Source organism: Lonchura striata, chromosome 7 (assembly GCF_050655825.1).
Source record: "Lonchura striata isolate lonStrDom1 chromosome 7, ASM5065582v1, whole genome shotgun sequence".
NCBI classification, from domain to species: Eukaryota; Metazoa; Chordata; class Aves; order Passeriformes; family Estrildidae; genus Lonchura; species Lonchura striata.
Window position 1 is genome coordinate 13,977,070 of NC_140709.1, and position 72,089 is coordinate 14,049,158.

General features: G+C 39.6%; 1 protein-coding gene across 2 annotated transcripts; it reads left to right on the plus strand.

The window, feature by feature from the left end:
* The first annotated feature begins 2,806 nt into the window (after positions 1-2,806).
* Positions 2,807-35,883, plus strand: GYPC (glycophorin C (Gerbich blood group)). Of its 2 annotated transcripts, XM_085584210.1 has the most exons (4): positions 2,807-2,994; positions 16,716-16,836; positions 27,733-27,783; positions 30,018-35,883. In XM_085584210.1, exons 1-4 carry the CDS (start codon positions 2,977-2,979, stop codon positions 30,212-30,214), a joined length of 387 nt encoding a protein of 128 aa, XP_085440336.1. In that variant the 5' UTR covers positions 2,807-2,976; the 3' UTR covers positions 30,215-35,883. The 2 variants fall into 2 exon arrangements, with proteins under 2 accessions (XP_085440336.1, XP_021381991.1); XM_021526316.4 differs by lacking the exon at positions 16,716-16,836.
* Positions 35,884-72,089: the final 36,206 nt, after the last annotated feature.

The window sequence follows — 72,089 nt, forward strand, 5'->3', positions numbered from 1 at the left end:
CCATGCATTCACTACATAGCTGGGCTTAGGAGGAGTAGGATAAATTGCAGTATCGGAGGCAAAAGAGGTCCCACTCCTGAGCTAACACCCTTGGACCTGAAAGCACTGTCACATCTGAAAGCACTACTGAAGAAAAAAAAAAGGGAATTTTCATTTCCTTATTCAGAAAAAGATTATTTCAAAGGCTGGATATGCAAAAGTATTCACTGGGGCAGGAAAGCTATACGTCTGTAGGTTAATGGGAACAGCATGGCCTTGAGATCAAGTAATTGGCTGATGGAAGCCACAGGGCTGACACAGATTTCCTAACATACCTGTGTTTTCCCACAGACCTAGTGAATCCAATCCTTAGATAAAAAATTATTGTCAGATACCCTTCTGTTATCTCCTCCCTTTAACCCTTTTGGGGAGCTTTTGTGGTTTTTTTGCCAGAAGCAACTGCTATTTAAGATTAGGAGAGAGTTCACTCAAATAGAAAATTAATGATTAATCACACATTTTCCCCACCAGCACTCTACTCCCATCTTTTGCTCTGGGTTCCTTTGCTGCCTCCTGTCCCACATGATAAGTTGGCTGAGAGCACTGAGATGCTTTTTGTTCAGTGCCCAGTCTCAGACTCCCCTGGAAGCATGCTGGGCTGCATGCTGCTACCCTTGACAACATCACATATTTCCCATTAGTGATGGGTGGAAAGGTCAGGCAGGTCTCTTTAATGGCCTGTTTGAGAGCAAATAGCCTTGGGAAATGGCTCTCTGATTTCTGGGAACCCCACTCTATTCAATAAGCAAAGAAAGAAGTCCCCAAAAAAGTGACGATAACAACACATTAAAGGGAACTTTCTCATGTGAGTTTGGACCTGCCAGAATCCTCCTACATAACTTGGGTATAAGTCTTCCAGTGATTTTGGTGGTGGGGAGGGCAGCTTTAATAAGAACACAGAGAGAGACAGGAAGTGTTGCACAAATGCAGAGGGGTTAAGCACCAGGACCTAACTGTGCATGCCATTTTGAGTAGTGTGCCACAAAATTTCTAAGACAGTCCAGGCCACTGGCTGTAACATAATAAAGCCATCACAGCTACAATCCTTCACATCACCTGCAAGCAGCTAGGGAACCTTTTCTCAATAGAACTTCTGAAATTTCTTAGACATCACAGAATCATAGAATCATACAATGGTTTGGGTTAGATCATCTAGTTACAACCCTCCTGGCATCTTACACTAAATCAGGTTGCTCCAAGGCCACCCAACTTGTCCTTGATCATGATGATGAAAGATTTAAATGTAAAAACTTCACATGACAACAGTTCTAGAAACCCCTTATTTTACCTCTGCACATTGTGTTTCTTACACAGAAGAAGCAGTAATTAAAAACATGCCCATCAGTATTTTCATAGAGAAGCTATCAAGTGTAAATGAATGTCACGCTGTGGAGCTGAAGCCAGTGCAGCAACGTCAGGAGTTTTTGCTATTATTCCTCTGTCTTTGTTTTATGCCTTGCTTGGCTCTATCACTAAATGTTCCAGAGCTCTCTACCACAAGCCCAGAGTGTGGAAATGCTGACTGAAGTAATTTACTGCATCTATGTTCACAAACAAGCTGTTAGTTGCTGTTGGCATGTAAATAAGTCACTGTTCTTTCCATCCTATAGCTGTTAAATAAATACTGTGAGCCAAGTTCAGGGCACTGATTTCTTGTAGGTGGTCACTGAGATGATTTCACAGAAATATCCTGTGACAATTTTGCAAAACAGGATGGCCTCAGCCTGAATTTCATTACTCTGTTTTTTTCCACTTCCATCCGATGGTGACTATGTTTCTGCTGTCACAGGCAGGCTGTTAATTCATCCTGACTCCATAACAGACACCAGGAAAATGGAAATTTTGTCCACTCTCCTTAGTGTTTAAGGCATGTGCATTAAAAATAATCTGTATTCTGGCATAACCTAGAAGTCCTAGTCCATGTCAGCTACAGACAGGCTGTGTATGCACACTTACAGTGACTACAAGCCACTGACTGCAGCACAGCATGCAGACAGCCAAACAGATAGCTTTAAATGGTAGCTATATAAACAAGGCAGCTGGCACCCTAGTCCAGGCTGAAAAACTTTCAGTGGAGTAGGCAAATTAACCTCTGCAGCCCAATAAAATACATCTTATTTACAAATAACACCTGCCTGTACATTAAAACAAAAATACCAAGACTAGGGAGAAAGCAGGTGTGTCATCTTTATTCTACCAATGGCAAACTGGAGCAGAGATTAAATATTTTCCAAAGGTGCCATAGGAAGCCTGTGTCAGTAACTGGAGTTACTTGTGCCTCAGCCTGTGCTGTAGCCACAGGTTTCTCCTTGCTCTGAGCACAGTGTAGATTCATGGCATATGCTGATGTAACTACTTTGACCCAATAAATGCCATCCTCAGTTTTCACTTGTTAAAAGGACAGAAACAGTCAGACTGTGTGGGACGATGAGCAATGCAAATTGAAAGTCCTACTTTCAATCTTACTCACTAATAGTAGACATTTTAGGAAAGGGAGTCAGCAGCAAGTTTTACACTTAAAAGTAATAACATCAACAGCAGTGGATAAGGGTTTGGGAAGTGGATTTAATAGGTGTGTCTAGATTTGGCTAAGAATGAAGAGAGCATTTTCTTTCCACTGGTTGCTGGCTAATAAAAGCAAAGGGGTGGAATACATCCAACTTGCAAAACTCGAATACAGTTACTGCTATCTGCAAATGGGTGCCCCTCCCCGCTCATGTGAGCTGCACAGGCAAAAGAGAATGACACATGTGCTGTTTCCTTTTCCAGTTGTGGAGGGGTCAGGAGCCAGGCAAGGAGAGCCCGAACAAGAGGAGCATTTTCCTGGGTTCCTCCAGCTGTTCTGTTCAATCCCGCCGTCAGTTCTGAGCAGGGAAGAGAGGCTGTCACCACAAATAAGGCATTTTTCAAAGGCGTAAATTATGAGTTCCCAAAACAATGCGACATCTCAACCACGTGAGTACCCTTACCCCCCTCCCCCCTTACAATAAGAGTGGATTTATCAGTCCGCTGCTTAAGGAGCAGATTGTCTAATGCAGTTAGTATGGGAAAAAAAAAGAAAAAAAAGAAAAAAAAAAAAGCCTGAGATTAATCCTGAAGGAAAAAAGTTGTGAAGAAGCTGTTTTCTTCCTTAATTCTTTGTGTGTGTGCGTGCGCGTGTGTGAGGGGAGAACTGAAACGGGCTCTGCAAACTCTGGCTCCTGAACAGCACCAAGCAAAGCTAGTAACGTTTCCGCCTAAACCCCAGCTTAGAAAAGTTTCATTTGAATGTTTTTCCCTCCCCCCACTTCAGGAATGAAGTTATAGAGCATTTTGAAAGCGTACTGACGCTTTTCTAAGACAGTAATGGTGCTGCCCAGCTTGCGTTTAGAGTCTCAAGCTGTCTGTGTGTAACGTGAGACTCAAGCCACAAACTGACGGTCTATATTTAAAGCCACAATGTGTTTCTGCTCCTGAAAATTTAGAAACATGGGCTTAAAGACAAACAAATTGGTTCTTCAGCAAGAGAGGGTACAGGAGGGCAAGTCCTCTGTTTCCATAACTGCATATTTCAGTAAATTTTAAAAGAGAGAATTTGGCCCGAACAGTCAAGCGAGCACAGAGGCTCAGCTGCACTATGGTAATGTTCATTTTGGGACAGTATTAAAAAGAAAAGTGAAGGAAAGAGTGTGGGTTATGATTTGCTAAGCTGTGAAAAACTCTTGAGTTTTTGGTGCTGCAATATATATATATATATTTTTTTTTTCTTATGGCTTTAGTGTGATCTTTCTTGTTTTAATTCAAGAAAGTACATTTGTTGTATTTTTAATAAATTAACTGCCAATAGCAGAATTGTTTGTCAGACCATGGTGTCAAAAATGAAGGTAGAAAGTACAGACAGCCCTGCTGGGAGCAGCCCGCAATTCAGGATTTGATCCAGATACTGCTATAAGGATATTTGTTCTGTATGGCTGTAGACACTGACAAAGTTTTCCAAACTTTGAATGAGGCACGCTGATCCAGAGAGAAGACACAGCAAGCAGAATCTGTGGCATTCCAACCAGCAATTTCTAGTTACCCTTTAGTCCATTTTGCAGATTCTAACCAACAAAAAAGATTAGATGTTACCTTTATATTATATTCTACTCCATTCTGCAGTTTAGAATATTGTATTTTGTTTTCTGTTATAGCCAGGAAAGATACAGGCAGGCTAATTCAGCATTCTGAGATCTTGGGTTTGGCACAGATTGTGTAAATTACTGCTATTGCTGCTTTCCAAGCATGTCCAGGAGGGTGGTCATGATTCACTGAGGTTCTTCTTGTGTATTGTGAAATATCAACAAGGGTCCAGACTCAGTCTTGTGTATTTAGTGACAAGCTTGGCCAAGTGACACATCCAGGACCAGCTCTACAGTTCTGAATACATTACAAACAACCTCTCTGGCAGACCCAGGTTGTCAACCACACCGAAGGCCCTAGGGGGAAACAGGAAGAGGAGTTCATGTCCCATGGGGCCTTTTGTCTCCTCATAATGAAAAAAGACAGATGCATCAGCTTCTGCTGTTTTTTTTTCCAGTATGTGGACAGGAATTCTTAACTTGAACTATTTTAAGATCATAAGATTCTCTCCATGAAAACAAATTACTTTCAATCCAGCTAGGAGTATTCTGGCTGAAAAATAGTAATGATGTATTGTCTTTGGTTGGGGATTTTGGTTTTGTTTTGTTGTTTTGGGTTTTTTTGTTTTGTTTTTTTAATTAGATGGATAAAATTTATAGATTAGGAACAAAAGTTAAAGGTAAGTCTAATGATACCATATTTCTGTATAATGTAAGTTTGGTGCATTGATAATGGTTGAGGTTTTAAGGGAAGGTCTTTGGGAAAAGGGCCTTATTTCCTATGAAAATTCCTGCTATTTTTGTAAGAAACAAGACAAGAAACAATTGAAAGTTCAGTGTATTGACAGGCACCATGCAGCATGGACAGCAGATGTTTGCCAGAGTGGTAGAATAATTGGGAAAACAAATTTGCTTCATAGCCACACAGAACATCTTTGAGATGGGTGTGAAAATGCTTAAAATAATCATCAAAAACCTTTTGATATGTATACCGAACATATGAATTCTTTGCTGAATACCTGCAGGTGAGACCACAGAGCAGCTGCCAACTGATGTAAACTGAACAGTGTTAAGTAACCTAATTGCACATGTACTTTGCTTATCTCCTTGTATTCACCCATGGCTGATAAGGAATTTTTATTCATTCTATAAATGCGGTATGATCCTGTCAATCCAAGGACGGGGGAGCACACACTGTTTCAGATTTTAAATATTCAACTCTGTGAAGTCTGTAAATGTATTCTACCTCTATATGGGGATGCTCCACCATCTCACCTTGGATATTTCCCATGTCCAGCTCAGATATCCCCCAGATATCTGAATGGGCTCTCTGTACACGTAACAGGTGAGTGGGACAGTAACTCTGTGATGCATTTGCTTCCTGCTCAGATGAACGAGCGTGACTTAACTATGAAACCTGAGGAACTCCACAGGTTTGGCAGTCTCAATTCAGCTGGCAGCTTTTGCCCTCTTCCTGTTAGACTGCAGTGACCCTGTCTTGAGGCAGTGGGACAGCTCAAACGAGGTGAAGGATTAGGACAATAAACGTCACCAAGTCAAAGGTTCAACCTGGGAAGGCAGTGATCTGTGCAAAGCCATCTTTTTGGGTCAAAGGTGTTCACCCCTTTGGAGAAGGTGCTCGGCAATTTACAGGATTTCATCTGTACCAGCAGGCTGGGAATGTTTGTGTGGAGTCTCTTATACTTCAAATGACATCTGTCAGAGGAGGTAGTGGTTAAGGAGAACAGTTTGTGGAGGCTTTTCTTCCTTATCACCCATCAACAGATAAGATCCTCTTCCTGGGGAGATGGCAAAGCAGTATGATGTGTGCAGTGCAGAAGAATTGGCCCAAAAGGAAACCCAGAAGCAAGGCTGGTCCTCAGGCCATGCCCCAGCTGCAGAGGAAGGATAGAGGGTGAGGAAGAGGGTGAAGCAAACCCTTCCTGAACTGTATGCACTCCCTCTGCATTGCCAGCTGCCCTCCAGCAGTAACCCAGGCACTGCCCTGCTCAGGAGAGCAGAGTCTGGTGCTCTGTTTTACAAGCAAGAGGTCTTGGCTCCATCAGCCCCAGCTTCTCCACCTGCCCCAGTGACAGAGCTTCTGTCAAAATGAGTCACATATGTGTGGGCTGTCCTCTCAGAGAGGCTGAGACCTTGCAAATGTGATAAAGGCAGAGTGACTTCTGGCTGTGAATGGGGAGTGTGGTTCTGAGAACAGCCTTTCCACATCTTCAGCTCATAATGAGATATATTTTGGGGCTGCAAACTGATTCTTTTGTATGTTCTGGAGCAATACCACTTGTCTTTCACACAGGGTTTGTGAAAAGCCTTGAATGAACCCTTTAGGTTTTTAATTGTGTTATTCACACCTTGGCAATATATGTGATTTCATTGCCCTTAATCAACAGAAGTGCTTGCCTGTGACAGTAAATGATAAACAAAAACAGAAGCTATTGATTATGAAAATTTGGTCTTCATGAGTGAGCATTTATACACAAGGAAACCTACAGATTATAAGAACCTCTCATTTTTAGCACAGAAATCTCAAAACCTATCCTACAAGTATTTATGTAAATTGAATGTTTCTGCTTGCATGTTTGTTTCCTACCACTGTGCATACGATTTGGGAAGTTTGGCTTTATATCCCAGGGCTCTCCTCACACCCTTACTGTCTGACACATTTATGTGAAAGTCTAGGAATTGAAAGACTCAGAATGCACCTGAAATTGCAGTAATTAACAGCAGATATGTTGGCAAACCACTGAGCTGGGGAGAACAGGGAGGATGTCGACTCAAATAGGATCTTCTGTTTTAAAATACACAATTTTCAGCATTGCTGAGCATCATTTAAAAAATACACATTAGATGTTAAAGATTCAGGTTGTGGCTAGTTGTGTGCTTAAGCCTGTTAATATTATAGCATTATGCAGTGTCTGCATCTCATTGCTGATACTGCTGCACCTTTATTTCTAGGCTCTTGTGTAATATACCCTGTATCCATCACTGTTCAAATGACTGAGTCCAATCAGCAAAGTCTTTTGTCAAACAGGCTTTCAGGACTGCATTGTCTAATGAAACTCTGTTTGTGTGTGTGCTCTGTGCAGTGCCTGTCTCTATTGTTGGGGAGGGATCAGTATTCCTATAGCATAGAGAAATTCAAGCCAAGAGAGGGATCTGATTTTGCTAGGTGCTGTACAGTCACCTCTTCTTCAAAAGGCTGGTAAAGAGAAGAGATTACAGGTGGGAGAGAAATCACTGCTCTCCATGGACACTGCTAGTGAGGCAGCTTTTATCTGGGAAAAGCTGGGGTGGTAGGAGTTGGTTTGATTCCAGTAGATTCACTGGTGCAACAGCTCTTTGCTTCCCACTGCCTAATTTTATAATGCATGCTCAGGGAAAAACACATAGCTCAGAAGTTATTTAGGAATTGGCCTGCTTGTTTCCCATAGAAAGATCAGAAAACCTTTGAAAACAGCATTTGACATGAGTAGGAGCTTTGTTTACAATTTTTTGCTTCACATACAATTTGTGATAGAAAATGCATGAAAAGCCTAGATGCCACAGTGACAAGAATATAGGAACACCTTAGGAGGGCAAGTGTTCGGGCAGCAGACAGTTGTGTTTTACTTCCTTAATTTTCTAAGTCAGATGGATTTGACAGCATTACCCCAGTAATGATCAGATGAAAAATTCACCAGCTGCTAAGCATTCTGAAAAACTGCTTAGAGAATGGAGAAAAGTATCACTTGGAAAAATCAGGGTTTGTTTGCCAATAATTTATGAACATGAATGGAGGAAAGGCCTCCCTTCCCTGGATAATTTATTTGTAACTGATAACTGCATCAAGTACCAACACTGCTATGCTATAACAGACATGCAGCTCATAATTTGACACTGAAATAAGATCTGGACTCCTCTCTTTCTCGAAGAGTCAGCACAATCTAATTCACACCAGATTCCTGTCTCTGCTATGTTAGCTTGGAAATCAAATGCACTGCCTGTGGTAAACTGATCCTTTATTGCAGATGTACCTTGCACGTGTAGTTTCACCAATGAGACAGCTGGCCAAGTGATTTTCCTCTTAATTAATCATCTCATATGCAAAGGACGCCAGTTTCTCATATCTTCTTCTCTTCTGACATATGTTTCACCACAGGGTTCTTCCTGATGAAGCAGAATACTTCACTAAAAATCTCAATGGGTTAAACTTGTTCTGCTGCATTGGAGTTTTAAAGTGATTTTTCTTTCCTTTCCTCTGCCTCTCTTTTTCATCTTAAGAGGGAAGAAAGAATTCAGTTATTTCGTGAGGGTCTCTACCTCTTTTTTCTGCAGATAAGCTCTGAAACAGAGTTAAGCTTTTTATCAGTAAGTTGCAGGGGGGCATTTGAACACACCCTGAGACAGTTCTTTGTTATTTTGAGTGATAAATGCCTATTTTACTGGGGACTACATGTTTAAAATATCTAGTTTTACGAGGCAGTCCACACCATAGAGGACATGTGTGACAAGTTCATAGCCATACAGAAACAGACATCAAATCCTTACATATGTGTAGGTGTTTACAGTTGTGAGCAGAGCCTCTTTCAGTAACACCAAACCTAGAAAACGAGTTTGAATTCTGTCTGTTCACACATATATACACACAGAGTGTAAGTACATACAACATACCTTATATCCGTATGCATACATACACAAAGACATGAGGATTTATACCCACCATCCTTTCCACTACTTTACAGGTTTATATTCCTTTTCTAGCTCATCTGTGCTGGGAGAATTTGGTAGTTGCATCTTCAGGACAATTTTCTAGAAAAACTGATCATATTAGTGTATTCATGCCAAAATTAAAGTTATTCTTCAAAAAAACTACCCTCCTTTGAAAACAAAATACTTATTCAAAAATCAATTCAATCCTGTTACATAATTCTGTGACCCTCTCAAACAGCTGAGAAGATTAATTTATGCTGGAAGAGATTTTACAGCACTGCTATTCCAGTTTAACCTTTTTTTGGTAGGCAAACATCTCTGGTGTTCATCTTGTTTTCTTTGAAAAGCATTCTTACTAAGACAAAAGTAAAATGCTTCTTGTCTGCTAATTGGATGTTCCAAAAATTTCAGTCACTTAAGAAGGGATGAAAAAGCAGGTCTTCATGGCTGACTTAAGATAAACGAAATAATCCTCAGGTAAGACAAATAGACCACTTAAATACAAGTGATTAAAGAGTTACCTGTATGAATGAGTAGAGAGAAAACATATTTCTAGTGGATGGTGAAGAGTTACCATAAAAATGTAGTCATCCAAGAGTTCAGGAAACTTGTGTACATTTTCAAAACCTGATGTTTAAAATGACATGCTGTTTTTTTATATTTTATTTCTGTCTTCTAGAACATATTGTTGAAATCTGCTTGCCGGATTTTCTTAGCATGTATTAGGGCTAGAAGTTTATCAGTTTATTATTAAATATTCTAGTCTTTTATTTCCTGAAACTTATAACCAGCACTCATGAGCTAACTGAGGTTGCTCTTTTAACTGCCAATGGTTCATGCAAGTGTAATGAGCACGTTCCCAGTCCCATCCAACAAAGCAAGCAGGAAATTAAATCCTTGATACATCTGTGACCTCTCTCACACCTGCTCTCTCATATTGTCTAGTTCAGATATCCTCTGCACCTAATCCTACCTGTCTGTCCCTTTCTTAGCCCACCAGTAAATGGTCATCTCTGAACATTCGAGACACACACAGGTCCCAGCTGTTAAATGCAATTTCCCTCCTTCTCTCAAGGACCTTCCAAAGTCCTGACAGTGGGAAGGAAGAAAAGAACAGGTCAGGAAGACATAGATCTTTCCCTGTCACCATCTGGGCTGAGGCTTTGTTTTCTTTGGGAGTTGCCCTCTCTTCCACTCTTCCTCTTCTCTACTGATCTCTCTTTGCTCTCTCATCTTCACAGATTGCTATGAAACAACACCTCCCCTCTGCAGATCTTTCCTGTTATCACAGAGCAATTTTTATTTATAACTGGGACATGCTTTTTTACATTCTGAATGACACGACTGGGAGAGATGATGATTGTCTATCTCTCTTGAATTTCCATAATTATGTCAATGGCCTTTGATTTTTGGACTTTATTGCATAAAATTCCATTTTTAGAAGCTATGCTACCTGTTACTAATGACAATTAAGCCCTTGGTGGAAACAGGGGCTCAACACAAAATTAGGCTGCATCTCTCTCTTCAGAAACCCCTGCATAACATGCTGGATACACCAGGAAACAAATCTGCAATTGGGAACCAACTTTCAGCTTCCCCATTGCTTTGGGAAAAAAGGGGGTTTTCACTCTTTTGTAAGACCACTCAGTGTGTTCTGAACACTGTCACTTTTCCTGTTACTCAACCTATCCCTGCTCCAGTCATGAAGAAGAGCAGAATGAACAACTTCTGCTAACATCACCAAAGCCAAGAAGAACCTTGGTTCTTAACCACCAGGTCAGAGAGAGGAAGGCCAGATTGGCTGGGACTTTGCAAAACATGGTCTAGTGGAAGATGTTGCTGACCATGAGAATGTGGTTGGAAACTGATGGTCTTTAAGGCCCCTTCCAACCCAACCCATTCCATGATTATATGATTCAAAGGGGGCTTGGTAGGTCCTTCTTGTGAAGGCTGTGTCCACCTAAGGTGAAGAAATGCATTCTTTTGAAACCTTGCTGATTGCCTTTGGCACTTTACCACCTCCCACTAAGAGCTGTCTACTCATAACACCTACAGCTCAAGCAATGGGTAGTGACTGGACCAATGAACATCCTTAAAAAAGTGAAAAATACCCTTCTGTCGTACCTTTTCTGAATAACTGAATGGATCTGGTTCCTCACAACACCTCTTCCCAAGTCAACCATCCCACACCCTGACCCAAGAACCCACATCTGATTTGTACTTGCTGTACAGGGGACAATTTGAAATTACTACAAATCCAAGCCATTACCACAAGGGTAGTGACACATCACCACATGGCATAGCAAGAGATGGAAGAGGTGGTGTTATACAGCCCCCAAATGAAGCTGGTTTTTTCATGCCTTTGGTTATCTGAGTCTTTCCTCTGTCTCCAGCTCTCCAATTAATGTCTCCTTCCTACTCATGATTAATAGCAAGCTTTCCACTCACATCCTTTCCATTTCCTCTTGACAAAATACAGTCTTCTTCATTGCAAAAGTGCATCCTTTTTACTTTGCTTACTCTGTAAATTTCTCAGGGCAGAATGATCTCTCCCTTCATCTCCTTTCTAAACAAGAATCACCAAATAATTATTTGACACTTTGGTGCTTATGTGGCACTGACCACATCTGTCTTCCCAAGTTACCTCATCAAGTTTCTGATTCTGGATAAAGATTTCAGCCTCCTGAAGCATGAAGATAAAATGCAAAAAACAACCTTAGGTATGACTTCAACCGGTAATGCATATCAAGCTGGAAGGACTTTAGGGGTTTCTCCTTGAAAATGTTTTTCCCCTAAACACATTTATTTGTATTCTCTGAGATAGTCTCTAGACTGCAGAGATCAAAGAGAGCTGGAAATCCAGCCGGGTTTTTAAGTGCATTAAAGGTACTGTGTTTCAAAGCCACATGCCTGAACATTTAAGCACCATGGAAGAAATGAAGTAGCAGGTGGTAATACATGTAAACATGGTTGTTCTAATTTTAATACTTTTCAATTTGTCAAAGCCTAACTGTGTGAGAAAGAGCCAAAATAAAGGATGCTGTGGGCACATGCAGACACACATGAGAGCATAAAACCCAAGGACTTCAGCCAGCTTTGGGTTTTCCCTTTCAGCCACATTTCTGATCTTGTAAGTCATTTACAAGTTACAAGGATGTGTATTTACCAGACTTATGTGGAACCTGGAAAATCTAAGCATGGAGTGCTTCTTGAGAGATTTGAATACAGAAATATAATTCCCTGCTGCACTTTTTTTTTTGCTGAGGTAAAAAATATAAAATGCCATCCACTATAGAATAGTGGCATATTGTAAATGTCTGCATATTGTGAATATATATATATAGGGAGACACAGTCTATAATGTACCTCACTTAGCAACTGAGACATTATATAATATTTTCAGGTGCTTTCACAGAGTCAAAGTGAGACAAAATAAGACTTTTTATTACTCCTAAAGAAATGAGAAAATATTAACAACTGCTGTCCACCAGATCTAACCCCTTTCCTATCATAAGTTTTTGTGCATGTTTTCTGTACAGCTCTAGCTGTAAGTTGAAAACTTCATCACCTAAGATCACCTGAGATCCTGGCCTGTAAACAAATACTCAACTATTTCTGTGTCCTTCCCGTTTCTGCAGTTTCTCAGGAAATGCCTTACTTACTGCAAGTTGCTCTTGCAGGGCTGAAATCTGTTGTTGAGATACTTGTACCCCAGAACTTGAGATTGCTCATACTGATTTTATTGGATTTTGTATCAGAATTTGCTTATTTCAAATCTTAAGTTTTTAATACTACTCTGCTTCAAATGCCTTGGTTTAGCTCACAGCAGCTTCATCTACTATCACCACAGATTTTATTGAAGGCAAAGTGATTTATCAATGGTAACTAGAACTCTTGTAGGAAACTTGAAGACTGGGGGTAGTGGGGAGCAAATAAAGATAAACCGATCCTGTATGCTCCCAAAGAAAACCTCCTGCTGATTCAAGGTTCTTGCACATTAAGAAAAGATGTCTGTAGCTCCTGAGCTCATTCCCCCTGTGGATTAATGATCCATAAGGGATTCTTTGTACCAAGGAGGAGTAAATCACCCCTCCTGCTTTTGGCAGGCAGGAACATAACTGGGGAGATAAATGCTTTTACATTTCTCTGAACTTTGCTGTTGCTCCTGGGTAAAAGATTTCCCTTCTGGAATCCATTAAAATCTGTGAATCTCAGACAAAGACTCTTCTTCCTCCTCCCACATTCTGTGTGAGATGCTTAATCTTAGCATCCTGGGGACATAACCATTTGTGAGCTGGAAGCAGAGCATGAGCTGAGCCCTTCTGCTCTCAAGGTACCTCCTCTGGCTTCCTTTGCTTGCAATGAATGAAACCTTTCATTTTGACAGCCTCTGACTTATGTCAGAAAGTTCATGACTGACTGGAGCAAACAATGGGTTGGCAGAGAGGTTTAAAACTCTTTAAAATGTGGCATTGCTTAATAAATAAAGATCACCTTTAAACACAGGGGAGAAAGTGAGATGAGGTACAGCTGCATGACACTGTTTTTAAGAAAAAAATGCAGCCTGGTCTTTTCCTCCCTATTCCTCTCCATGAATTGCATTTCCTTTAAGGAAAAGGTCATGCCTTCTTTCCCAGGCTGTAACAAGCCTTCCCCAGACAGGAAGCATATCCTGTGTCCTGTTTCCTCCAGAGCTCAGTAGCAGAGCAGACAGGAGTGTGACTTCCACGCTGCTGCTCACACTGTGCTGTTTCTAAGTGACCTGAGTACCAAATCTCTGACTGAACCTTCCCCCTCAATCGTGGTGCAGCCCCTGGGCCTTGCAGAGCTGGCAGCTGCTGAAGGTGGCCAGAGGGAGAAACACAAGCTCCTCCCTTTGGAGGTCTGGATGGCTATTTTTGTCAGATATGAAACTGCAGCAGTCATTGGGGGGAGATGTGGGAGGGGGTAAAGCACATGTTCTGTAATTGAAGATTGTGTCTGTGATTTATTCCAGAAGAGAGGGGTATATTTTCCTCATTGAATGAGAAAAAGAGACTTGGAAACCATTAACAGGTAGTACATGCCATTTTCCACCCAAGTGATTTCCTTCACAGCTCACACCTGAGAAGAAGCTGGGGATCAACCCTCCCCTGTCATGCCCTGCTGCCTGCAGCACAGAGCAAGGCCCAGGACTTGTGGGTGGCCAAGGGAAGTTTGCCAGGGAAATACGGATAAATGTGGGTGTTCAGCTTTGCAATTGATTTTGTTTTCCACTACTTGGCACTTCAGGGCACCAGCTTGCTGTCTGTGGACATGAGCATCCATATCCCTTAGAGGATAATTTCCTCCCACTCCTCCTGCACTAAAAATATCCTTGGTGAGAGGAGATGTAGCAAGAAATGCAAACTCTGTCTCTTAACAGACACAAAGCCATGGCATGTCAGCTGTGGCCAAGGGTCATACGTCTCTCCAGACTCCCAGGGACACACACACCTGTCTTTTCCATTCCCAAACCTTGCTGGGATATTTCCAATCCATCTTCTAGCTAATGGGATTTGGTACCAATTTTCCCTGTCCTTTGTTTCAGTGCCATTGCATGATGAAGTGATGATGTAGCATTACAAGAGCTGCCTGTGTGTCTCCCTTAGCCCTCACCACCTGTTGGGTTACACCAGCATCAGGAAAAGAGACTTCCTTTCCCAGGGACAATGCCACCTCTTCCCATCTGCTGCAGAATCCATGACAAGTGATGGCCAGTGTGGGTTTGATCCTGATGGTGCTGGGTTTTCTTGACTAACCAGGATTTAAAATCTTTTTAATCTCTGCCCATGGAAGTGCTGCATGGACTGTCTTACCCACTAGAGCCAGTAGCAGATGCTTAATGGAGAGTTAAAGCACAGGCTGACCACCAAGGGATCTGAGGAATGGGAAAGTTTTGAGCCAGAATTAGTAATTCAGTATTTAAATGGGTGCCTTGGGGTATCAAAGCTTTTGCATTTACCAGAGTTTCTCATATGACATACTTTAACCTCCTGCTCACTTCCAGACTCAGCACTTGGTGGGACTGAGCCTTGTCTGCCACTCTTCTTGAACAAGATCTTTTAACTTGTAGTTGAAAGAATTCAATCTTTGAAGCTCAGCATTACTGAGTGCACAGCTGGTGGCAGGGAGCAGGGAACTCCTCTGTCCAGTTCTCCAAGGTAACTCCAGTGCTTGCAGGGGTGTGTGACCATGACTTTATCATTTTGTCCCCTCCATCTGTGCAGCAGCTGCCCACCCCAGCAGTGATAAAGGCTTTTGTCTGAAGCCAGCTGTGCAACCCAGCACAGCACAAAGGTGCTGGTAAGCCTAGCCCCTGTCTTGGAATGCAGCCAGGATAGGGAACATCCCTGCCACCCCTTCTTCCCTCCTCATTAAGCAGACCTCCTGCTTCTCAGGCAAAAATATCCAGTGTGAGGTCTTTAAGAGTTAAAGCCAGACTGCTGTGTATGGCCCTTCTTTATAAAGCATGTGCATCACCTGGAGAGCACTTCTTGCTGACTGTGTCCTAAAGGGATTCCCAAGAGCAGAGGTAGAAGGACAATCCTTAGAGCTCCTGCCTGTGTGTTTAACACTCGTGGTGTAGCAGGGGAACAGGGAAAGACTACCACGTCTTGTGAGATGAGCCTGATGGATTTGGAAAGATAAGACATTGAGGTCTTGAGGAAGAAGGAATTAAAATTGACAGAGAGGCCCTGTGAAGCTGGGGCCTGAGGCCTGTTTTATCCAGTCCTTTTAACTTTTCTATTTGATTTATACAGACAGAACCAAAAATATGCAAAAAGGAAGTGGGCTTTGCACCTCTCCTGTAATAGATACATACTTGTGTCCAAGCCTTGCCATGGCATGAAGTACAGCACAGCTCCCCCTGAAATAAACTGCAGCTCACACATATCTCAGGGTGGAACTTGGCTCTTAAACAAAATTTAATGGGAGTCTGCTCTGGCTGAACTCTACTTATGACTTCATATTTTCCAGGGCTCTGCTACTGCTGTTGGCTTGTTCATTTTTCTTCTTCTTTTTTTTTTTTTTTTTTTTTTTTCATTCTCTTTATAGTAATAGGTGTTTCAGTGGGATAACTTGACCTTATGAGACTGTTCCAAAGTATACTTCTCTGGAGGCAGTGGTAAATAGTTTTGCTATATTATGAAAGTACTTTGAGAAATTTTCAGGCTGTCTCATGACTGCTTGAGAAGGCAGACTTCTGCAACCTGTTCAGCAACATCAACTAGTCAATTAAACTAGGAAGTTGGGGAGCAGAGAAGGTGGACAGAGGTTATATATTATGTTTCTGGCTTGATTCTATCATGTTTCTCATACTCATAAAATTGAGTTTTCAAAACTTTTACCAACTGAGCCCAACTGAGCAGGTGGAATGTGTGAGAGAAGTGATTTCGAAAGAAGCAGAAGCAGTTTAGCAGTGAGAGTCCTTGCAAATCCCACCTTGGATGTGAAGCACTTAGTGTTTCCTTGGTGTGTTGGGATCGTGCCCTGCTTTGAGCCAGCAGAGCCAGCAGTGGCTGCTGCTGCTGCTTGGCCACAGAGCCCCGTGGCTGCTGATGCTGTGGAGGAGCAGCACCTCTGGAGGAAGGATGGCACAGGGAAACAGCTCTGCCCTGGGTCCCTGACAGCTGAGAATTCTTAGTGCATTCCAATATAATCTTACATAGGAAATGCCAAGGCCAGCATTTTCCATGGCCTTCTAGAGCTACTGTAGTTCAAAGGAGTCACTGGACTCTGAATGTCTAGGGTTCTCTGCTCTGCTCAGAGCGCTCTAGAAGTTTCCATCTTTAACCAGCTGCTTTTCTCTTTATGCTTTTCTTCTGGGGAACTTGTTTTTCCTGCATGTAGATTTATGATGTACTTCAACCACTCAACAGAGCATTCCTGCTTTTTGCCCTCTCTCTGCACCTAGCAAACCGCTCCCTATTAATGACAGTCAGACTACAGACTGACTTGGATCAATCTACCAGTAAGTAAATAGCCCTCTAAGTAAACAGTAAATATGAGTAAAAAAATAAATATTAAATGGGGGGAGGGGCTTTGATTTTGGTGAGCTGTTTTCTGCTTGGAAGGAAAATGTTTAGGAACAAGAATGCCCTTTGCTGCAGGAACGCAGTAGCCAGCTCAAATCACAACCATTCACTGTTAGCTTTCCTCCATGGATATTTCATACACTTGGAGCAGCCCAAAGGCTTTACAGTAAGTGAAAAATATGTTGATCAGAGAAGTACCATAGCAAGCATTTGTTGGTATTGAAAACTACTAGACCATATTTCTTTGCTTAATGACACACATTAATCCTTCATTGAAATTTCCAGGGCTTTTCAAGCTGAATCTGGGTTTAAAGGTTTAAAATACAGTCCAAACTATAAAAATGTAGCATTCTGACCAAAAAAAAAAAGGAGCTGGAAAAAAAGTCTTAGCAATGTTCCTTTGTTTTTTCCTTTGCTGTTTAAATTACTAAGGATGTCATCTACAAGTTTGAAATGGTTTCAAAAACATGGCATTTTTTAAATTGGTGACCAGAATATGAATATTATCCAAGTACCCACTGCTACTTCTGTTTTCAGTCCGTTTTCCTAATGAAATGAGTCTTATGTGTTCCTGCTGTCTATCTGTCTGCCTAATCATCTGTTCATCCATCTGCCAGTTCTCATCAAGAATTTTTGGGTCCACTGACCAGTCTCAACCAGATTTGAAAGAGAAACAAGGGCCTTGGAAATTATTGTAATTTTCCATATTGCATGAAAGTCAACACTGTTTACAGAGAGCCAGTCAAGTCAACAGTAAAAAGGATTGCTTATTAGGAGATTAAACTAAATTAAGTTCTTTCATACTTAAGAATGTAGCAGCATCAAGTTTTGGCATGATTAGTTTCCTTCCATAAACATGACTCCAACTTAACAGGCAAAACACAGAGGTTAAACCCTATTTAAGCACCTAAAGGAGATATCAGGCCCTTCTGACCAGGGCATGTTGAAAGCTCTGCAAAAAAAAAAAAATGGGTCTCACTACCTCATAGCATGGTTAAGCCTTCAGCACAAGCTGTGGAAAGGGATGGTTAAGAGGTGCTAACAGTAATGTTTGGGATTTATTTTCCCTAATTATAGACTCTAGAAATCTAGGCTTCTTTAAGCTATTCTAAGTTTGCTTATGGTTGATGGGAAGCAAATTTCCACACCATACTCCAGGATTCACCACACTGTGTGGAGGCTGAATAGATCTTCTTGCAAGAAGGCATGTCAGAACAGAACAGAGCAGCTCCAGTTGGAAGGGACAACACAGCTATCATCTCGACCTGTTAGTGTCCTCCTGCAGCACCTGTGGAGACAGCTGAGCTGACACAGACTCCTTTCCAGCAATCAAACGTCTCATCAGGCTGGTTATTGGCCTCCCACCTACATGGTCCTTGACATTCATGTTGCATTAGGAGAGAGGAACATTAGCCATAGACTGTTAATGAATTTTGCAACGATGTAATTCTGTGCTAAAAACCATTCAGTATATGGCTTCAGTGCAGGTCTTTTCATGCTTAGCTCTGTTAATGTGTTCAATACGCTCTTTTCCAAATAATTCCAGACAGTTGTCCAAAAATAATATACAAACTATCCTTTTTTCTTTTTTTCCCAACAATTATTGCACAATCTGTCTAGAATAGCTCAGATGAGTGATAGATGGTAAAGAAGTTTTGCTAAAACTCCTCAACTCTGTTCAGACAGCTTGAACTGATACGTAAATGCTTTCCAGATAATAATGTGGCTTTTGTCATTAGAGCAAATATGCAAAAGATATCTGCATATTCATTGAAGAAACCTTGGGAAATAAGAAATATTGTTGCCCTGAGCTACTATTTGCCTTGCAAGTTTTTAAGGTGCTTCAATGTGTTTTATTTTCTTTGTTTAATGTGCTCAATATTCAAAGCAGTTGGAAGATTGTTTCCACTACAGATATCTCCATTAATAATATTAATCTCATCTGTGCTCCAGGAAAGATCTCTGTGTCCCTGAAGAACATATGCTAAACAACCTGACATTTCCACTTCCAATGCACAGTAGACAGTGCCTCAGGCACTGGTGTATGAGCTGGATGGAGCTGAATACAATTCATATCAAATAGGCCAGTGGATGGAGCACAGAGAACTCCCATTTCCAAGACTTATCACCTGTTGGACTGCTTTGCTTCAAAATATTGACAGTGGGAATGAGCATAAATGAAGAAACCTGCCTGTGTTGAGAAAATCATTATATTTTTCTAAGGATAGGAGCCTGGTTCTACAGTCTTTGAACTCTTACAATATTATCAGGCTTTCACCAGTTTCCAGGTGGTTTCTAGGTGACATTATGTGTAGTTTGATCATATAATCTGTAGTTTAAGCACAGAGTCAAGCTTTCTCATCTCAATGAGAAATAGACATTTATCAGCCTCAGTAGCACAATGGCTGTGTTTCTACCTCAGCATGTCTGTGTCCATTAAAATGAGTTTTCTGCCAGCAACAGAGTCAGTGAAACACCCTTGCTTTTGGATCTATGCCTCCTAAATCCCACCCCCAGTTTGCAGATGCTCTCTCCTTCAGCAGCTCCCCATGGGGAAGGGGAGCTGCAGGGCCTCTGGATCTATGTTGCCTGATAATGGAAAGCTCATGGGCACCAGACAACTGACTGCTGCTAAACAGAGCTTAAAAATGCTGAGTCCTTGCTGTCTTTGCTTTGGTGCTGGGCTGCTCTGGTCTCCCTTTTCTCTCCAGTCTGCAGTTTTCAGGAAAATAGAAGCTGTCCTTATCTTTGCCTGCTTTTCCTTTAAAAACAGTTGGAGTTGAATAATGGAGTTAAAATTTGTGAAGGATAAAAGGACAGTCAGGCAGATAGCAGGAACAGAGAAAATCAGTGCAAAAATGCTGTTGAATGTATTTGATGTTTCAAATGTTTCAAATTCTAGCAAGTAGTTCTGACTGTCTTAGTTAAGGGGACTAATTTTAACTAATGTTTGTCCTAGTGCCAAATCCATAAATGCTTAGTGCCATGTCCATAAAAGACTAATCTTTAGAAGTTATTTCAGTCATAAAATCAAGCACGACAACTTTAAGAAACAGAGATCACCTTATCCTCTTCTGAAACAATCAAAAGGCTTGAGAGTCAGGTCTGAGGCTGCTAGACCTGTTAGGTACAAATTAAAAGCTTGTCTTGGTAAATAATTACAAGCAGTTTAGCAGTTAAGATGTCTTACTGCTTCATGTAACCACTTACACAAGGGACTGGAAAGGAATAATCACCTACTCCAAGATCTTTTGGCCTCTGACTGTTCATTAAAAGGTTCTGACTCAAATTTTTATGCTTATGTTTTTAAAAGAAAAGGTTTAAAACAGTGGGATATGCTGTTTTTGTGGACCATTTCATAAGAATTGCTAGATAAATATCAGCTACAGGTTGTGAGATGGGGTTTCACTATATCAGTGGTCAGCTGCTTGGATTACCTGTGGTCATCTGCAACATTTGCAATGATTAATCAGTTATGCCAGCAACTCCTGTCTGTTCAGCTTTGACCTCAACGAAGGAGCAAATGACTGGTTTGTTCCCATTTTGGTTCAACAAAAAATGAATAGAACTTTAAATTGTTGACTTGGAGGAAAGTCAGGCAGAAATTATCAAGAATAATCAGATTCACTGGATATTTAGTGTTTCTTTCAAAACCCCCTCAATTATAAAGCCTTCAAAAGGAGTACTCTGCTCTGATGAAGAGGGAAGAGGTGGGAAGAGGAGATGCAAAGGCAGGAAAATGTCCTGATCATGGGCTTTACATGACAGATTGATTCATACTTCATTTGTCACTCCTTCCTCAATGAAACAATTCCAGGTCAATTTATCTTCCCAAGGAAAATGTTGTATATGAGCTGGCTTTGACTGCTATAGAGGAAAAATGTAAATGGTGGCCTGGTTACATTAACCTATTTCCATGGAAAAGTAAGGAAATTTTGCAGTGATATAACTATATATATGAAACAGACAAAATAGGACACAACTTCCAAATTGCCACATGCAGCATTTTTTCAGCAGATTGGACCTTCTTCCAGGTTCTCACACTTCATGCACCTTTGTATGATAAGAAGGCAACATTTGGTCTTCAGAAATTGAGCATCTTTCCCTTAGGAGCATGGGAAAAACTGGTCATTGCAACATTTACAGTATTTCTGGGGCATTGACCATTTTAATACTCTTGCAAGATGGACTTAATTGCCATCAGAATTGGTGGCAATTCTCAGGGTTCAGCAACCCTGAGCAATGAAGTTAAAGTCTCCAATAACTTCAAACTAAAAAAAACCAGTACGTGGTTGAAACTGTTCAAAGTGGAAGGGGAATTTGAGGGCACTGACAGTTCTTTTTCAGTTCTTTTGGGGGATAAAGAGAAAAGTTAGTTTAAAAAAAAATTCTGTGTGTTTTTTAGTTTATATAATCCTTTAAAACAAATTTTTTATCTTTTAAAATTTGATATGTGTTTTTTATTTCAAAATATAGACTATCTGTTCCTTTTAAAAGATCCTTATTATTTTTAACGTAAAAGAATTTCCCAAATGTCATTAATATTTTCTCCTTTTCCCTCTTATCATTAAGGGATATCATATGATTACTTTTTGACATCATATGATATATATATCATATTATTACTTTTGAGATACTTTTGTGTATCTCTCCATCTCTGATTTTCCCCAACACCCAATGTCAAGTCAGCTTCACAAAAGAAGGAGAAACTGTCAGTGAAGCCATTACTACCACAAACATTCTAAAACATATTTTCTCTTATTTACTTCATAACATTCTAGAATGGTCAAAAACGATTTTACTAACACTGTATACTAGAATCATATGAGATTAAAATTATGTGACAATCTAATTAAACTAATTTGATAATTGCTTTTTATCCTTTCTATGTTAGGAAGTGTCAAAAAATCTTGAACAGACCTTTATTTGAATGAAACAGTACTTAGTCTGTTTAGAATTAATGCCAAAGTGCTTGTTAGCTGGGATAACAAGAGAATTGGGCCCAGAGCATTTTAATTTTGTAGGTATTTTTAATCTGCAAGATATAACTTACATTTTCAACACAGTCCATTTACTTGTCCAAAAGATCATGTGATTGTTGTTGTTATAATACACCATTATTTTCCTTATAATAATTTAGTACACAAGTGGCAGCCAAATTATTCTGTCTCTTTTCCAGATTGACAGATGAGGAACTGTTCCTTAATTTTGAAAGAACAGCCTTAATGTGTTTCATAGTCTAATGGGAGATGGTGATGACTTTTTCAGCCGAATATGTCAAATTGATGGGTTCAGGCTGATGACCCTTCGGGACAAGAGATGCCAGCTCTGGCAGTGCACTGCACACTTACTGTTATATTAAAATAGGTAATGAATTTTTTTTCATTCAGAATGGCCTCAGTGTGATGCATCTGATATTGTAACGGGCCAGAGAGCAGCTTGAGCAATTAACATATTTCTAATATGAAGTTTTCAGAAGTTGGTTTGACTCATTTTTACAGATACAGCTGCAGTGAACCAGTTCTAACTATAGCTTGTAAATTAAATTGGTGTGCTAAGGTTAATAGATTAATGATTTTCTCATGAATGCAGTGTGTTGGCAAGGCACAAATATAAACCAAAGGGCAAGGAGGACATACTATAGTTGCATAAACAATGGAGGTGTTAAGAATTCATTAGTTTTTCTATATTATGTGTGTGATAAGAAAAGTCCTGCATCAGTGGAGAAAAACAGGGACACGTTAGGACCTGCTTCTCCAGTCAATAGGAGCCGGGACTGCAGAAGAGCATACAATGAACAAAAAGGTTGCCTTGGAAATAACAGTTATGATAAACACATTTTTATAGAAATAGTATTTTTTAAAAATTAAATTTCAGTAGTTATAGAAAAGGTTTTTAGCAGCTGCAAAGCTGCCTGGTAGACTCCATATACTCCTCAGTGCTTTCATAAGTTTATAATGTTTTACTGAACCCAGTCAAATACTTTAGTATCATTCTGAGTGGAGGCAATTAGAACCTCACCTAAGTTCTTTACATAAAAAGGCAGTCTTATTTTTAAATTACAACTGTTTAAAAATAAGGCAAGATTAGTATCGTATGTTATGCTATCTCTATCTGGCCTGAACCATGAACTGAATTAATGAACTATCATTCAGTTTGAGGATCTCCCTTGTTTACTGGACATGCATGGATAGACAGTACAAATGTTTAAGACAAAACCATTAAACATTTAATAGCCAAACTCTAAAGACACCTTTCAGCTTACAGACAGAGACTGCTTACACACCACTGCCTGCAAGAACTCAGTATTTGGGGCAGTTCTGCAAAGCAGATCCCTGGATACACTGAGATAAGGGTGGGTTGTTCCTCACTTGGAAAGTCCCATTAGCAGCAGATTTTCATAAAGTAATTAGGTGAGATTATTCAAGATGAAATCTTCCTGTGTATTTCCTAGCCTGCATGCCTAGGAAAGCCCTGAGAAGGAAATTACTGCCTTAAGGAGTTCAACCATCATTCACATGGAGTGAATAAATTCAAACCACTTCTTATGCAATGAGATCATCATTGCATAAGAGAGATCAAGAGAGACATCAAGAGAGAGAATAAGTTGCACAAGAAAGCACTTAAAGACCTACTTGAGTGTAATTTAGCAGCCAAGGCTTTGTCTGAGATTTTAACCTAGCAGTCAGCAATGGAGCATCATGATAAGAGATGCTGGGGTTTTTAAGAATCAAAAGCACAAGCTTGTGGGTAGGAAGATCCTGAAAGAGGGGAGCAGGAGCAGTGCTGCCTGACTGTGTTGTCAGAGCTGTTTATCATACTGATATCTGTATATTCACTCAGCCTGACAAACTCTAAAATGCAGGATCAGCCACAGCTGCATGGGAATCATGACAATGTGAGTTGTAATCTTGGGCTTTTCATTCTCTACTCAATGCTACTAGCTTCAGTCTGGAACTTTATCTTCCAGAAATTGGAGAGGCCTTTGGAGACGAGAAGTTTGGTGTAAGGTTTACAGTTATACCATGAAATTGCCCTTGTGGATTGCATGGTAGAGATTTGGCAGTTCACACCAGTAGATTAAATCTATCCTGTAGGTCATTCCCACACATCCCTGTCAAATGTGCCAGATGGGGATCCCTTTGCAGGTCTGGTTTTCCTTTCATGCTTTTCCCCTGTGTAAATCCATAGCAATCAAACGTGGGTGCTTAGATTGTTGACTAAGGTCCTGAATGCAGAACCACCAAGAGTACAAACAGTGGACTTCTTTTCTGGAAACAAATTTAGCAGGCAAAAATGATGCCTGAAAATTAGAAAGCTTGAAGCTTTGTACAAGTTTATTCCATGTGTCACTGACAGTAGCCACAGAATCACAAAGTATTGTTTCCTGCAAGGGGCAAAATCTAAACTCTGAGCTTTCTATGCTGAAGGGGAGAAAGTATTTGGGATGAATATGCCCTTTCCCACCACCATATAAATTGAACAGCTTGTCAGCTGGAATGTCTTAACATAGTCAGGCTTCTAAAGTAGCTCACTGATAAGTCTTGTATCTTTCTCAGGACTGCCATTATACTTTGTGTTTTCCTTAAAGACCTGTTCTCTGGTGTCACAAAATCATGTCAAAACCACCCTTTCCATCTACAAAGAACATTTAGTCCTTGGCATTGTAAAGAAGAACTGGAAAGATCTACTTGAATGAAGCTCAGATATAAAGAAAGAAAGTGTAAATTTAAAAAAAACATATTTTTAAAGCCAGTGTCAGGATTTCGGGGCGGGAAGCGATTTATGGCTTTTAGTGGTTCAGATTTCCAATTTATAGAACAAAAGAAATAATTACAACTGTCAGAAAAGTGCATCATGAGAATAGGAGAGTGCTGAATCTCAAGCAAATATTTTCACTGCTGGACCTGACCGCTTCAAGCAAGTGTTCCTTAGCAAAAATTGAAGGGGATAGATTAAAACTGGGGCGGGGGGGGGGGGGGGGGGGGGGTGAACTACTAAAATTCATCAAAATCAAGTTTAATTGGAAAATTGTATGTGAAGAAGGTAGTTTAACAAATTTAGCAGGAATAAGTCACCACTGGCTATGTTAACATGCAAGTCAGTTGCACTGGTGTGCCACCTGTGAATCACAGAGATCTGCTTGCAGTATTTAAGTCAGGAATATTTTTGGGACTTTCACAGGCTGCTGCCTTCTCAGCAGGATGTGATTGATGAGAAGGAGACAGGTAGCAATTGTCATTCTATTGCAAAAATTCCTTATCTTTAAATTTATGAGCAAAACTGGAATTTGATGAATTTCAGGTCGTGACAGAAAAGCATTTCTTTCTCATCATTCTGGCTTTTAGAAAATACTTTCCAGCAACAGACAATTTGATTTGTGTGTTCTGTTCTTGATTTGGTCAACTCATTCTGATGGCCAGAAATTTTACGAAAAACATGTTTCCCCACAATCTTTTGATTTCTGTGTGTCATGGTAACCAGTGGCAGTAAATAATAACAATGTTCAAGCACATTCAGAACCAGATTGTAGCTGGACAAGGGCCAATATAACAGGGGGAGGAGGTGTTGCAAGGACAATTCAGCAACAGATGACACAAAAGATGTCCTTGAAACAAAGGGAAACCATCAAAACAGGTGCAACAGCAGCTATTGAAACACAGACCTCTGAGCATTCTGCATATGAAAGAAGAGCAGAATAAAGAAGGTACAAGAAGGCCAAAACCATTGCTGAGCTAAAAGTTCCTTCAGGAAGCTGGATGTCTTTTTTGCCTCAGAAAGTGAAGATTCAGTCCTCAGTAGTACAGAAATGCACTGTATTTCTCACTCAGACTGAGTTTAGAGAGGCCATGCTGGGAGTCCTGGCCAAGCAGGGATTCCCTTCTGGACAGCAGCCACTGTTCCACTCCTGCTCAGGGAAGATGGTCTCACTCCATCACACGTGCCTTGCGTGCTCCTCGGCCATATTTCAGGAAGGACACCACTGCTTGAACCTCGAATGCCAATACTTTCACACCTGCCTGTAATATTGCCATGAACCACATAGATATTTTTGGACAAAGTGAAATTTCAGAGACAGTGAAACAGGGATTAAGGGTCTCTCTGTGATCTCCATCAACAGTGCTCCAAAACTGATCTGGGGAGCAGACCTTGGCTGTCTGGTCATTGGTGGTAGCTGCAATGTTCTGGCACTCTGACTGATGCAGCAAAAGGCTGTCTGGGAGGACAGCAAACCCGTTCTGTGCTCAAAAGGAGACACAAAAAAGAGGAGTCAGGCCCTGGTTCTTGTAGTAGAATGGGAGCTGTGGTGAGAGAAGCCACATCAGGTGTCGGCTGAAGGGCACAGCACTGCCAGCTTAGCAGATCAGTGCCAGCTGTACCATAGCTCAAGATGAGTCCTGCATTCTGTTGCAAACTTAGAAAGATGGAAATTAAAACTTTTCTGCAAAGTGATGATACTGTAATCCATTATCAAAAAGCACAGTGATGGCAAGTCCTAGAGATAAGGCACCTGCTTGTTATCTGAATCTGAGAGGCACCTAAGAATGCCAGGTATGAGCAGAGAGTTACTCATAAACCTTTTTTTAATTAAGGGGATAATAATTTGATCTGGAATTAATGTTTGGCAGCAAGCTGTGTGGCTTGGAAAGCACTTTGGAATTCACACCTTCAAGTGTTTGATTGCTATAGAGGAGCCTGCTTTTTTGGCATGCAGCATGTATTTGGTGTGTAAGAATATACAGAGCATTTTTGACCTTGAGGCAATTAATCTCTTCTGAGCACGTGGGTTTTGAATAGACATAGGCATAATAGGAATTTTTAAATTACAGAAGATGTGCTCAATCTTTTCATCAGTATATAGATGGAAGAAAATGTGGGAAGGATCTCTGGGGGAGAGAAAAACACTCTTACTTTCTAAAAAAAGCACCTCCCATGTTTGAAAAGAGGTGGATTCTTTGAATCTCAGCTCTCCTCTTTGTTGCAAACTGATGTTAGAGACTAGACATGAGCAAGGAGAAAACTGCTGATAGTGTTTTGTCCTTGAATCATAGATACAGATATAGCAAAAAAGCATCCTAGGTAGAAATCGTAGTGCCACTCTTGAGTTTACAGAAGGATTTGGAGTTACATTTTCATGTTTTCCAGTGAGCTTTTCTATGTACTACATTTACCAAAGGAAATTTTTTAATAAAATTTTAAATTAATTATAATGCAATTTATGCTATTTGATTTATCAGCACTGAGTTCAGACTTACTCTAAGTGGAGACTGTGTTTTATACCATACACATGAGAGACTTGCTGTGATTTCAAATGTAAACTGTAAAGAAAACAAATGCAAAGATTAAAACCAGGACATTTCAGATAAATAAATATTAATTGAAATCAATACACACAGATTAATTAGCACCAAATCAAGATCCAGATCATGCTCTGAAGAGCCATAAATGGGAAAATAAATAGACATCAACCTTTTTTTCCTAAAACTACCTTTCTGAGAGTAATCACAGTACCTAAATGCTCTTAATTTAAGCATTCACTGGAGGATGTTACAGGTAAGTGCTCATAATACACAGTAGGTGTTTCCCTGGGGGCCATGATAATTTGCATAATGTGCTAGCTATTTCTTTTCCAGTGTTATGATGGCAGAAAACTGTTACAGTAAGGCTAACTCTAATGTGAAATTTCATAAATGTCTTTTGCTAACAAGAGATATTAAGTTCCGAGTTTCACAGGTTAAAATAATACAAAATTGCCAGTACAGTCATTGCTCCTCCATATGATCCAATTTCTTTTTTATAATTAACTTTTTTGCGTTCTATTCTATTTATAGATGGAGAAGTGGAGAGCCCCACAGCTGGAGCAGATGTGGCTGTTATTGGAGGTGAGTAGCAGACCATACTAAGCAGCACCATAAGAATTAAAACAGCAGGTTTGTTGATTTCTTGCATTTTGCAAAACCTTGCTGACAAGACAACAGGAATGGCACAATTAGAGTTAATTAGGCCAGGGGGAAGTCTGCTCCCAGAGGGGCTATTGGCAAGATAACAAGATGAGATAATGAGCACAAACCATACACTGAGCAGTACCACCCTCATCCATCCCCCATTTTAGGACAAAATATCAAATGATCCACCAGAAAAGTCAGTCCCTGATTTCCTTCAGTATTCACTGGGTCAGGCTTGTCCTTTAGTACAGAACCGGTGGAGCACCTTTGATTTGAGCGATGTTAGCTTCTACCAGCTGACCCTTTATTGTTACAGAATTCACCACACTATATTTCCTGGTGTTCCATTAAAGCTCTCTCATGCATTTAAACTAAATACAGTTGTCAGAATAAATGAGCAAAGCTACATTCACAGAGTGAACCTGTCTTTTTATTTTTATTGTGTTTGTTCATTTCCATGCTAACACACTAATTTCAGCCATTCACAAGGGGCTATACCAATCATTAGTGCAAATTGGTGAGGTTCTGCTATATTTCCCTCAGGTCCCATCTCCTGTAACTTTAATTTCAGCTTTCTATGAACAAGTAGCAGGTAAATTGATTTGTACTTAGTCCCCTAGGCTTATTAATATTGTGCTACATCTAAAGCCTATTAGAGCCTCTTGTGTCAAGGGATACCACTGAGGTCCTAAAAATTGATGAAGCCCACAATGCAACCATGATATCATTTTCAACTTGAAGTTCTTTGTATAAGCGATTTCATTCCTGCTAGCAGTAACTTTACCTTCCAGAACCAAGCACCATGAAATCTGGGGGATAATGTCAAGGCATATCTTTAAAGACAGAGTTATAATCTTTATTTGCCCTGCTAATATTCTATCTATTCCTGTGTTTTTATGCCAGTAGGGTTTACTCAGTTGATCAGCATCAGTAACTCAGTTTACTGATGCTGATAAATCTAAAGCTTTGGAGATACACTTACCATTTACCTGGAATATGATATGCAAAAAGAGGTACTCTCCACCTCCCGTCATTGTCTCTGCAGAGTAGTAGGCATTTCCAGGAGCAGTTCTTCTAACAAACATAAAATTCACTTCTAGAAGAAATTACCCCACACACATGCACCCTTCACTGACAGCAGAGAAAGCCCTAGGGATGTTCTGTTCTTTTTATTGTGTATTTCTGTAATATTTGGCTTATTCCTGGATTGATGTTAATACAGCATCAGCTCAGTATCATGTACTCATACAGAATCACAGCAAAAACATTTATAAGTGCATCCTGGATCCATGCAAAAAATCATGTTTAAAAAATTGTAAAAGTCACACAAGTTGAATAAACTTCAAAATAATTATTTTTTTCAGAATTTTTAAGTCAATAATTTGATCTGGAAGAAGAGGGATAGACTTTGTAGGTTTTTTAATAATGGACTTGTCATGGACTTGTCTGTTTTATGGACTTCTACCTTTCATAATGGAAAAGGCTCATGAATGTACTTTCTTTCACTAGGAATGTTTCCATTCACCATTTAGTCTATAGAAATTTTTGTCCAGTCAACGCGTAGCTGGAAATTAGCCTTAGTCCAGGAGACAAGAAAGATCTACCCAGAACCCCTTTCTTCTGCCAGCTGTCACTTTCACATTCATTACAATCAAACTTCCATAATTAGAGCACAGAATGAAATGGCAGCTTGCAAATGCAGAGCAGTTTCAAAGCCACATAGCTCTGCTAGTTGTTGAATGTCCCCTATGAAATACTCTGTTCCCTGAACATTTCCTGAAATTGAGAACACTTGAGAAGGCAGCGTTAGGTTGTGTGCAACACCCCCCACCTTGGGTGCATGTTACCAGAAGGATGAAAGAAACCCTTTCGTTTTCCTTTATGTTCTTTTATTTCTCCTCATTTTGTAATGAACTTTTAGCTCAAATATGTTCAATCAAATCAAGCCATTGATTAAAAGAAAGAGAGTGAGAATTTTTCTAGTATTCCTGCAGTATCTACATCCCATCTTGTTTTTTGCAGTGTGTTCTGACTCTGGCCACTGCAACATGCAAACCCCTTATGACACACAGGCTTTTCCCTACCCAGCAACTCGGGTCATGATGTCTGGCTGTGAGACACTTCTCGTATTTTATCACTGGTGATACATTTAAGTGGTCTCTTTCCTCCAGGTGTGATTGCTGCCGTGGTGTTCATCCTCATTTGCCTGCTGGTGGTGATGGTGAGGTACCTGTACAGGCACAAGGGCACCTACCACACCAACGAGGCCAAAGGCACCGAGTTCGCCGAGAGCGCCGACGCCGCCTTGAAGAACGACCCCGCCCTCCAGGAGGCAGTGGATGAGAGCAAAAAGGAATATTTCATCTGAGAGGCAAGGATTGCCATGGAGGCTTCCCCAAGGGAATCAGTCAGAAGTATAACATCAACAGAAGTACTAAGAGATGGTTAATATGAGGATACAGGCGAACATCCTAATTGAAAAGTATCTCTCTGCTTTTTTTTGTCACTGGGTTGTTTCTTTTCCTCTAGCAGTGAAGAACTAAATGCCAGATATTGCCTGTTGATTTTATTAGCAACACAGCTGGTCACAGCTGAAATCAATATCAGATAAGAAGAAACAAAATCTCAGTACGAGTGATACACCAAAACCAGATAAAGATAGCAAATGTCAAGCCTTGACATTTGGTGAAAATAGCAGATGCCAAATGAAAACATCCTCTTAGAGTTAATGATGCATCCTATTCTGATACGATGAAGAACTACCTGAAAATGACTTTCAAATGGTAACAGAACAAACATTTAACTAGATAAAAGTGGTCTAGCTCAAAAAAAAAAAATCTATAGCCCAGACTTCCCCCTCCATCCTCTTAAAATATGAATTTTTATTGACATGGGGGAGTTTATGTTGGTTTTTTGGGGGAATTTACACTGGGAATTCTTTTTTAAATATTTGAATTTTATATATATATAAAAATCAAAGACAATTCAAAGAAATAAAACTCTTGGAAAACATGGAAAAGGTAAGAGTGAAGGATTTATTACTGACTTTCTCTGTATGGCAGCTTGAGAACTGCAAAATGTTGGAATTTACAATATAGTATACAAAATAGTCAGTAGATTTACAAATATTATTCCAATTAGTCTGTAGGTTTTCTGCACTCATAAATAGGTAGATATTAAAAGGTAAATCATCCTGGTTTGAGCAGGCCCTTTGAAACAATGGAGCTCAGCTACCTTTTTTTCATGTACGATATTTTTGCCTGAATATTTATTTATTTATTTTGCATTAGAAAATTCTCTGAGTGCCCACCAACAGGACTGTAGATGAGAAATTCTGTTCTGGTGCAGATATCATCTTTCATAAATGCAGCCTTATGACTGTCACTATAAAGAAGCTTGTTCATCTGCATCCCACTGGCTTTATTTCTCACTCTGTATGGCTTCTGTGTATCCTTTTTAGTGTGCTAGACCAGAGAATTACACTGCCATCAATGCTTTATTATAAATAAATAATAGATAGGTTATTCATGGTGGGTCACATGGAAAGATCTTACTCCTCACCTAAGAATCGACAGTGATGAGTTTCTTTACCCCAGTAAGTTGGCTTCTTAATTGAAGCCCACAATTACCTCCAGAAATAGGATAATTGTTCTCTGCACCTGCTCATCCACAGCTGTCATGGTGCCCTGGACTACTGAAAATAGAGGTGGAGAAATGCAAGATAACAAACAAGATACTGATGAGCTCTGCTCAAGTCGATAAATTTTTTCCTGTGCTTTGACCTTTATATGTGTGTACATATATATAAAGTAATCTACAGCTGTGCTTTGAAGACACTATTGCTGATCACTTGTGATCACTTCTTGGCACAAAAGCTTGGAAAGCTCCTGAACTCCAGTGTTCATTACTGACATTGGCCTCAAAAATGCTGTAAGAGGTCTGAGCAAGGTAAGACTCTGAGGACCCAGCTGAAGAAACAAGATATTTTTGTCTTTCAATCACAATCTCAGTCTTTTGCCACCACTTGAGGAAGATGGACTCAAATTATTTTTAGAATCCAAATACCTTTAATTTTGAATCTTAAATCCATTTGTGTTAGCATTTTAACCAAAGAATGTGAAACTTGTGCCAAATTTATTAAATTCTTAAGATACTTTCTGTAACATACCATTGCAGAACCACATTGTATTCTGTGGCTAGTGCAATATAAAATGAACAAAACAGAGAGGTCAAATATTTTTATATTGTGCACCTGTCTCCTTCTTAGACCCATTAATATCTTAATCATTTTACAACTTTTGAAATAGGAACTGTTTTATTTCTTTAGGACAAGTGTTAGAAAAAAAATGACTGATCTTAACTGTAAGACTGAGTTTATAAAACTGAAGACCGCTGATCCTCCAGTTCAATAAAAATGTAAATATTTCCTCTGAGAAAAGGATAACTGGGGTGACTGGAGCTCTGCTGCATCTCCCACACAATGTGTGGGAACACCCAAGTACTTTCCTCCAGCCCTAGCAGGACCTATAGAGGGCTACAAGCATTTTGTCCCCTTTCATACATGCATAACATGTAATATTATTATAACAGTTAAAGAAAATTGATTTCACAGAAAAGTGTGATGGACATAGGGAATAAATTCCTGCCTTTCTCCTCAGTCGTGAAATTCTGGCTTTTGCAAGTCGAGCTTGCAGATTTTAATTAGACATCTGTGTCATACCTGTTACACGTGGGAACCTGACTTAGTGTTTCTTTTGGCACGGGTGTGATTTTTTAATTATGAGGTAGACTTAGTCAAAGTGCCACACTGGAGTTGTAGAGGCCAAATTTTCTGGTGGTATAGCATGAGCTCAGAGGAACTCAGCCAATTCTTACCAGTTCAGTCAACTTCAGACTTCGTGTCATTGCCTCCCTTAAATCTCAACTGAGGGCAACTTGTGGTCTCTGACTAGATCTCTTCTTTGTAGCTTAATTAACAGTCTTTATCCCATTTTCCCCATTTATCTAGGCTGACAAACAGTCCAAGCATTCAGGAACAGCTTCCCTGTTGGTAACAAGCCATTTTGAGTAGTTGGGCAGCAGCACTTCTGTCATGACCTGTGAATTTATTTCTTTACTATGTCCTTCTAGGTTTCAGGGTCTTCTGTATGTAGAAATTACTCAAGCACACTCAGCAGAGAGAATAAATGGTTTGTGGAGATTTTCTGTTTCTTTATTTTCTTCAGGAAAAACTTTGCTTTGTAATGAAGAAATTTCATTGTATCAGGTGACTGGCACATTCTAATGGCCTCATCCTGCTGTTTTTCACTCATACAATAATTCAATGTCTTAAGTCATTCAATTTAGTTATAAAAAGAAGCATTAAAAACTTCCTATAACTTTTATAACTAATTAGCAAAACATCCTTCTGCAAGCAGCATGCTGTGCTAAAACAAACGTTGTGTACAACGCTGAGACATCTCAGTTGGCAGCCGTAGCTTTCCATCACTGATGGTTAAATTATTTTTTACAATTTGCTTCCTGAATAGAATAATTAATTAATGAAAAAGATTCTTCTTCCCCCACATCCTTTCATGTGGGGTTCCCCTAATGCTGTGGCCTGTTGTCCTGCAGTTCTTTGGTTCTTCATCTTCTCAGCTGTGGCTGCTGCTCTTGCTTGCACTCCCTCAGCTCCCATCTGGACCTCTACTGCCTTCTCTATGGCAAAGGATTAGTCATTTACTTATGTATTTATTTACATATTTTTATCTATGAATTTGCTCTACTCATCTCTGCTAGCCAATAAAAATTTTCAAAGGTTTTAGGTTTGGATTGCCAATCCTACACCAAATTTGAATAAATGTGACCAGTCTGAGACAGATTTACAGAATGATCACATATGCCACATTTTTACAGACAACAGGTCTAAAAATAGCACTGTAAGTTCTATAATTGTTAAATTTAGTGCTATAAATCTCCAGTGATCATCTCCAATGTTTCTCCCTAAACAAGGCGTCATTATGATGATCCCTCAAGCTGCTTGGTTTTATTCCCATGCCTTAATGCCCTGTGAAAACTTGTTGAATCCCACTTTGCATAGGAAGTCATAGGTCCATATTTACAAGTATAAGTAAGCAATTTTTCAATGATGTATGGGAAAGCAATGCACCAAAATGACTAATATTTGCTGAAGTTGGCAGACAGAAAATAAATATGATCCTGTAGGAGCACATGATATTTTTTTAAGATATATGGAAATGACGAAAATTAAACAGTATTTCTGATGACATTAGTGAGCTTTAAGAGTGGGTTCATGAAGCTTTCTAATTCTTTCACTGATAAAAATAATCCATTACAAAGGGAAATTTATCTCCTTTAAACCATTTCTTTTTGTCAGTCTTTGAAAAAAATTTTCATAGATTCAATATTCTGACATTCTGTCTTAACATCTCAAGCTCAATTTCTTCCAACTTTATGAGCATAACTAACAGTCTTCCCCTGCACAAGAATGACTGCTTACCCATCTCAGCCTCTGAAGCATCATTACAGCTCAGCAAAATAATTCTGTCCAAAAGACGTCAGTCCCAATTTTGTCTGGCCAACCAGACCATGGACCTGGTATGCATTTTTTCTGGGGCTTGTTCCATGTTTCCCCTATTTCCAATATGCCATTGCACATTAATACAGACCTGAGAAGAATTTAGTCAGCCACTTGTCAAGGAAATGAGACATATATACATATGTGTATTTTTTTTTTTCTGTTTAGAATACCAAGACCAAATCATTTTGGGGTTCTATTAAAAATAGGACAATAGGATTTCTTAGATCATCAGGTTTCTCTTAAATCAAATCTAGGGATCACAGGGGCACATCAGCACATGGAAATAAAAAGGACTATTTTCTTTCAACAAGGAATGCAGACAAAGTGCTGAAACACTTTTAGTCCCAGGATAGGCAGAAGAGGACTGCACTAGTTAAAGCCTGCAAGAATTCATTACAGAAAAGAGGAAACACTGAGACAAGATGCTGAGAAAATCAGTAAAAAGGTGCAGAAGAAGAGAAGGTAATCTGATGCTAATAGGGATGGAGAGAAGTTTTTCTTCAAATAAAATAAATATTCCTGTTTGGATAAATCAGTGTATTTACTCACTGTAACTGCTGACAACAATTTTCTTTGAATTTTATGAGATGTTTTTTGAATTAAATGAGATGTTTGGATTCTTTGTGTGTAAGTCAAATCAAAAAATGAGGGTACATACACACCAACAGGACACTCCCATTAAATGTATTAAAAGCTGTTTATTGCATTTTCTAAAATCTCTCATTCTTCACATAAGAAAGCTTTGTATGTTTAGAAAGTGTAGAAGCCTCACAGCATCAGTTCATTCAGGACAGAATACTAAATACTTGAACAAGGAATGGACCCACATCTGATGTTTGGAAATTTGGGTAAATAAAGGAAGCTAACAATATCAAAATAAAACATAGATGGTGAGCAAAAATTCCAACCATATTACAAATAAGTTAGATATTTGTTGTAATAAAGAGCCTTCTCTAATTCAAGACAGTAGTATTGTAAGTGTCTGGAAATAAGGAATCCTTATTCTACATGACCATACTCTGTGTGGTTGGAACAAAATCCCACTGCATTCAGTGGGACAAGCATTTTAATCATATTTATCCTTCCTGCAAAAAAAATGTATTTCCACACATGCCAGAAAGAAACACAATGAATTAAAACACAATCTTTATAAGTGCTGATCTTTCAGCATAATTTCTTGCCTTTACACCTTTTCTGTTGTTTCAAACTGTATGTATGATGGAAAGTATCTGGTATGTTGTACTAAAGTCTATTTGGATTGTAGCATTGCTATGAAAAGAATAGAAGAAAAGAGCATCCAAAGCTTACTGCTGATTTTATGTTAAAGCTGACTATAGTGTTTGTATTTACCAAAGCTATTAATACACTGATGGTGTAAATCTACTATATTTTGAATGGAAAAAATATGAAGAAATTAATAACTTTATAATTAAAGTTCTAATTTTCAGCATTGAAAAGGCTCTTCTCATATTTTTCTTCTTTTTCAAAACATCATAAACTTTTAGCATTGCCAGTTATGTTGCTTTCATCTGAATGTACATTAAAAAGAAATAGCTAGAATATTTCTTAATAGAGCATACAAACCCTAAAAGATATACTGCTGGTGTTTGCATTAAAAAGCAAGTAGAAGCTTTTGATAGATCTAAGAAGAAGTCAACCTTTAAATGAGAAATCAAACAATTGTTCTCTCTGAAGAAACATTACCCTGTGGATGCCTGTGAAGACCTGTGCACTGCTCTATGATCTAAGTCATGGTATTCTTAAAAATTCTGGGCAGATTATAAACATCTAATGGCTATTTGCTGTTTTCTGACCTCCCTTCCACTCAGCTGATACCAAATATGAATACTTCTGCTTTGTTCTTCATGCTTTCCATACAATTTATCTTTTATTTTAATATATCCCCAGTAAAAGAATATTGCCAGGATATGCCTGGTATAACAAGTATTGTAATCTTAATTACAATATCTTAAAGTATCTTAAAGTATTGTAATCTATTTTAATCATAGAATCATTAAGGCTGAAGAAACCCTGTAGTATCAACAAGTCCAACCACTAACAATCTTGCCACTGCCAAGCCCTTTTTGAAAGATTACTTCTGCCAGTGAGAAAAGCTCTTCAGGTAATATGTTATTGGGTCAAAATGGTACCTTAAAGTGGTCAAACCTGGAGGGTCCAGAAGGACAGTGGATCACCTCAGTTTTGATATCTGTAGAGAAACTGTTCCAATGGGCCTTTTATGTGCCATAGGATTTGATGTGTAGACTGGAGGCCAGCATCAGCCAAATGGTTTATCATCAATGTTCTAATGCTGAAGCAAAGATAAGCAAAGAGGAAATGCTACTGAAGACTAGAAGCCAGACTATAAAAACTATAAACCAGATCCTTCATTTTTAGCCAGCACACTGCGGAAACGGGACCTTGACTTGGTAGCACATCAGACAACAGGAGGTGCTTCCAATTTGGCAGCCTTGGTACCACATCAGACAACAGGAGGTGCTTCCAATTTGGCAGCCCAAATCTGTGATGACTTTTACTGTCACCAGTGCCCTGCACGGCGATTCTGTGGAGACTGCCACAGGCTAGCTGCCAAGGGATTACCAAAGTCTGTTCACACCAAATGAATCTTCTATGGATGGCCAGTAGTTGACAAGCTTACAGCAGAAACAAAGAGGTGAATAAAGAAAAGATTAGCAAATAAAGGGCACTACATGAAAATAAGAGCTTTCAGAATGAAGTGCTATCACATAGCGTGACCTTACACATACACGTGATTCACTTCATACCTGTTCTATCAACCTAAAACTTCAGAACAAGATATTTTGACTACACTGACAAAGAAAAGGGTCCAGACCTTGAAGTAATAAATCTGTTTCCCAGAAAATATTTAAACGTTTCTATTTCAGCTTCAAAAGAATTTCACGCCTTTGCAACTAATCTTGCTAGAACTATACATAGAGATGTTTCTTAATTTCTGATGTTTGCTTAATGACCAGGAACACCTGAATGGCCGTTCAGATTCCAATATCTTGTAAATGAAGTATTTCAGCTACCTGAGGGATTGCTACCAAATTCACTTGGAAGGACTTCTCAGTGTGACATATGGGTATGTTGATAAAATGCAACTCAGCAGGATGTGATGACATTCTTAATTACTGGGAACAATCATCTTTATTCATTCTAACACCTCATGGACTGATCAATAGCATTTTAATAAAGCCCCCTGATATTCATATTTAACATAAATTTTATATTGTGTTTCAATTAAATTACACTTTCTGCCATTCCATACTGTCAATTTTTTGCTTTGTTCCCCATTCATAAGTTTTTTTGTTTCACAAATGCATGTGAGACCCTCAGGGCTCTCCATACCTTTTTCTCATATTCCTGTAATGTTCTGCATAAATAAAGCCTCGTGCTTAGAATTTCTTCCATAGAGCAGAAATATCTCAATACCCTTCTGTTCAGCAGCATCACAACTTACCTAGCAGAACAAAAGTTGAAGAATCAGAGATTATTACATCTCTCAGTTTTCTGGTAAAGAGATAAAGACCCTTGTTCCATGAAGGGAGCTCAGGACTCTCTCAGTCTTTCTTCATGCATGACATGAGTGATGCTTCTGACACCAGGGTGCAAGAAAGCAAAATGAAAAATGGAAGGCACAGCACAGAATGAGGAGCAAGTGCATTCCCCTTAACAGCAAGATGCTGAACACTTGCCAAAAGCCCCCACAGAATCATTTCTCTTTTTCTTCTCATTCAATACATCTTTCACCTTCTTCCCTGCAAAGAAACATCTGGCAGCTGTGCTTAACTTTAACCAGATCTCTCATCTCTGCAGCTTCACTGACTGCAATGAAAAATGGATTACAGGCACAAGGATAAGAGCAAATAGTTCAGGATCAGATTACTTCAAACTTTATCAGACCCACCAAGTCAGCTTACTCCTAGCCCCACTCACAGGTATAAGTCACATGAGCTTTGAAAACCTGTCCTGATTTTTTCATTTTGTTCCAGCCCTCAAGTCCTGTTTTCATCCTCTCCTGTAGGATTGGGCATTTTCTTATTAGACTCTGGCTGACCTTTTCATGGACAATCGTGAGGGGAGAGAAGAAACTGTTGTTGTATTGGTTGTGGTGGGTTTTTTTCCCATACAAAAAACCTTAAAACATGACAAAACTGTTTTGTTAAGCTCCAGTTGGTCAGGCTTTTTGGTAAGGAAGATAATGGAATAGTTGTGAGTGAAGGTCATATTCCCAAAGATCAGCCTGCCTCCCCAAAGCATAGGGGCATTGAAGACTTAAAAGAACAGCACCATAATATTTTTTTCTGACATGGATCAAACAATATCTTTTCTATAAACCAAATTCTTGGCCAAAGTTGAATTGTTTTTGAAAAAAAAGTCTCTGAACTCCTAATAATTGTCTCTTCTCTGAAATAAAGAGTAAATAAATAATCAGTCTGGAGAAAAAGCATTTTTAATCAACCAGATGAATAAGAGGTCATTATTCACTAATGCAATTTCTTTTCCAGGAGCTCTGTTTTCTATAGCAAAATTTGTTAAGACTACACAAAGCAAGTAGTATTTTATTTCATCTTCCCTCTGCAGGAACAGTCATGAAATGTGTTTGTATCATTTTAGCTAATAAACATTTTTTTTTGTGAAGTGTCTTCCAGGGTCTTGCCCTCTCTCTCTATACGAATTGTATTTCAGGTGGAGATGGGAAAATATATATAATCATTCACAGTCTAGCTCCAAGTCCAGGCAAAAATTTCCAAGTGCTCTTTTTCATTTTATTGATATTATTATGGCAAATTAAACTGCTGAGAAAATTCTATACAGTTTCCTAAAATTGTATATTTAGCATGTATCTCTCTCAAGTTGGAATTCCCAGCCAAAAAGACAAGAGAGTCTACAATGAATTGGGAAAACAGGAATGAGAGACTCCATTAGTCCCATGAAGATTGCCTCTGCATGTGCCTTGATTTGCCCTAGGATTTCAATAAAGAGGGGGAGGTTATGGGGTTTTTTGCTTGTTTCTTTGTTGTTTTTTGGTGGTTTTTACTAACAGTGATATAGCCCAGCTGGCAAAATTCATGATAGGAGTAAAATAAAGTAATCCCTCCGAAGATACATAGCCTTCTCCTCCAGCTGCTGGGATGCAGAACATACACATGTCCGTTCGTAAGGACTAATGCTAAACCCAAATAGAGAAAGTTATGCTTTGCTCCACTGTACCCACTAAGACCATTCTGAACAAGATCAGGGAATTATATTTATCCCCAGGTGTGTGTGCCCTCATTTTGGATCATTTGAGAGCCAGGAGCTCTGTAACAGAGCAGCTGCTTCATCCCATCTCTGTCACAGAAGCTCTGATGTTTTGTATGTCTCAGATTTCAATAACCTCCACACCAATGTCTGCCACCAGCTTGTGAGGGCCATCAACTACTGCCAAAATGCTTTCCAGAGAGTCTTATTACCTGCAACTGAAACAGCAAAAATGGACTCTGCATTCACTGTGGCAACAACTGAAAGAGGCCACAGATGCTGGGCAGAGTCCTATAATTTGTAGGAGCAATTGGATCAGATGTGGTAAAACCAGAGCAACCCATGACCTTGAAATGCTGTGTTGGTGGGTGAACACAAACACATGGATATGGGAAAGCAAATGAGGTCTCCCCTGGGACCTTGGGAATGGTAGAAAGTGAATTCATACTGCCAAGCACCTCACTGTGTAAACACAGCTATATACTTGTATTCAAGAGCAGCATGGCCACAAAGGCTGAATTAACCCAGCCCCCTTTATCTGTGGTTGTTCAAACTCAGCTACAACAAAACCTAAGAGAAATCTCTTCTGACAGCTGAGTCAGAAAGCAGCAGGAATTGATGGTGGTCGTTCACTGTGAAGATCAAGCTGTGGTTCTCACAAATATTTTATCACCATATAGCACAGAAAACCTCTCTATGAAATTCTCTGCACCTGCACACTAACAAGCAAAGTCCAAGAAAAAGCTTTCTTGTAAAAGCTGTTTTCTTATTTGTATCCAGAGGTTTGTCTGCCCACAAGCAATTTTTATAAATTAACACAGGTCCTTTCGCTTCAATATCCTTAACTTCAGCTACTTTGACTCAAAAAAAAAACCAGAAAAAACAGAACCAAACTCAAAAAAACCCAAAAAAACCTTAGCATAAATTTGTCAAGAACCAAGGAACACACTGAAACAGGAGATCTGCATGAAGAGAAGTTATGAAAAGGCTTGAATCCAACACTTAGGACTGAAGTGTACTTTTTGTTAGGCTTCCAGGAAAAATTAATGTTGCAATAGGTAAACTGGAGAATGAAAATGACCTTGAACACAGCAAAAGAACCAGCATCTTTGAAAGCAGAGGGTTCTGATCCTTTCTAAATTATGTTGGCAGAGTCTTAATTTTGCAGAACTGATGGCTTTTGTTTTATCTCCTCACCACAGTTAATCTGACAATGTGCTACTGTAATTATAAGCCAAAACAAACTTGTATGCATTCTAGGGAGACCATCACAGAAAAAAAAAAGGAAGAAATATGCTATTGTGCATTAATGACTTCATTAAACAAAATTTCATGATTTTGTGATGGAGGACTGAAATGATGGGCAAGAATTATCTTCTTCAAACATCTGGGAGCAAAGCACAGCTGGCTCTCTCTTGGAGCTTGGCACTCAGCGTGCTATGAGACATACTTCAGTACATAAGAGAGGCTCTTATAAAGCTGAATCATTTGGGCAATTAACACTCAAAGCAATTTTCACACAAGCTCTTGATACACGAAATTTGAGTTTTCTATAAGTGACAAGCAGGCTGCTGTATGCAGACAGAACCAGCTTTGCTGTAGCACTTCAAGGTTTATGAGGGGGAAAATCCATTCAGAGATGGAAGGTGCTTTAAGCAAGTTTTTCTGTTCATTTGAAAAGGAAGACTTACTAACAATGTTTTACTGTTATGGGCCTGTGTAAAGTTAGTTACCTCACAGGAATATTCAGATCAAGGATCTGAAATTTTGAAAGGATTGAAAGGTTTTGAAAGTTTGAAAGTTTTACATCACAAGAGTTTAATGTCTTAGATGACAAAAAAGATAATTTTATTTTTCACCCCTTGCACAAAATCTTGCATTGGGTGTAAGCTGAAGTGTCTCTCTTAAGAAGGTGTTTCACATTTTCTGTGAAGAGCAACAGCATAAGTAGTGGCAAGAAATTGAAACAGATGAGAAAAAAATATGGATTTTATAAGTGCAATAACTTTTGATCAAAATTCCTGCAAAGTCTTTGATTTAGAAAAAAATACATTCCAAAAAGCCAACTATATTTAACTTTTCTATTACTGTTAAAAGTCCACATACAATATGGTTTCTGACTCAGAATTCCCAGTGATCTGGGAGTTGACTGATAGATTTATCATGCTTCAAATGGTTAATCACATGGCAGCCAGGAATTACCACAGACAGAAAAGGACAGCAAAACATGGAGTTAGTCACAGATAAAATAAGAAATGGAGAATAAAATTTGTCCTACAGTCATACATAACATAAGCACTTTGCAAAGTAAAGATATCACCCCTAAACTAAAATAATAAAATGAGAGGAAAATCAACATTCTTCCCCTACACCAATCTGTGAACTGGAAGTGAAGGTTCAATGTTAGTGAAATTAGTTTTGTTTATTTTTTAATTATTAGGTTATTTTTTTTTTTCTCCTTTAAGTGCAGGACTGAGTAAAACACAATCCAGAAGAATACTCTGAATTTTGCTGTTCCTTTGGTTTACTGCAGAGTAGTGATTTCAGGCACTCTTTGAACTGGAATATAGAGATTTAGTGGCAGTACAAGGAAGGTTATTTAGAAGACAAAGTTACATAGAGCAGTTGCTGCTCACCATTCTGCTCTTAAACTATCAGCTGGTCTTGATAAAGCTGCTCAAATTCCACAGAGATAACTGAGAACAGAAGCTGTCTGAAGCCCCCTGACTTGATTAGAGTTTTTAAGTCAGAGTTGAACCCTATCTTCAGAAGCAGCCTTCCTATCAGTAGCTGCTTCAGAGTAAGCAATAGAGATACACAGCTGGATCCTTTAAACCTGAGAGAAAATTGAACAGAGGTGCATTCGAGAGGTAAACCTCTGCACCTGAGGTATCTCAGAAAGCCTGGATTTACTGACAAGTAGGCTCAATACCAAAGACTTTATTTATGCATTGCTGCTAGGACTGACAATAGCACTTTGCCATTAAGTGCCTCAAACTCATTTCGCCTAAACTCATATTCCACCAAAGCTATTTTAGGCTTCAATGACCAGAAGCATTTTATCAATGACTCAGAACTCCCTGCACACCTTGCTTCTTAACATTGACTCAATTGCTGCACACCTGGACTTCATTCCCCAAAATACTGCTATTATCCAAGAGTCACGAATCCTACGAGTCACCTAGGGTTTGCAATCTAACGCAGCAACTAAGTGTAGTTAACTTTCTGTGCTTACTTCCACTAGGCAGCAAATCCTCTCTTATTTAGCAAATAGTCACAGCTGGGAAAAAGATTTTATAGGGAAGTTTTTCAGTCATCTTTGATTTGACTAGAGGGGTGCAAAACAGCATGATTTTCATTTGGGTTTCAGAATGTATTTGCAGCCAAAGATGAAGTATGGAGAAAAGTTTGAAGGAAAAAAACTTCAAACATCCATCAGTGATGTTTACTGAAGAGCACCTAAAAATAGCTCTTGGAGAACAGGACACTGAATTAAAAGAGCAGGTCCATATTTCTGTATAATTCTCAATGATTTTTCCATGTAAGGCTGATTTTCTGGCAGACCAGGATACTTCGAGGGAGAGCAATTTCTTCCACCCTCCTTTTCTCTTCGTGCTCACCTCATCCAGTGTGGAGTAGACTTTTCAGTCAGACCTCAGCATTGCACCATTCCCCTTGAGGAATGAGCAGCCCACACCCTCTGGTGTGTGCTGGGCACTGCCTCTCCTACCTGCTCTCCTGTTGTTACCCTGCTGCCAATATCTTGATTTCATCCAGCCCTTGTTTCTTTGCTACTAGAGCAGTTGTTTCCCACCAGTGAATACTGAGTCTGCTTCCTTGTGTGGTAAGCTTTTCTCTGAGTTTATTTTGTCTCTGGTTGACTCAGGTCAACCAGTCTCTCCCACCTTCCTCGTAGTGACATCTGAGTAAACTTCAGCAGAAATTAGAGGCTGACTCTGGTAATGTAAGGAATGTGTGTAGCTCTGTAAGAGAGCTGTAATGGGACAGAAGAAAGGTCCATGTAACCTGGTACCTCATCTCCAAATCTTTACTGATAGCAGGCCTATAAGGGAAGGCTACAAGAACAGAGGAACCTTACAGTGCAAATTCTCTGAACTATACTCTGAATATTTATGATTTAGAGATCTCTCAAATCAGAGTAAGGTTGTATTTTCAGATTGTAAGGTTTTTTTCACCATTATTTTTTTTAATTCATTAATAATAGGTTATGTTTTGAATTAACATAATTCTTTTTTATGTCTCAGACATCCTGAAGCAATAAGCTACATAATTTTATTTATTTAATAAAGCAAGACTTTATTTTCTCTGTTCTGAACCTGTCCCTGAGTTTCTCAGCAGATTTCTGATAGCCTTTGCATCAGAACAGATGACGAAGAGTTATTTCCATTAACTTCCTTGGTGGTCCTTACATCACTTGGAAGCCCTGTCCACCCTCTGCAAAGCTATTTAAAACAGCAGCAGTAACATGACCTGTCTTGTGTGAGGAAAACTGCAGCAGCAGTTTCAAAAAATGTTAAATTAGCTGGAAAGTTACGTTCTTTAGATTTTTTTTGTATTGCTCTCAACTTATGTTCAATGAGTCTTTTAAAGCTTGACATCCATTCTCTGCATAATATAGTCAGCAAGACACTACCTTTCTGGCAGCAGCTTTATTCAAGCTTTCTTTATTCAAGAATGTAATACTCTGCAATCCATGGCTTCTATGCAACAGACAGTATTTTAATCTTCATGTTATTATAGACCACTAGAGGGTTTTCAGGACTGTCTTCATATGTAGTTTTGATAGTAAAAAAAAGAAATTTGGCTTCCACATTTTGTAGTAAAGCTGTTCTCTTTCCCAGATAATGAACAGAACTCATTGGACTGAAAAGAGATAATTTGCAAGTAAAGCACTGATGGGTATATGAGAAACTTGAGCCCTAAGTTTGTCTTATTTTGGATGGACTTGGTTATGGTATCCAGATAAATTGGTGGCAGGAATCTCTGCTAACACAGAACAGTTGCAGGCTGCAGGTGGGGTAAGTTCTAGCTATGAAGGTAGCAAATTTCTCACTAGCTGACAGCATGGGAACCTTATCAGAATATTTCACCATCAGAGTTTCACACATCACTCTCCAGTTTATTTTCATAATCATAAAGCTGTTCTTTACCAATGTTAAATAGAACTCCTCTTGTGTTTTCATGAAACATGAATCAGCTCTGCATTAGAACCAGGGACTTTCAAGTCTGTAGAAGTCTTAGTCCACCTTCCCATGGGGGATCACATCAGGAGCTGAAGGTAAATATAGAATTGCTCCTCATCAGTGATTTGATTAATACAGACCAATACGGGTAGTTACAGATTTTGCATTGGAAGTTTGGTCTATCTCACAAAGTCCATTTTCATTAAGTGAAATGTAATATTACTGATCTAAAGAAGTGAGGAACAGAATGCTAATAGCCAGTGTGAACTATATTTATAGTTCATAACAATGAAACAACTCAATATAATTTGCAAGGGTGATATAATGGGTGAACACCTTCCTTGGATGCACCAGCAGACAAGAACTGCAATAATTGTTTTTCCCTATTTGGCCTTGCTCACCTGATGCTGACACATTTCCTGCATAGTGGAATGACACGTCCAGTTCTGGTGTTGACATTTTCAAAAGGATGTTGAAAAACTACAGGGTGTGTAGGGAGGAGTCACAAACATAGCTCAAGGGATGGAGAGAAACATTTACGGGAAGTGAATTTGATCTTATCTCAAAGAGGTCCTGAGACAACCATGACTGGTGTATTAGTAACCTTACTCAAGTGAAAATAGAGTATACAAAATCATATTTTAATCTTGCAGAGAAAGGCATAACAGAAAATTTACATAAATTGAAATTGAGAAAATTCATATGAAGTATTTTTAATGACTGTGATTAACGACGAAATACACAGAGCATAGCAAGTTCTTGATCTCTGTGCCTGTATTAATACTTAAAAAAAAAAAAAAAAAAAACAACCAGGCTCTCATCAGCACAGTTATAGTCTTTCAGCCTAGATATGGGCTTAAATGGATCACAGTCACACTTTTATGAATTCAGGTCAAGACTTGCTGTCTTACACATTTCTGAAGCAATATGTAAGCCAAACACAGTACAGGTTGTTGGATTCCATCCAGGAATAAAAGTGTGTGATCAACTGGCCAAGCACTTGGTCTTTTCCATCCAAGGGTGATGTTTTGTTACCAGATCTACAAATCTCGACAGCCTTCCCTGTTCACAAAATGTCTTGAATACCCACAATTTCCTAAAGCAAGCCTGATTGCAAAAACCACTTACCTTCACAGAGGGCAAGTACCACAAGAAGTAATACAACCAGCACCACAGCTGTGCCTCATGAATGAGTGAAGGCAGTAGCTATTGCTACTGGAAATAAAAGTGTAGGAGGCCTATCAGCTTCTCAGGTGCTGTTTAACCTGCAGGTATTGTTGTTTGTGTTGCTTAACACAAAAATATGTTACAGTGTTATCGCTCACTCCAGCAGATACAGCATTGCTAATTATCCCATCATGAACTACTTTGCAGTGATATAAATAGCCCAGTTAGTGTCATTTTACATTATCTAGCAAAGAGCCTCCGTAGCCTGCGTAGGGAGTAGAATTGCTTGAAAAGGAAAGCAGGTCATTTTAAAGAGGGATGCTGTAATTTTCTCTGCACATTTTAGATGCTATGGTTTGCTTGAATCAGTAGAGAAGGAAAAGGGGAATGACAAATAGGGTGATAAAAGAGATTAATTAATGAATAAGACTACTGTTGAGAATTCACCTAAAGCAGAGATGTAGAAGCTGATGCAAATACAGTTTGCCTCAGATTCTCCTAGCTACAATACTTCATAGACCACCCCTCCAAACTGAATCCATAACCTGGATCCCTTTTCCCCATTTGCAAAAGGTCATGTTTCATTGTTGCCAACAGGATGACTTTTAGACCCTGTCTTAGGCTGTTCTTGTGTGTACACCTGAGCTCTACCCCACACCTGAGAAATTCTGATCTATCTGATCTGGGCTGCTTACTCAGCTTTGGTGCAATGGCAGACTCTATATGGGAGATTATGCCTGATGAATGGGACTCCCAAATTTCAAGCTGAGATTTCCAGGCTATAAATAGATAAAATCAGGAAGAAATTATGAAACACAGGATGGTTTGGGTCATTTATGCTCACGTATATGTATGGAACAGCTAAAATTCTGGACAAAAATATCCTACATCCTCAAATTCTGTCTATTCTGGAAATTGTACCAGGCAGTAAATATATCTAAATGGGAAAATATGATTAAAAGAGTATTATTAATCTAAGCATCTGTAAGAAAATATTAGAAAAACTGGGAAGTATAGACCTATCTCTTGGAGGGGGAATAAACTGAGAAAGTTATTAAAACCAAGCTGAGGGAAAGAAAATTTATTATTAATGAAAATTTGCTGAATCACTGAAAGGAGGTAGTGTGGGCCTCATTTCACAAGTGAAGAATGAAGACCATAATCCCAGTTAGATATTGGGAAAAGGAGGTGACCCAGAGGTCTGAAATTTGTTTTATCTTTTTCCAAGTTTCACAGTCATTGTTGCCATTGCAGTCATTTATCTGCAGTACATCTTGCTTGAGCTGTGTGCCTGGTGTGCAAGGACAAATTATTTACCAGGAGCCATATGGGTTATTACCATAGCCAGTTTGGTTCCAGGAACACCATTTGGCTACCTTATGGCAAAAGGCTGGAAGTTCTTCCAGGCAGGTTGTCATACATGAAGTTAGGTAGCACAGGTTCCTGGAATGAGGTCTGTGATCTTCCAAGGGTACTTCATTCTGAGATTGGCCTCTGCTTGTTCTCAGGTAGCTAATTTTGCTTTAAAACATTGAAAGAATAAATGTTTTCCTGGTGTTTCTCTTCCAATGGAGGAGCCATATGAATTGCCACAGGGAGAGTTGTCTGACAGCAGGAGAGAGGACAGTCCAGCTCACAGAGCATCAAAGGGTGGCTCCTCTCCTCCAGGGTCATCCACACTCTGGAAACCTGAGTGAGACCTTCTGCCCAATGGCAACCACAGGAAGTAGTCAGAATGTAATAAAAGGGTCTTGACAAGGAGGTATGGAGTCACTAAGTAAGTGGATTAAGGGGAATGAACATCTCTTCATATGTACTCATGGAAAGGATGACACTTCCATAGAATGAAGCACTTCTATACAGGAGTAAAATTTCTGTAGTGTTGGATGTGAAGATTTTACCCAAATTTGCACTGAAGTTACTTACACTTTGTGTCATAAATTCTTTAAGCTGAAGAAGCTCCAAAACAACCTCAGCATATTATTTTCTGGGCAAACACCTGTAAAAGGAATGTTGTAAATCTGATCCTTTCCTTGAGATGACATTCAGGCACCTGCATGTCTCAAGACAGAACCAAAGTTTCAAGAAGCTTGTGTGCAGTTGTTCAGGGAATTTTTCATTCATGTCTCAGGCTCTATTTGCTATGCAAATTGAATAGCAGCACACCCAAAATAACTTACATGTGTCTGCCTATTTGCAAATTGAACTATGTAAGTTAATAGGCAGCAGAAAACTGGGTCCCCACAGCAAAGAGCAGAGATCTACAACTTATAAATCAGCAGGACTTCTCTGTTGCTGTCTCATAACTCAGTTGCCCAATGAAATTACCTCCCATCTTAGATACCTCTAGGAAATTTGGTTTTCGTCTGCCAGTCTTTCTAACACCACCATTTGGTATGCCACCCCTGCACCCGCTGGCTCCAGAGCCCAAGGTCATCAATAGAAAACTCTTTTGTTTCAGCAGCCCTTAGAGTAGGCAGGAAATAAATAGACATATTACACACACTGTCCTAAAGAGGCTTTTTTTCCTACCAAATTAGTCCAGGTACATTTGTGAGGAGTTCAAAATTATCTTGACGGAAATTAATATGTATCCTGAAAAATCAAGAGAGCTGGAGGTGAAGTCCAGGAACTCAGAAAGCAGCATGTATTGTGTGGGGTTTTTTCTAAAGATTAATTTACTTCTCAGGGGACTCAGCCTAAGTAGTTGTGACAGATCAGACAGAAAAACCTTTTTATGCACATTACCTCAACTTCTAGCAACACTGCTGTGATGTTTGTCTTAAGTTTTTGGTGTTTTAAAGAGAGATGGAAATTCTATTACCAAACATTTTTAGCTTTCAAAAAAAATGCTGCTGTCTTTGAAAGAAAAGCTTTCAGCAAGAATTAGTCTATCAAAATGAAACTCCTACATGAAAAGCATTCTCTGTTGAAAAAAACAGAAGTTTTAATTACCTATTTTGATGTGCCTGACTTAAAGTTTTATTGTCCATTCCATCAAAATTCTATTTGCAGATTGGTTTTCAGCAAAATAAATAAAACTAAACTAACTGATACTGTTTTGAAATTGCAGTAGGGAAATTTTTTCTCACACAAATTCACCGTCATAACTGTTCCTATTAATCAGGTTTTGCACCTCTCACCTGATTTGTGCACAGAAAACATGACAAGATTATCCTTCCTTCCCATCTCCTGCTGAGCTTCCTGGAGTTAGGAGAGCAGGGTTTTGGCCACTTGTGTTAGCAGCTCATCAGTGATACCTTCCTCTGTTCTGTTTCCATGCAGGCTGCTGTTTTTAAATCCTTTAGCCAAGAACATCTCTCTCATCTATCCTAGATCAGTGTTGCCTTGAGCACTTGGATGAAGTGCTCACTGCAGGACTGGGAGTTCTCATCTAAACGTGCATCATGCACATGGACACAAAGCATTCTGAGCATTTTGCAACCCTAAATTTAGCTTTTGCTGGACTATGAACTCAGCCCAATGGGCAGTACATGCCAAAAGTCCTGGAACACTTCATGCAAGGTAACAGAACAGTAGAAATAAGTGAAGAAGGTATTTCTAGACCTCCTCTGTGTAATTTTTCAGAAGTTATTCTTCAGCATGAGTGCAAACAGGAGGACATGGACTCTGGTGTGACTTTTGTAGCCCTTCCTCTTTACCCAGCCTAAATAAATTTCTATTTATTTAAGTGTGGCTTTGTGAAAACTGAGCCATTAAGATTCTAGTGACTGAAAGGTGATAGAAATAGCATAGGCCATGTATATCAACATAATCAGATTTTAGACCTGCAGATCTCCCTCCTGCAAGGGAATTAAATATAATTTTCTGATACCTGATCATTAGGTTTTGTTCCAGGATAGCATGAGCCTTTATTTATTGCATAAAGCACTTAGGATCATAGGATACTTGGTAAAATAGAGATTAACTGCTCTGAAGTAGGCACCTACAGACAGCTGGATTTTGAGAAGCCCAGGAGGTCTTACCTCTCTCTCTCTCTGAAAACTCTTACTCCTTCTTTTCAATTGGGATTTTGAAAGAAGAATAAAAGGAGTGAGCTTTCAGCCACCCCCAGTCTAAATCAGCATATTCCCTTTTGCTGCTGGGAGCTCATGTTGTGACAGGTCATTGTAAGCTCTGTAAATGCAAAGATTAAAGTAATTGAACCTCTTGGGGGAAAGGCAGAGAGGTTCAAGCTGGAGGTAGCAGCAGGATGCCACAAGGTGGGAGGGGAAGTCTAGAAAGAAACCTTGAGATTTGCTTTTCCCTGCGTGGCAGGGATTGAGCTTGCTGTTTCTGTAACAGGGCTGTTACAATTTGAAGACTAATTGTCATTCGCTGAAAAAACAGACAAAACTGGAAGTGTTGAGGGAGGGGGAAGCTCTAACAAAATGAAACCTGGCAGAGACATATGACAGAGCCCCTCCCCACCCTGTTCAAAACCACAGATCTGAAGAGACTCTCCAGTTCTATTAGAGAAGAGAGATGCCGCTATCCTATAGTACGTGACCTTATCACATGAATTGCTATTTTCCAGCTCTTGGTGTTCTCTAAGTATGTAGCTCTCTAAGCTCTCTGACTTTCAGACTTTGAGTTTTACTAAAATTCAAAGCAGTGTGGGCTTAGGAAAGGAGAGATTAATTTTGGTTCTTTCATCTGAGATGATTCATAACCAATACAGGAAAAATACTCAATTAAAAACTCTTTCAGAAGAAAAAAATGGGTTTGCATAAATATAAAATATAAAAAATACAACATTTACTTTTGATTGAAACAAAATTAATTACCCGTGCCAATTTTGTCCTTTTCCATAAAAAATTGTTTCCATAAAAACTGTGGTGTTTGTGGAGGACAATAATTCTTGTGTGCCTTGCCCCATTTTCTTATGTGGTCCAGGGTGGCATGGCATGGTTTCATGTCCAGCACTGCATGCCAGTAGCACCCCATGGCACACTTTCTGCTGGCATAGGAGATGCTGCCATTGAATTTTGCAGTCTATTTTTAACTTTCATCACTTGATATGCATTAGAATTTGATTAATCTCTCTAAAAATGAAAACTTTAGCAGTTTGGCACTATTTTGGCTGAAATAACTAGAATATTTGAGCACAAGTCAGTATTGGGAACTCTGAAAATGTTGCTGCCATTTCATTAGAGCACTCCCTCAGCTGCCATCAACAGGGCCTGTAGGTCTGGCAGTCACACCCTGTCAAACACAGGGAGACTCTACCCTTAGCTCTTTGATATATAATGTTCATTAGCATCCTGCACATTCCCAAGAACCTGTTGCTTTGATTTTCATCTGGCTTTGTTTAAGCGTGTTTGAGTTCATGGGATGTGTTGATTGTCTCTTCAATACTTTTGCACACAAAATCTCTGCTATAAAGCTGCCATCTGCCTCTGAAATATACACGAACATGCTGGGGTTCTCCTCTATAGAGACCTCCTGTTCTCCATGAAAAACTGAATAAAATTCATATGGGTGTTTCAGAGGCAATAATTTAAAAAGAAAAAAAGCTTTTGCAGGACTGAAGGAGTCGGATTTAACCATCTTTACCAGCGTTATGTCATCCAAATGTCCTCACTGCAACAGCAAAAATGTGAAGTTAGCCTACCCTATACAATTCATCCTTAGACTACACCTCAAATATTAAAAAGTTTGTGCCACATGTGAGTTTTATACTCTCTTGACCAAAAAAGTGTAGAGGAAGATTTGGCTTGTACAACAAAATGGCAGCCAACACTGACTAAAGCTCATGGGCACCACTCATTGAATAATGATGAACAGTTTGGTGGCCACAATTCCTGTCCCTTTATTGTCACTGGACCAATCCATCCCCTGACTCAGCACTGGAGACCATTGTTTTACTGTCACTGACCAAGTCTTGTCCACTGAGGGCCATTGTGATGATGAGGCTCACCATCAGTTCAGGTAACAAAACTTTTGATCGTGGGGTGTGGTTGGGCCAGCAGCTGCCCAGTTGGCATATGTGACATCCTGAGCTTTCCAGTGTCCTTAGCAGAAAATTTAGAGCCTGACCTGGCAGATGAGTGTGCCATACAACAGGCAGACTTTGTCTTCCACCTGGGTAGGCAATGCCACATGAGCAATGTGGGCAAAGGCTGTCTGTGATGCACAGCCCAGGCCAATCCTATGTGGAATCCCTTCTCTTTCCATGAGTTATATTTATAATAATGGTCAGAAGCCCATTCAGGAGCCTGCTGCCATACTGAAAGATATCACAATAATCCTTCATTATGGGCTGAACAGGCTGCCATCTTCTGTCAACTATTTGGCTCCACTGTGGATTTTGTTACTTCTCTCAACTGGAAAGTCTTTACAGCTAATGCTAACTATGGTCACACGCAGTAAAGGCAATCCTTGTTCCCAGAAGTTCCAAAGGTTTAGATTAGAGGGCAGTAAGTTGCAGTGATGTGAAGCAACTAATTTCTCTCTTCTGCTGATGGATGAAATGCAAGTTCCAGCTCTTGCTGAAGAGAGATATTGCAGGTGTACAATGCTGCCTTCAACACACTGGAAGGATTTTCTGACTGGGGGGCCCTGCTGCAAAGAGCTACACCAAGCAGCTCATTCACTGCTAAAAGCAGCAATATGCTGTATCAGAGCTGCAGATCTCGGGCATCATGTTTTGGTTGTGTGCTTGGTCAAAGCCTCTGACACTTGTACATTAGTTGAGAACACAGCTGCTGTTGTTGTGACACAGCAATTCCTCAGAGTTGTCTGAGTTCCCTGCAAAATGAGAACAAATTATTCAGCTGTGGAAGATGTACTACAATTATTTAGTTTGTAACAAAAAGCAAGTAGATAGAGCAGAGAACTCTGAAAAAAAGTTTTTTCTTCATCATTGGCTTTGGCAGAATAGAATCTAGGTAAGGAATTTGCCATAAGGAATAGATGGAGGATTTCTCAGAAGAAATCCATGAGGTACAGCATTAAAACTGTTGACTTCATCTGGCCCAGGCCTGACTCCTAACATTATGTGTGACTTACAGCAAAAATAAAAACTGGTGCTCTCTGAGCTGAGAAAAGATTCTGAGGCACAGTTGGGAAGGAAGCTGGGAGTCCTCACACCCTCCTGTTCCAGCAACAGGTAAAACATCCATGTACACTAAAGAAAACTGAGAAGTCCTTTCACTTTAAACACTTAGAACTTTGGTACAAGCTGTTGATTTTTATGGCCTGTCACCCTTGAGGCAACTGAAGAATTATTGTTATCCTTATTGAAAACTGCATCTGTTTTTGGGATCAAGCAGTGTGTGCTGTCCTCATGATAATGTGGGACACAGCCGAAGGTTCAGAGCTTGATGATATTGAGGGGAGCTCTTCCACTGACTTCCATGGGTACCATATAAATCCTTTATTCAGCTACTTCATTAAATGTTTCTTTTTTACAGGGTTATTACTGTATAGGTCTGATGTACACAGGATACTGGACAGCATTTTTATTGCCAACCCTCTGTTTGAACCAATGGGCAATTTGGAATATTATGGTCCATTATTTTTGACTGAGGCTCTAAACTTCACTGTAAAATTGCTGTCCTTGTAAGTTTGTTATCCTGAGTGTTGCCATAAACACAGGTTCTTTCCAGCTGGGAGACATGTAAGGTAATTTCTGATGATCTGATCAACACTGGGTACTCCCAGGAAGCAGCAAGATGCCTGAGCTGGGATCATTGCAATTTAAGCAGTGGACTGAACCAGGAATGGGACTGTATAATCCTTTCAGAGATATATCTCCTCCTTGGCTATTTATGCTCTGCATGCCAGCAACTCACACATGAAAGGATAAACCAGAGCCCAACTCATACATTTTACTTGAGGACTAAGCTTTACATAAATCCTGTTAAAGCTTTTAACGTGCATTATAGGTGAGTGAGCAGGAGATCCCCTCCAGGCTGGTGAACATAGAATTTATTGACCCTGTTTTACCAATGGCATTCTGGGGAAAGCTGTGGGTTTGTGCCAGCAGCAGTTACTGGGGAGAGAGATAACAACCTGCACCTCCTGGCAGATTCCCACTAGCTTTTGAAGAGATCGGCTGCATTTCATCTAACAACTTTATTGATCTAAAGCAAAGAAATAAGTAAAACTTAAGGAAATTATGCTAGGCAGCCCTGCAATATAGTTTTGGCTCAGATTTTGCCATAGCCATTGATTCTAAAAGCTGACATTGGTTTGAAATGGAATTTGAATAAATAATGGAAAAATAATAGGAATGTAGTGATGCTAAATATGAAGATGGCTGCCCTGGAGGTTGGGATCATATTTCATCCCACCTTGGAATTTCCTATTGGCACCATTGTTGACAGGATCCCACCCATGGATCCTGTCTTCCAGTCATTTATCACAACAAGGTGCAGGGTTTTTGTGACAAACTAGAAAAAATATGAAAGCTTTTAGAGACTGAAGCATATCAACATTACTGCTAAGGTGTGAATCTCTGTATTGCTTCTTCTGCCTTTTAAATCAAAGAACATTTCACAACTGCCCAGACTACTTGCTTTTGCAGAACTAACTTCTGCAGTGGTACAGTTAATAAACAGCTGTGCTCTTTTATCTACCAATTTGAGAATGACAGGTGTTTAAATGCTGTAAAATATTTCAATAGGCCTTTTTAAATTTAAAAAAAAAAAAAAGGTGCCAAATGCCTTGTATGTTGCTCTGGCTCGCAGAATAGAATTTTCAAATGTATATTTGTATGTAGATTGTCTCTGTACTTTGTTGTAAGAGAGCTGGGCCACGCAGTGGGATGATCCAGCAATTCAGAGGAGCCATTGTCAGTGATGGTTTGCATGCAGATCCTTGCCAAGAGCAGGGAGCTATGGGGGTAGCCCATTTCTGCTAGGCTGTGGTGAGTGGGAAGGTCACTTTTCTGAAATGTAGGCAAAGCTGAATATCAAAGGCAAAGCTGAGACCATTCCTGCTGCAGAAACAAGAAAGAGATGAGGGGATGAAGAATGGCAGTGGGAGGTGCAAGGTGTGGCACTGAGGGGGTGAATTGGTCATACAGCTGTTCCTTCTTCTTCCTCATACATGAGAGCAGCAGCTTTGACCCAGGGTTTGTCTAAGTGCTGCTCCTACAGCCCCTGCAGATCCAGCAGCCTGCAGCCAACAGCTTTAACTCAACAGCAGCCCTGCAAAAATGGGCACGAGCCATTAAAGCTTCAGGAATTGTGAGTCCTGAGATGCTGTAAGAGAACAGACATGATGACTGATAGTGCATGTTTCACTGTGAGACTGTAGGAGCAAGAGAGAGTTTTGTCGTGGTTTACATTCAGTAAGTGTTCCTGGATTTTCACTGTACTTTTAAAGGGGGGATATTCTGAACTTGTTATACACCTTTTATTTCCTCTCCTGCATCTCCAGCCAGCTTTCTCCTGTAGTTACCTGTGCCTGTCACTGTGATCATGGGAGAAGAGCAGATATATTTAGCAAAATGATTTAAAGCACAGCAGGGAATAAAAATAAATCAATTAAGGTTAAAGTATCTGAAAATTAAAAATCAAACTCATGTTTGTTCTTAATGATCCCTTCCTTTATCTGTTTTAATTCAGAAAGAGCCTCTTGGGTTGAGAAGGCTATTATCATCAACAAATGCCATTCTTTGAAAACAAACAACAACAAAAAAAAATGCCTGTTAAGTGCTAAATGCTAGCAAGTTTAATTGGCCAAGATTAAATATGCTTTTAGAGACATATAACTACACAAAAGGGGGAGAGTGGTGGAGGGGGAATTATAAAAAAATAAGTTTCTGCCTATGAGATCTGTTTGTTGTATTCAAATGTATCATTCTGCTCCTGTGTCTCAATAGTTTAATTCACACCTCTTTGGGTCCTTTTCCTGGGTCTCTTCCTGTTGGTCCCCAGTCACAGACTTGGGATACTGCTTTGGGATAGTTTTATACTCAAACCAATTACCTAAATGAAAAGCTAAAAAATATCAGAATGTGTTGGTATTTGGCCCAAAGTTCCCCAGTACAGACATCTGGATGAAAATACAGAGCATTTACTTCATTTTAGCGTCATTACACAGGCCAGCTGCCTTTTTTTTGTACACAAGCATATGTGATGCACAGTCCTCCTGTGGTGTCTCAAGCCAAGGCATTTGTGACATACTTTAAATGAACTTGAAATATATATGTGGCTAGTTACTGCTGTTCAGTTGATGGGGGGTTAACATTAATGTTAACTCCTCATTGCTCAGACATATCTCATTGCTGTTAAGGAGGAGCCTAAATTTTCACCATAGCTCATGATTTAGGTGACTGAGGTAAAACTTTGGACAAGTGTCAGCTTCTGCCCAGCTGGCTTCTCTAGGGCAGATGTATCTGGAATATGTGTATCCAAGAAATCCAAAATTCTCTTCATTATTCTGATTAGAGTAAAAAAAAAAAAAAAAGAAAAGGAAAAAAAAAACACCAGAAAAAAAACAAAACAAAAAACCAACCAACCAAACAAAAAACCCCACAAAAACACACACAAAAAAAAAAAAAAAATAAATAAAATCTCTGAGAAAAATCCCTTGACAAATAAGATTTCCTGGTCCCCTATTAAAGGTTCTTTCCCACAGAATTCTCATAAACTTCATTTAAAATGCATCTGGCAGACCTGAGATGAGTCTCAATGTCTCATATTATTCATTTGAAAATTGTGTGAGACTGTGAGCTTTGGTCCAAGTGAAGCCAAATGAGGATAATTCAATGACATCTTTTAAACCTTCTTTTGAAAGTTTGAAACCATACCTTCATGTTCCTTTTCAAATCTTGCCATGAATTATTTGTTCAAGGGAGTTTAGGGAGAAGAAGTAAATTAATTCAAATCTCCATGGCTCCTGCACAGTGCCCTCATTTTTTCACCATCCTTCTTGGCAGGGGATGAAGCACACAGCAGAATTAATAGAGAGTGGCAGGAGGGCAGCGCAATGTGTCACTCATCAGTATACACTTCTTTGACTTCAGACCTTTTCCAGCTGGATCTACTCATAAAAACCCTCAATGCTCCAGCTGAAAATGGCTGGTGACTCCAACTGTGCCGCTGCGACTCTGGAAAACTCCTGCAGACAAATTAACACAGGAGGAGACTGATGGTCCCCTGATTCTGCACACACTGACCCCAGCACCTGCCTGTAGCCTCCCCCCTCGCTGAGCTAATGTGTTCTTGATTGCTGCTGCACTTAAGCAAATGAACTAATGCAAAGTTGTTAAATGCAGAGCAAACAATTAATTAAACACTTTACTTTTGTGCTGTTTAGAATGGGAAAAATAAACCACAATGTGACTTTCCTCCCCAGCCATTGCCACCTCTCACACATTTTGTTTTTATCAGCCCAGCACTGCTCTTCTAATGACCTGACTTTTCATAACATGGGCTTAATAGCTCAATAAATACCACTGTGTGAAAAATAGGTTCAGTCAGTGTCTCATCCTCCCCCAACTGCTAAAAAAAAAAAAAAAAAGAAAAAAGTTTTCTTGGTTTCAGGTGTCTATTTTAGGGAAATATGAATCCTGGAGTTAATATATCGCTAGGAGACAGCTACCCTGTGCATTTCTTTAAGGTCAAAACATTTCTCCAAACAGAGTCGTCCCAGTGAGGTATTTTTAAGTCTTGAAATTCATTCAGTGTAATCTTTTATAGTCATTAAACTGTGAGGATCCTTGATGAGCTAATTCTTTTCTGGCATTGAAAATTGTTTACAAGGACTGTATTCCACACGTATATAAACCTACTAGAGAGAGTCAAGATATCTATGTGGAAGAAGCTAGACGTAAAGAAAAATCAATCTCACATTTTTGAACAAGTACTAAGTTTAGATCCCTCCCTTCTCTGGATGATAGCATTTTGAGATGGAAGGCATTCAGAAGTAGGAAACTCAGGAGAAAGAAGATGGAGAGACCAAATAATAGAAGTTGACCATGTTGGGAAACCACAATTCCTAATCAAATATACATCCTTTCTCAGGGATTTGCTGGGCAAACCCCTCTTCTTCTATCCTCTATTTCTGGGAGATACAAAATTAACTTTGAGCAATGTTTCATGGCTAAAACTTTTATCAATTATTTGAGTCAGCTAACAATTTTACTTTGCATATTTTAAAGGGGAAAAATCTACGCGTGAGCTCAAGCTTATAAAATTTGAAATAAACAAAAAAAACCTGACAAAAACAAATTGAAGTTAATTTTCCTGAAGATGCTCCTTAGTATTTACATAATGGGTTTGTATTTCTAAAAAGAAAATTTTGCAGATCATTGAACCACAGCACAGTGACTAAGTGAGTTTGCTACTAAATCATTCAAAACAAGAGTTATTTAGCTTTTAGAAGAAGCAAACATATTGTTGCATAAGACTCTGAAAGGACTATTACAGTTTTTGTGCATCATTAAAGCAAAACTCCCAAATAATCCCTTAGTACGTAGGTCGGAAAACCACAGCCTGTAATGAAGCTATGAATATTTATTATAGCAGAACTACAGCAAGTGAGAAGCAGCTTTGGCCTAATAGTCTATAATGCAGCTGGCTGCATAATCTGAATATTACAAAGTCAAGAATTTACCAAAGCTAAATAACAGCAATCTGCTGTTCAGCTGAGGCAGCTGGAGCTATGGGAAGAAGAAAACCTCCCCACTGCATGGGACCAGAGGTGACCATGCTCCAGCCTCTGGCCTCCATAAGGGGTCAGCAGCAAGTGGAGAGGGCCAGCAGCATTTCGTGGCATTCCCAATCCCCTGCTATCTCACCCAGTGCTGGGAGGGCACAGCCCTTGCCTATTTGCCTCTTTGCTGTCCCAGCACAACACTTGAACAGACTGATCCTGTTCTGGTCCACATACCCAAACTGTGTCATTCCTATGCTCACATTATATTGTAGACAGGAAATGTGGGCATAGCCCAGATCTAGAGACTGAATTAATGGTATTTTCTGCCCTTTTCTTACCATTTTCCTTGTAATTTCTGATGTATATATCTATACTTTGATTTGACTGATATTTTTGACTCCTGCCAAGCATAGGTGGAATGTTTTCATGGAAATCTACAATGATTAACTTTGATCTAACTTATGTAGCTAGATGGAGTTATTGTTCCTGTTGTGTATTATTTTGCACCTAGCAACACTGTATTTCATTTTAGTACTCAGCCTCTCCATTTCATCCATCCACAACTATTTATCTGCACCATCAACTTCAGGATGGCAAAATCTAAGTAAGCTTTGTGCTAATACAAACTGTCATTTCACTACTCCCTGCTTTTCTCATATCATTTGTTGATACCTTGGTTAGCTCCAGCTCCCTGGTATGACTCACTTGTTCACATTGTGTTGGAATTCCTTTTACCTGCAGTCTTTGCAAAGTGATGATTTTAGTAAACAGGAAAGATTTTAGTAAACAGGAATGAGATTTTTTTATCTTATCTCACAATGACTTTATACTTTACCCAGATATAATTATTTGCACCATTTTTTTCACTCCAGTAATTTGGTTATACCGTCCCAAAACATCCTAAAAACCTAAACATGTTTAATCCATCTAAGGCATTATTTTCAGCCCATGCCTGACTTCTGCAGTGAACTATACATAAATTTCTCTTTCACTGAAATTTCAATTGTAGACCTTTTTTCCCAGATTCATTCCCTGTATTAGAATGGGATTTCTCCCAATTCTCTAGAGTAAACACCAAGAAAAATATTTTTTTTAAACTTTTTGTTTATTATCTGCACTTGGTGTTTAGGAACAATCTACAGTTTAAAAGTCACTAATAACTCTTCAAATGAATAAAACTGAGAACTATATCCATTTCATATTAATTCCAGAATGAGGAATGCAGTCAACCTATCTATATATTTATAAATTTACTGGGTCAGTTCTTCACTCAAGACAAAAGTACAGATGCTTAAATGCTCTTTACCTTGAAGTCCTGGTAACAAGTGTTCATTTAAGCACATCAGTCTGTTAGTTTCTACATCACATTGGTTGGAGCTTTCTTCCTTTCCTTCTATATTTTAGGGTTTTTACTAAAAGACCAGTTCTTTCAAAAAACTTTGGAAGATCTAACTTGTGTCACTAACTGATTTGTTAGGGTTTGGTTTTTACCTTTCATCTGCTTTGAAGAGTGTTTTGTTGTTTGTTTTGTTTTTCCCTTCTCTTTTTTTCTGTTTTATGGGAGCATTGTGAAATACAAAGTACCCATGGGTGACATGCAGCTCTGTGCCATGATGCTGTACAGGATTGATCACAGAGTCAGAGAACCCCAAAGGCTGTTCAGATTTAATCAAGCCAGCAGCCACTACTAATTCCAATTATGTCAGTGAATGGTATAATGAAGAATTTGAGGGACTATCCTGTGCCACAAAACCCTTATCTGCTCTTATCTCCTCCCTTCTGAGCTGGGACAGATCTTTCCAAGCAGCTTCAGGTGACAAAAAGGTGAAATGCAGTGTGCAGCCACATATAGCAGCTCAGTCCCTGGCAGACCTCTTTTTTATTTCTTTTTGTACAGAAATCATACCCCTTCTCAGTGAGAATACAATACCATTTCTAAATCTATCTATGACAAACAGACATAAATCCTGTAAAATCATATTCTAATGAATCCTCGTTCTAAAGGTGGCCCATTTATACCATATTATCATACCTGCCTCTCTAAGATTGAAGTCACTAGTTTGTCTTCTGAAATAAACCTCTATACACAAGCTGTCCTCCACTGGAAAACAATAGACTTCGGCAACAGTTTTTCAATCTCATTTTCCCAAGGTTGAGTTTTCCTAAATAGTAGGCTTTGAAAGTCACCAGAATATTTTCAAATTCATAAAGCAAAATCTTGTGTCTTCTGTTTGAGGATGACTATATTTAGGGGTAAATTTTTTTTTTTTTATAAAGACACACATTTTTGTCCCCTTAAGACACCACAAATTGTCTTGATCTAAATAATATGACCTTCTTGCTAACATTAATTAATCCTCCTTTACTGAGAAAACATTTTCCCCACAGAGTATTTTTCCTTCCCTCTGGCAAAGCAGTCAACCAAAATAAGAGAGAAGAAAAATCTCATCTATTGCACAAAGGTGTGTGAGTGTCAGACACACACAGGGGCACCCCCCAAGAGTCTCTAGGAGAACCAGGAGCAAATGGACACTGGAGATCTGATTAATTTCTTCTGCAGGTCAGGCTGTCTGTTAGCCACTAAGGATTCTGCAAGCCTGACTGCAACGTGTAGCTTTGAAGTTAAGATCTCTCTAGTCAAGAACACAGATAAAATCAATGGCTTGTAGCTGCTTACATTTATCCATTGAAGTGGTCAAATTTTTCATGATATGTGATCCATTTGAAAGAATTTTCATCTGATTGATTTCTTTGTATTTTCTACTTTCAGGGCACAGAACAAATCACAGATTTATGAAAAGCAATTGCTATTCAAACATAGGGTACTTTCTCTTGTTTTTTGCTGCCTATACATATATATACACATACACACAGGCCTGATTATTTGACCAAAGCACAGGATGCCTTCATTTAGTTTTCCGCTATAATCCATTTAGCCTTTGTCATGGAGAGATCTAGGGGAAAAAATGGCAATTTTGCTGGTAACAAGTTACTGCTGCACATCATCCAAACTGCACTGCATGACTGTGTAAGAGTTACTACCTGCTGTCCAGTGTGAGTGAAAACATGCCTTCCTCACAGCCCATTTCAGCTCTTCATCAGAGGAAAGCAGTGCACCAGCAGCACGGTGAGCTTAAGCAGAGGGACCCCATCTCATCCAGCTGCCAAAAGAAATATTCATGGAGCCACAGCCTTGAGCAGCATTGCCACAAAAGCCTACAGCAATTTAGCTGGGTAGCAGAAAGCTGTTCTACCTAGTAGTGGCAATAACTGGTGAAACAGTTGTTTGATTTCATCTTAGTGTGCTGAACTGGCCCTGCAAAAGTCCACAGGAGAGCTCCTCCCAGGAGGAGGAATGTGAGCCTGGAATGTGGGTAAGGGTGTGGCAGTCAGGGGATGGATTGGTGTAACAGCACTCTTAATAGAAGTGGTACCTGTTTTTCTAAGATATGAACTGCCTTTGGACTTTGGTCACAGATTTTGCTGATGTGCAGGAATCTGTCAGACCATGATCTAGCATTGTCCTTATGCTTTGGCTAAAGGTGACACTAGTCAACTACAAAAGCAGTGCTTTCAAATTTAGCAAAACCTCTTCTACAATCCTGTTTGTCTCAGCAGTTCCCACACCACGATCCCTGCTGGCAAACAAATGCCTCAACCGCAGAGCAAGTTTTGAGGGATTTCTATCTCCCAAAAATTATATCAACAGCAAACCAACTTTCCAAATGCTTCTCAAGGACAGATTTCTGACTCCAGGGCTGTCTTCTCAGGGGACAGCTTGTTTGACTCACTATATTCTGTCCCTTTCACCATTGCGTATGTGTCATTATGTGCCGGGTTGGTGTGACAGTCCTTCCTCTGAGGAAGAAAGAAGCTGAACCCTCAGAGGTGGATGGGACTGGCTCAGTTCTGTGTGGCAAATAACCTTGCACAGGATTTATTACTGTTGTGAGCCTCTTTCACCAGAGATCTCTTAAGCAAACCCTGACACCAGTCCCAGTTTCCCATTCTGAGACAGAAGGGAGTCCTTTGATTTCATCCTCATGATCTTCATGTTGTTTGGATTTAAAATATTACACAAGGTAAATTTCTTACCCCAAAGCTGCTGTTTGTTCCAGTGACCCTGACAACTTCTCTACATTTGCCATCTGTTCCAGAAATTGCTTTACCTGGGACTTCCCTTAGTGTTCTCTTCCCCACTTTCAGGACACCACTACTAAACTCACCTGAGATACCTCAGGTAGATGGGGAGCAGTGCACAGCTCCCCACCATTCAACAGGATAAGAGCCCTGCTGCATTTCACAGAAACAAAGTAATCACAAAAATTCTGAGACCTTCACATACAAGCTTAGTATGGACAGCAGAACCATCACAAACAGGATGGAAAAGGTCCTTGAAAAATCCTGTACTTCATTATGTAAAGCTGGTAGACCAGCACAACTGCCATTCCTTTGCTCTCCATCCATCATCCATCTCTCTCCTTCGCCCTCTCATTTTCGCTGTTCACATCATCACAGCTCTGGACCTGGCTTCTTTATCCCCTCAAAGCAGCTGGGAATAGTCTGACTGCTAGGTGCTACTACAGGGAATAAAGATGATTGTAATAAATAAGGAAGCAGAAAACTACTGCAGATGAAATAAAATGCAACACATGAGTCATTAAATATTGAACTAAACTCAGGCTGCATAGCCAGACTCAATCTGTTTTTACTGATGGTAAATGATGGCCTTATATAATTTTCAGTATCCTGATGGATGAGATGGCATCAGTTGTTTAGGTTGAACAAGATAGAATGAAAAGCATACATTTTACTATTCTCTTTAAAAGGCCAATGCCTCTGCAGTGCTGAGGACCTGGGAGGCCTCACTAACTTTCTGGTTGGATTCTCAGTTTCTCCAGTGTTAATAAGAGCTGTGGCATTTTGGAGCAGTTTGGTTTAGGCAGTTTATAAAAGGTCCTCAAATACTAGCTTAAGGATTGATTACCCTTGTCAGTTTCTAATGAAAATTAACAATGTGGGTGGGAATAGATTTTTATAATTACCAGGCCACTGAAATTAAAAAGATATTCCCCAAAAGTCTGAGACACCATTTCCCTCCAGCCAGGGGCACCACCACAGAGTGACTGCAGGGAGGCATGCTTTGCTGCAAGGGAAAGAAAATAAGAATTAACTTCTGATCTACAAAAGCACTGGAGCTTCTGGCAATTAAGTTATTAAATAATAAGATGCCATGCTTTGAACCATTAAAAATTAAGGTCTGGGGGAATCTCTCTGCCACGCTGCTCCTTTTGCCACTCAGACCCATACTTGGCAGCCACCTGAGGTTAGAGAGCTGTAATTAAATTAATAAAGGAAGGCATGGCTACTAAAGAGGGAAACAAAGACAAGAGTGATTGCAAGTAATTACTGGATGTACTGGTGTAATTTAATTTTTTTTTCTGCTCTTGAGGCTGGTAATTTTTTTGCTGCTGCTGTTCTTGATGGGGTCTCCAGATAGAAATCACCTGCCAAGCCACAATTTTTCATCAAAGGTTAAAAAGAGGTTGAAGTGACAGAAGAAGTGCCAGCATCTCTCTAAAATACCGAGAATGTTTTGCTAGATAACTGAAAATGTAAAAATATTTTCTGGTTTGTTTTTTTTGTTTGGTCTTGTTTTGAGTAAAAAAAAAAATACCTTTCCCAAGAAAATTTAGAAGAAATTAACTAATTTATCATCAGTTTCCACTGGAACCCCTTTCCTTAATAAAATTGAGTATTTCTAAAAATGTTTTGCTTCAAGAATTCCTTCCTAAGGTGGTAACACAAGGACACTGTGTTAAGGAAAATCTTGATTGAGATGTTTCAACAACAGCTGCTGTTCAAACCATATGTGATGTGTTTGGAGTCTTGGCAACTCCTTGGCAACTTCCATCCTGAAACCGGTATTCATTTTTCCAAAAACATGAAGACATTATTGTCTGTTGTTAAGTCCAGATTTTAAATCATTGGTGATTGTGAAACTTGTCTGGCCTGAGGTTCAATTCCTTGTTCCATGTTTGATTGACTAAGCTAGAAATAAATCTTTGGATCTCAGCTAGTGTATTCCATAGCTGGAGCAATATATTTTTTACAGCTTCTCTCCCCACCACCCTCAAGCCAGTGATGTAAGCTGTAGCTTTTTCAAAGGTTTAACAGGAAATCAGTTTTATAACTCACTGTTCACCATTGAGCTCAAGGCAGTGTTCTGCACCTTTTCATAAAAACATATCAAGTGGTTTATGCTGAGCATAGCCCCATGTTGAGTCAGTGCAGGCAAATCTGTTTGTTGATGAGCAGAATATCCATGTATCTTTGGATGGAACCCAGTTCCCACCATGGAACTCAGAACTGCTCCAAGCTTTGGGCATTTGGAAGATGTGAGACCTTTAGATGTAGAGATTTGTCTCAGCTTATCAGAAAAGAAAGAAAAACCACCTGCAAGATTTAGATCTATATCCCCATAACAGCCTGTTGGATTTCCTCAGAAGTGTTTTGATCTGCAGGTTTTGATCCTGGATCACTTATCAGGTTTGGTTTCCTTCATATTTAGAGCATACTTATCACAGATTGAACTCCCTGACTTTGCTTTCTAAAGCTGTAGGGTGAATTACAACCCCGCCTATGTAAAAAAAAACCAAACAAAAAAAAAAAAAAAAAAAAAAAAACCCAAAAAAAACCACACCAAAAAACCACACCAAAAAAAAAAAAAAAACCACCACAAACCACAGAGTGAGTCTGTTTCTTATTTTACTAAAACTTTCCAAGAAATTTGGCCTTAAAATGGCAGTGTTCTCCATCTAACAAGATGGTTGTCTGTTTGGATGTGGAGCAAAAGGTTAAAGTAACCTGCAAAAAACCTGGAGTTTACTAAATTATTTGAAAAAGGCAGACTTCAGCAGTGACGTCTGTATATGTTAAATCAGAACCCCAAGCATCCCAGGTGAGTGGAGCAGCCATGGGTGTTGACAAGACAGAGAGAGAGCAAGAGGCTTGATCCTCAAGGCAACTCAAGTATTTTTCCTAGTAAAATAGAGAAGGGAGCATGGCCCATCAGCTAGGAATCCATGTTTCCTGCTTCCCAACCTTCAACACCACGTGACTTCATCAGTCAATGGAAGAGCAGAAAACAAAACCAAGCTCAAAAACTTTTACCTCAGGGACCATTGCAATTTTCTTTTGGGACTGCTTTTCCCAGAAACTGCTGTTTGAAGGAAGACGCTCGTATTCCACTCTTCTGGTAAAATGGCAGCAGGTCATTTCTATCCCTCAGTGTTTCACCTCTCACACAGACAGTCACACTGGGAAAAGCAGGAATTATGGAAGACTGACCCTGATGAGTCTTTTATCAGACTACTTAGTACACATTACCAGGTTAGTGTGCCCTCTCCATCCATCCATCCATCCATCTCTCCCTGTGCAGTTGGAGTAACACAGCCCTCTGGAAAGAAACAGGAATGCTCTCATTGCCTCAGCACTTTGAGGTTTTGTTAGTGGTAGGGATATTTCTGCCTTTACCATCCCCATGCAAGCTCAAATTCGGGTTGCAAAGGAGGGTTTGACTCAGCCTCAGTTCAGCGCAGAAGAGCAGCGCTGCTCTCTCCAGCAGCCGCACCAGGACTTTTCCTGCCCGTGGTTCTGAGAAGGAAATTCTTTGAGGGTATTATACACTCGAGTAAACAAAAGAACAACTGTAGCAGCACTGAATGGAAAAGCCCTGAGGCTCAGAGAGAACAAAAGGAAGAAGATCCGTTTAAAGTCCTTACATTTAAGAGAATTGCAAATAACCAATGACTGCTAATATCTTGACTGAAAGTCATTTTCTGAGCACACTGAAGGGAGAGATTCTGGACCTTTTGGAAATCCAGATTTACAGTGCTCAGGGAGAATACAGGAATAGACAAAGTTTAGTACCTCACACACCAGCACAGATTCACTAGATCTCAGTAGGACAACAATAGCATCTGTACAGTTGCCTAAGGAGTCCAGCTCCATTTGTGGATAAATCTGGTTCAGAGGAGCACCACAGTCCAGTGCAGTTGTATCTGACAATGTAACAGTGGGAGGGCCAAGGAGGATTCTTAGTATCCATTAAACTACTTATTCATTCATCCCAAATTAAATCAGCAAAGAACTGATGTGAATCAGAAGCCAAATTTAGAAACATTTTGAGAAATTTCCCCACAGTGCCCGGGGCTCCCTCCACAAGGCTCAAGCTCATACACATTTCTGTGAGGATGTTCAGGGGCTGCTTCCTCCCAGCCTGGCTCCTGCTGGGAGCTTTACACCAGGGCCACATCTCAGCCTGTGGCCTCTCACAGGCTGTAAACTGTTCAGCTTTTTAAAGGTAATGAGGCATTTTGTGGCCGGTTGGAGCATTGATGTGTTTTCAAACTGTTCATTGCACAGATATAAATCTGTGGGTTCAAGTACTACATGAGAAGTAAAACCAAGCCCCTGCCTGGTGCTTCATTCACTGAGGAGCTGCAGGTCAGCCCCTGCTTCGACCAGCGAGAGAAAGAAGGCCAGAGAGGTCAGGCTGGCCCAGCAGGATGAACAGGGCCATGGCTGATTCCCAGATATCACCGTCCTTCCCTTCCACTCTGGATTGGTGCTGCTCAGCCCTGCAAATGCAGGCAGCTGTGCTCGTGCCTGGAAGCTGCCAAAAAGGCTACCAGAAAAGCTCTGTCATTCCTACCCAGGGGAACTGCAGGTGCTGCCAGGGTCACACTCATCTCTGGAGTGGAACAGATATTTTTGTTGGCTTTGGCAATTCCTATGGTCAGAAGAGAGAGAATTGCCACACAGGGGATTCATTGCAGTCTGGAAAGTGTATGACTTTGACATATTAATCTTCCACGTTTTTCTTCTTTTCAGGTTAAAGTCTCGGTGGATGGATATCCTGAGGAAATTTACTTTAATGGGCCAAAAATGCAGCTTTTGCATTTTAAGTGACATAGTCTGTAGCTGACACTTTAGAGGTAGAAGAGCATGCAAGCTAGGAGGTATGCAGCTCCTTCATCAGTCCCAACAATGATGCAAAGTCTAGCTGTGACCACTGGTTAGAAATTATGCCCCCAGGTTAACCTAAATGTTTTAATCAATCAGGTACTTGAAGGGAAAGGGACATTAGAAGCAAGAGGAGTAAAAATGCATTTAGTGAGGGAGAAGAGATTACAGAAGGTGAGAGAGACAGAAGTTATCACCTGTGAAATACATAAAGGTTATCAAACAACAACATGAGAAGGAATGTGTCACAAGACATAAATTCACCCTTTTTTTTTTTTTTTTTTTTGAGTTCCCATTGAATTTCTAATTCTAAGTATCAGTGCTCTTTGATCCTGCCTAGGCAACACCCTGGCCTGGATGGAACCTCTGTCAAGAGGAGAACCTGCCTTGCCCCACTCAGCTGAGCCCATTCCACACACCGTGCACAGAGGCACAACATCAAACTGCTCTCAACTTCAGTCAAAATTTTGCAGTTCTTCCCCAGCTGTTATATTTCAGCCTTAGGACATCACACTGCAGGTGAATGGCAGCTTTTCACTCTGCTTGCTCCCCTCTGAAGAGGGTATTTGTTTCAGTACTCACTACATCTGGCTTTCTTGTTGTGCCTTTGGTTTGAATAATTGCCTTAATCTGAATTTCAAGGCTGACACTCTGCCTGACCCTTTTCTACTCACTTCAGTATTGTTTATGACATCCAGCCTTCTTACTTTTTGTTTTAATTAAAAACTACAGCAGGTTAATGAGCCACTTCTACACCAAATGTATTTCCAAAAACAATATGCATGCATGCATGTATGTTTACATACCACAGGATTTAATTTGGCTTCCAGTACTTTCTCTCATGCATATACATTAGAAATGGATTTCTAGAAAATAGATTCATGGAAATAAATCCATAGATTTATGGCAAATAATTCAATTAAAATATTTATGTTTTAGTTGAAAGTATATTCCCTAAAAGCATTGCAGCAGCTACAGCCTTTCTCACAGTTTGCCACTATTTTTACCTGAGCTGCTACCACTGAAGCAAACTGTCCTGGCCCTGGGTAGCAGTGATTTGGTATCCAGGTGCACAGACACGTGTGCAGATGCAGCAGGTTTAATTGCTGTTTGCTTTGCAGTGTAAGGCTCTTTAATTTTCCATTTGTTAAATAAGGAACATGCATCATTTACATAATTAATTTGCTCAAATAGTTTAGCTATTGAGCTCATGATCTTTGTGCCTGTTCCAGAGGCCACTTGCAGGCTGCTGCAGCCCCGGGCTCTCCCCTGCAGTGCATCACTGCTTCTCCAACACGAGCACATTGACCCCTTGAACTTTCTCTCACACCTGCCTGCCAAGCTAGTTTGCAGCTGAAGCCTCTGATCCTCTAATCTCTTTACCCCTTCTTCCATGGCTCCCTTGTCCAGCCCTGTCTCCTTGCTGATCTCTTGGCTGCCTCCCCCTGCATCCATCCATCCATTCTCCAATTTCAGCCTTCACCTGACCTACCTACCCACTCCAGCACCATCCCACACTGCTCACATCATTCCTATGCTGTTTAGCTGTGCATCTGTCCTCTCCCTCAGGTCCTGTGTTCCTGACACCATCTTAGGACCACAGTGTCAACCAAATATTCCATGCAAGAATTATGAAGATCCTCTCATGCATATGTAAGCAAGAGGACAGAGGTAATAACAAAACGCGAGGTCAAAGTCTGAAAATATCACAGAAAAAAAAATGTTGCTAGATTGGAGAAATTGATTAGGACCTGCAAAATGTTTTATCCTGATGCAGATTGGGTTATCCAGAAAATAGCAACAGAAGGCAAGCAACCCCTTCCTGGTTGTGAATATCTGACTTACATTTTAATAGTACATGTACCAACATGTATAACAAGACTTCCAGAACAAATACAAAGCTGACCATTTACATGTATCTCAAATCCCAAAGGAGGTGTGTGTGTGAAATTAGTTACAGGGATGTTGGAAGGAGATGATCACGTGGCATACAGGCAATAAAGATTTCTGTCTGTATGTCAGGTCTTCACATCAGGTAATGGTTACAATACTTGCATAAAAACTCTGTCAAAACAAAATTTTGACATGCTGGTTGCAAACAAAGGATATTTTTAACTGCAGCTGGTTTGAATTTCCTATATATTTATAAAAATAAAATGTTCCTTTCATGCTTGAAGTAATTCTTTTTTCTATCAGCTGGTTGAGGTTTTTTCCTTATGGAATCAAATGAATCACGAATGTTCCCTGGCTGACAACACAAATAGTCTTTATGTTTCATAATGCAATCAGAAATTTTCCTGGGACACATTTGTTGGGTTTTTTTCACTTTTTTTTCGTAAAAGCATTCATTTGTTACCCTTAAGAAAGCGGTGTCATACAACACAATTTCCACTGTGTACTTGGAGCTCCAGGCTTTGCCCTGTTTGTCAGTGAAGCCCAGAACTTCCCTGACCACAGACATGGCACAGAGACACCCACCAGTGCAAGACCACAGTTCATATGTCATAAACCCATCAATGCAAGCAATATATTGTTGATAGGAAGAACAAAAAACCCAGCAAAACCCACCTCATGCATGTTTATCACCTGAGATGATTTTCTGTAGGAAGTACCCAGTTGCTCTAGTGCAGTAAATTAAAAGAGAGACGTGTGAGTTATCACCATTTAAATTCAGCATAGATCACTTGAAAAATGAATATATCAAATAAAATGCCCTGGGTCCTGAACTGCTGCCTTGTGAAGCCTAGATGTTCTAGTTCTGCATTATACATCCCTGAACTTTCATCATATTTTAATTTCAAGCGCAGATGTGGGTAGTCCTAGTGATTAATCCTTTCTGAACCTTCCTCACAGAAAGCAAAGCATTCTCAATCCTGTGTTTGTACAGTGACACCTGCCAAAGGGTCATCCTTGTACTTTCCATGGTTTTTTCCTTTTTTGCTAATAGAGATAATGAGTCACTATTGATTAAACAGTTAATGATAAACACTATAAAATTACTTAGCAGTTCCAAGCTATTCCTGAAGGGGGAGGGGGGGAAATTTGATTTTAGACTGGATTTGTTTCCCTACAAAATTTAGGAATAACCACACAAATTTAAGTAGTGGTAGGGGTAAAGGGAAAAGCACACAGTAGTTCTTTTCTCCTCAATGAGTGAGAATAACAAAGCTGATTTAACCATGTGCCAATATTCTGTCGCAGAATATTCTACCTTGCAGAAGAGTAGCTGCACCATGGCAAAGAAGACAAAGCTGCAGCTGCTGTACATCCAGGCCAAAACAAGCAGAGGCATTTTCTTCAGTGGGATTTTGAAAACAATAAGTTAAAACATTTCATTACTTATGAGAGAATTAAATATTCAACTACGAAGTATAATAATGAAATAGACATGATCAGAATTTGTCTGAAAGTAACAGCATTTTGGATGTTTTTTGAGAGAAAAGAATGCTAATTTTTTATTTTTGTTTAAAATATAACTTTTATGTATATATCAGTAAATTTCCAAATAAAGTAATTGCTAAAAGCACTTTCAGAAAAGCACTATTATTTGCAAATTTTCCACTGGGCTAGTCAGAAACAATTGGTGTCTGAGCAGCTTTACAGTCAGATTGACCAATCCTCTATCAGTTCTTAATGTCTTAGAGTCTAAAACCAGTTAAGATTTATTTTCAGATCCCAAGCATAGTAAATATTTTGTTTTCTTTATGAGGACTTCCTCACAAAACAATGAACAAAATTCCATTGAAGATGTAGAAAAACATTAGAGATATATCTGGAAATGCAACATTTGCAGAGTGAGAAGCCAATGTAATTTTGCCTTGTGATCAACCAGTGTTAGTTTTGACAGTGTGATGCCTGCACGATTATCCATTTATCTATTTGTGTGCCTTATGTTTAGAGCAGAACGTAGCTTAACTGTGCAAATGGAACAGGAATAAATTATTCTAATTGCCATTAAAATGTTTCTATTTAAATACCAGCTTCTGCCAACTGCTACTCCACAGTGGTTTGTAAATGGTACCTAAAACAACACATGCAAGGGTAGCTTTTGTGATGAGACAAAAATGTGCTGCATCAATAGATGCTGTGAAAAGGGGAAAGTCCTAGAGAATTAAAGCAATCAGAAGCTTATCCCTTTTGTAGACTGCTGTGTAGTTTCACTTTGACTAAATTAATCACATCTCGAGAAAAAACATATAAACATCACTAGTTAGTGTCCCTTTCCTCATAACTTGAGGGGTTTTGATCCTATTTTACTGTATGTAGTACCCATGGTGGTTACTGTCTCTCTCTCAAGCAGAGTGCATTTTGGATGGTAATCAGATACTAGGAAAGTCTTTTAATATGAGAGCTTTGGAAGCTACAATGAGGCTTTGGTATTGTAA

Coding starts and splice junctions, on each gene's coding strand:
- GYPC (XM_085584210.1), top strand. Junction 16,837..27,732: donor TGACTTGGATCAATCTACCA/GTAAGTAAATAG, acceptor TTCTATTTATAG/ATGGAGAAGTGGAGAGCCCC. Junction 27,784..30,017: donor AGATGTGGCTGTTATTGGAG/GTGAGTAGCAGA, acceptor TCTTTCCTCCAG/GTGTGATTGCTGCCGTGGTG.